Source organism: Carcharhinus amblyrhynchos, unplaced genomic scaffold, assembly GCF_965287045.1.
Source record: "Carcharhinus amblyrhynchos unplaced genomic scaffold, sCarAmb.v2.hapA chromosome_347, whole genome shotgun sequence".
Classification (NCBI taxonomy): domain Eukaryota; kingdom Metazoa; phylum Chordata; class Chondrichthyes; order Carcharhiniformes; family Carcharhinidae; genus Carcharhinus; species Carcharhinus amblyrhynchos.
Genome location: NW_027650087.1, coordinates 17313 through 86403, shown reverse-complemented (window position 1 = coordinate 86403; position 69091 = coordinate 17313). Strand labels below are relative to the sequence as shown.

Sequence of the window (69091 nt, the reverse complement as noted above, 5' to 3'; positions counted from 1 at the left end):
GGGGATTGGGGTGGAAGCTGGAATGACTTTCCCGATGCTCTGCTCCCCCACAGATCGTAGCGGCAATCCTCTCCATCACCGGCATCGTGCTGATTGCCTATGCCGATGGGTTCCGCCGTGATTCCATCGTGGGAGTGGCCTTTGTGGTGGGGTCAGCATCCACCTCCGCTCTGTACAAGGTGAGACCCCCTCCCACTCTCCCCCCAGACATCCCATGCCCAGGGTTGGGGGGGTGTAAACTGGCTTTAGGCGTCAAGACCTGCATGTCTCACACAACCCCAGCACCCCCCCACTGACAGCCAAAGGTACATCCCCCTTTTGAATTGCGAAGAGGGGGAGGGGGAGAGAACGAGGCCACCCTGACATTGTGCACAGCAAGATCCCAAAAAGCGGCAATGGGGAGAAATGGCCAGTTCAGCTGGCTTTAATCAGGTTGGACAAAGGATGAATGGGAGCCCTAATGTACCAGGGCAGAGGAACCCACCCCATCCTGTCTCCACATCCAAATGCCGTTCTTCCCACAGTGGTCATGGGATCTTTCGCACTGGGGGGTGCAGGGGGGGTTGTTCCTCTGTTTACCATTGCGTCCAAATGACTCCCCCCTGAGCCCCACACCTCTCGGACAGTGCAGTACTCTCCAGCTGCTGGTGCGGGGGGTGGCGGAGGGGGTTCAGTGTGTTTGAGGCGAGACCTGAACCTACTTTCTGCCTATTCCCAGTCAGGTATTCGATCTGTGCCGATTTCAAGATGAGAAGCCATATTTTTCTGTGGCGGGGAGGAGGAATTTGTTGACCCAGATGCTCGGTGAATTGGCCCTTCTCCTCCTGAGCAGTGAGCCCTGCTGGGCTGTGTGCCCCTCTGTGAGGCTCAGAGGAGAAGCAGCACACTGGCAATGATGGTTAGCTTTGCTTCCTCACAGTGCCAGGGACCCGGGTTCGATTTCCGGCTTGGGTCACTGTCTGTGTGGAGGCTGCACGTTCTCCCTGTGTCTGCGTGGGTTTCCTCTGACTGCTCCAGTTTCCTCCCACAGTCCAAAGATGTGCCGGTTAGGTGGATTAACATTGGTAAATGTGCAGGGGCTTACAGGGATAGGGCGAGTGCTGGGGAGGAAGCTTTTTTGGAGAGTTGGTGCAGATTTGAAGGGCCGAATGGCTTCCTTCTGCACTGTAGGGATTCTATGAATCTGTGGGTGAGATCAGGAAGCAGTTCCTCACACAAGAGAGACTCCCCCCGCCCACCCCCGGCAAGGCCATGGATGATTGGGGTCAATTTTAGATGGAGGATTGATTTTTGCCAGGTACATTAAGGAAAAGCCAAGATGGGATTGGATTGACCAAGATATCATTGAACAGCGGAGCACCGAGCATTCTCGGAGTGGCTAACAGGGATGGAGTACTTGGAGCTTGGCTGGTGTAACTGAGGCACCGTCTCAGCGAGGGGGAAAGGAAGATGACAGAGGAAAGAAGGAATTTTGTTGGTCTCTGGTTAACGGGTTGCATCTCGGCCCACAGGTCCTGTTTAAGTTGCTGCTGGGTAGTGTGAGGTACAGAGAAGTGGCGCTCTTCCTGTCTGCACTGGGAGCTTTTAACCTCCTCTTCCTCAGCTGGGTCTCCGTCATCCTCTATGTCACCAGAGTGGAACACTGGCCCTCCAGCAGGGACGTGCCCTGGGATCTACTGTGTGGACTGGCCACTCTCCTCCTGGGTAGGTGTGTCACCCTCACTTCCTTCCTCCTGTGGTATCAAATTATCTGGGCGAGCTATCACCAAACACTGCCTACTCCAATTCTAGTCCTGTCTCTCAGGGTCGATCAGACATCCTGAGAATGTTTGATGGGGACAGTATAGAGGGAGCTTTACTCTGTATCTAACCCCGTGCTGTACCTGTCCTGGGAGTGTTTGATGGGGGAACAGTGTAGAGGGAGCTTTACTCTGTATCTAACCCCGTGCTGTACCTGTCCTGGGAGTGTTTGATGGGGGGGACAGTGTAGAGGGAGCTTTACTCTGTATCTAACCCCGTGCTGTACCTGTCCTGGGAGTGTTTGATGGGGGGACAGTGTAGAGGGAGCTTTACTCTGTATCTAACCCCGTGCTGTACCTGTCCTGGGAGTGTTTGATGAGGGGACAGTGTAGAGGGAGCTTTACTCTGTATCTAACCCCGTGCTGTACCTGTCCTGGGAGTGTTTGATGGGGGGACAGTGTAGAGGGAGCTTTACTCTGTATCTAACCCCGTGCTGTACCTGTCCTGGGAGTGTTTGATGGGGGACAGTGTAGAGGGAGCTTTACTCTGTATCTAACCCCGTGCTGTACCTGTCCTGGGAGTGTTTGATGGGGGGACAGTGTAGAGGGAGCTTTACTCTGTATCTAACCCCATGCTGTACCTGTCCTGGGAGTGTTTGATGGGGGGACAGTGTAGAGGGAGCTTTACTCTGTATCTAACCCCGTGCTGTACCTGTCCTGGGAGTGTTTGATGGGGGGACAGTGTAGAGGGAGCTTTACTCTGTATCTAACCCCGTGCTGTACCTGTCCTGGGAGTGTTTGATGGGGGGACAGTGTAGAGGGAGCTTTACTCTGTATCTAACCCCGTGCTGTACCTGTCCTGGGAGTGTTTGATGGGGGACAGTGTAGAGGGAGCTTTACTCTGTATCTAACCCCGTGCTGTACCTGTCCTGGGAGTGTTTGATGGGGGACAGTGTAGAGGGAGCTTTACTCTGTATCTAACCCCGTGCTGTACCTGTCCTGGGAGTGTTTGATGGGGGGACAGTGTAGAGGGAGCTTTACTCTGTATCTAACCCCGTGCTGTACCTGTCCTGGGAGTGTTTGATGGTGGACAGTGTAGAGGGAGCTTTACTCTGTATCTAACCCCATGCTGTACCTGTCCTGGGAGTGTTTGATGGGGGGACAGTGTAGAGGGAGCTTTACTCTGTATCTAACCCCGTGCTGTACCTGTCCTGGGAGTGTTTGATGGGGGACAGTGTAGAGGGAGCTTTACTCTGTATCTAACCCCGTGCTGTACCTGTCCTGGGAGTGTTTGATGGGGGACAGTGTAGAGGGAGCTTTACTCTGTATCTAACCCCGTGCTGTACCTGTCCTGGGAGTGTTTGATGGGGGGGACAGTGTAGAGGGAGCTTTACTCTGTATCTAACCCCGTGCTGTACCTGTCCTGGGAGTGTTTGATGGGGAACAGTGTAGAGGGAGCTTTACTCTGTATCTAACCCCGTGCTGTACCTGTCCTGGGAGTGTTTGATGGGGGAACAGTGTAGAGGGAGCTTTACTCTGTATCTAACCCCATGCTGTACCTGTCCTGGGAGTGTTTGATGGGGGAACAGTGTAGAGTCTATTGTTGTTAGTTAATTTGATGGATGGATGTCTGCATTGATCCGAGATGTTTTTCTTTGTCCTCCAGTGTTTAACATCCTTGTCAATTATGGAGCTGCAGTAACCTTCCCTGCCCTGGTATCTCTGGGAGTCTTTCTGAGTATACCTGTCAATGCTGGTAAGGCTACCTCACCAACATTCTCAAGATCGCAGCAAGCAAGACACGGCATATTAGTATCGGACTGTAGTTAGGCTGCAATAAGCATTTTACTGTGTGGATTAGGGAGAGGGCAGCATTAGCCATATCACGCCTCCTGATTTAAGGCAGAACTCTTGGCAGGCAGACTATTTTTTTGATTTGTGTGACAAGTCAGCTTACATTAACACTGCAATGGAGTTACTGTGAAAATCCCCTAGTTGCCCACACTCTGGCGCCTGTTTGGGTTACACTGAGGGAGAATTTAGCACCTAACCAGCACGTCTTTCAGACTGTGGGAGGAAACTGGAGCACCTGGTAGAAACCCACACAGACACGGGGAGAACGTGCAGACTCCACACAGACAGTGACCCAAGCCAGGAATCAAACCCGGTCCCCTGGCGCTGTGAGGCAGCAGTGCTAACCCACTGTGCCATACATTATCTTCTACGTATCTATGAATTCTACAAGTTTTCATTCACCATTCTCTCTCTCTCTCCATTCCTCATCACAGTCACTGACCTCTATCGCGGTGTAGTGCCGGGTCTCGGTGACGTTAGGCTGGCCGCCCTGCTTGTCCTTTCCCTCGCCTTCCTGCTCCTGCTGCTGCCAGAGGACTGGGACTCGACTGCCGTGGAGCTCCTGACCAAGCTCCGAGGGGAGACGGCCAAAGAGGAGCCGGGGCCCGAGAGCGCCGAGGGCGGGATACCGGCGGGAGGTCGGACCAGGGCGGGTGGAGTGGCCTCCTCGAGCCCCAGCCAGAGACGCTTGGAGATGAAGGATTGCACTGCAGCGTAGGGACTGACAAGGTCTCAATCACGCTGACAACATTGGAAATCGCACTCTTAATAAAGATGTTCTTATCTTAAATCTTTGTGTATGAAATTCTCTGCACCCTTCAAATTTAGGGAGAATTAATATGATTAATTTATGAGAAATTTCCTAGGGTACACTTGTGACCATGTGGCCAAATTCGACCCCAAAACACTTTCCAGTTTGCTGATGATACCACTCCAGTGGGTCTGATCTCAGACAATGACGAGACGGAGTACGGGAAAGAGATAGAGAATCTGGTGAACTGGTGCACCGACAATAATCACAGAATCCTGTTGGCCCTTCGGCCCATCAAGTCTGCACCGACAAGTGAGAAATACCTGACGTGCCCACCTAATCTTACTTACCAGCACTTGGCCCATAGCCCTGAATGTTATGATGTGCCAAGTACTCATCCAGGTGCTTTTTAAAGGATGTGAGGCATCCCACCTCCACCATCCTCCCAGGCAGCGCATTCCAGACCCTCACGACCCTCTGGGTAAAAAAGCTTTACCTCAAATCCCCTCTTAAACCTCCCACCTCTCACTTTTAACTTGTGTCCCCTCGTAACACACCCTCCAACTAAGCGGAACAGCTGCTCCCTGTCCAGGCCCCTCATAATCTTGTACACCTCAATCAGGTCACCCCTCAGTCTTCTCTGCTCCAATGAAAACAACCCAAGCCTATCCAACCTCTCTTCATAATTTAAATGTTCCGTCCCAGGCAGCATCCTGGTGAATCTCCTCTGCACCCCCTCCAGCGCAATCACATCCTTCCGATAATGTGGCGACCGGAACTGCACACAGTGCTCCAGCTGTGGCTTCGCCAAAGTTCTATACAATTCCAACATGACCTCTCTGCTTTTGTAATCTATATCCCGATTGATAAAGGTGAGTGTGCCATATGCCTTTTTCACCACCCTGTTTTCCTGCCTTCCGCCTTCAATCTCTCCCTCAATGCAGGTAAAATGAAGGAGATGGTCATCAACTTCAGGAAGCGTAAAGGAGAACATGCCCCTGTCTACATCAACGGGGATGAAGTGGAAATGATTGAGAGCTTCAAGTTTCTAGGTGTCCAGATCACCAACAACCTGTCCTGGTCCCCCCCATGCCGACACTATAGTTAAAGAAAGCCCATCAAAGCCTCTACTTTCTCAGAAGACTAAGGAAATTTGGCATGTCCGCTACGGCTCTCATCAATTTTTATAGATGCCCCATAGAAAGCATTCTTTCTGGTTGTATCACAGCTTGGTATGGGCTCCCGCTCTGCCCAAGACTGCAAGAGACTATAAAAGAACATAAAGAACATAAGAAATAGGAGCAGGAGTAGGCCATCTAGCCCTTCGAGCCTGCCCTGCCATTCAACAAGATCATGGCTGATCTGAAGTGGCTCAGTTCCACTTTCCCGCTTTCTCCCCATAATCCTTAATCCCCTAGCCTACCAAAAACCTATCTACCCACGTCTTACATATATTTAGCGAGGTAGCCTCCACCACTTCAACGGGCAGAGAATTCCAGAGATTCACCACCCTTTGAGTGAAGAAGTTCCTCTTCAACTCTGTTCTAAACTGCCCCCCCCCCTTATCTTGAGGCTGTGCCCTCTAGTCCTGCTGTCCTTTCTGAGCGGGAAGAGTCTCTCCACCTCTATCCTATCCATCCCTTTCATCATCTTATATGTCTCAATGAGATCTCCCCTCATCCTTCTAAACTCTAACGAGTACAAGCCCAGTCTATTCAGCCTCTCCTCATAGCTCAACCCCCTCAACTCTGGTATCAGCCTAGTGAACCTCCTCTGCACTCCCTCCAAGGCCAAAATATCCTTGCGCAAGTGCGGCGACCAAAACTGCACACAGTACTCCAGCTGCAGCCTCACCAGTGCCCTGTACAGTTGCAGCAAGACCTCCCTACTTTTATATTCAATCCCCCTCGCTATGAAGGCCAGAATCCCATTTGCCTTCCTGACCACCTGCTGCACCTGTAGGCTGGGTTTTTGCGATTCATGCACAAGGACCCCCAGGTCCCTCTGCACCGTAGCATGCTGCAGCATGCTAGTAGTCCTTCCTACCATTATTCCTACCAAAGTGGATAACCTCACACTTGCCAACATTGTATTCCATCTGCCAGGTCCTTGCCCACTCGCTCAGCCTATCTAGATCCCTCTGCAGACTTTCCACACCCTCCGCACAATTTGCTGTTCCACTTAATCTTTGTCATCAGCAAATTTCGACACCTTACACTCGGTTCCCTCCTCCAGATCATCTATATAAATAGTAAATAGCTGAGGCCCCAGCACCGATCCCTGGGGCACTCCACTAGTCACCAATCGCCAATCCGAATAGCACCCATTGACACCCACTCTCTGCCTCCTATTTGACAACCAAATAGGGTCGTGAATGTAGCCCAATCCATCACGCAAACCAGCCTCCCATCCATTGACCCTGTCTACACTTCCCGCTGCCTCGGGGAAAAGCAGCCAGTGTAATCAAGGACCCCACGCACCTCGGACATTCTCTCTTCCACCTTCTCCCATCAGGGAAAAGATACAAAAGTCTGAGGTCATGTACCAACCGACTCAAAAACAGCTTCTTCCCTGTTGCTGTCAGACTTTTGAATGGACCTACCTCGCATTAAGTTGATTTTTCTCCACACCCTAGCTATGACTGTAACACTACATTCTGCACTCTCTCCTTTCCTTCTCTATGAACGGTATGCTTTGTCCGTATAGAATACAAGAAACAATACTTTTCACTGTATCCCAATACATGTGACAATAATAAATCAAATCAAAACATTTAGGGAGAATTAATATAATTAACTTATGAGAAATTTCCTAGGTTGGGCTGTATGGCGTGGAACGAGTGACCTATTTTGATCTGATTTAATTTATTATTGTCACGTGTACTGGGATACAGTGAAAAGTATTGTTTCTTGTGCTATTCAGATAAAACATATCTTTCAGTACATAGGGGAGTGGAATCATAGAATCATCGAAACCCTACAGTGCAGAAGGAGACCATTTGGCCCATCGAGTCTGTACCAACAACAATCCCACCTAGGCCCGATCCCCACTTAGTTATCCTGCTAATCCCTCTAACCTTTCACATCCCAGGACATTAGGGGTTAATTTAGCATGTCCAATGCACCTAACCCGCACATCTTTGGACTGTGGGAGGAAACTGGGGTGGCACAGTAGCACAGTGGGTTAGCACTGCTGTTTCACAGCTCCAGTGACCTGGGTTTGATTCCCAGCTTGGGTCACTGTCTGTGCGCAGTTTGCACTTTCTCCTCATGTCTGTGTGGGTTTCCTCCGGGTGCTCCAGTTTCCTCCCACAGTCCAAAGATGTGTGGGTTAGGTTGATTGGCCATGTTAAAAAATTGCCCCTTAGTGTTCTGAGGTGCGTAGGTTAGAGGGATTAGCGGGTAAATGTGTAGGGATAAGGGGGTAGGGCCTGGGGTAGATTCGATGGGCCAGATGGCCTCTTTCTGCACTGTAGGGTTTCTATGATTCTAAACGGGAGCACCCGGGGGAAACCCACACAGACACAGGGAGAATGTGCAGACTCTGCACAGACAGTGACCCAAGCCAGGAATCAAACCCAGGTCCTTGGTGCTGAGAGGCAGCAGAGCTAACCCACTGTGCCACTGCACTGCCCCTTGAAAGGAGAAGGTGCAGAATGTAGTGTTACAGTCATAGCTATGTAGATATTGTAACTTGTCTTATCATACTAAACTTGTATAGTTAATGCTTCATTCTTGTATATGTTTATAAACTTGTATATGTTTATGCTTCATTCAACAAGCACACAATCTTGTGGCTTTGTTCACTTAGTTAGCATCCTGGAACAAAACTTTATTGATCCCTAACCACCCCCCATTCCCTCCCCAGGAATCTTACCAAGATTTGTAAAAACCTTAAATCAGTTCTCAACAGGAGCAATTTCTGCCTCTTGACTCGATCACAAGACCAGTCAAGATTTTGAACACCCATCTCATCTCCTCTAGATAATCTATTCTCCAATTTATCCACTTTTTTTAATTCATTCCTGCGACATGGGTGTCCCTGGCTGGGCCAGCATTTATTGCCCATCCCTAGTTGCCCCTTGGAGGGCAGTTGAGACTCAACCACATTGCTGTGGCTCTGGAGTCACATGTAGGCCAGGCTGGGATAAGGACGGCAGATTTCCTTCCCTAAAGGGAACCAGATGGGTTTTTCCCACAATGGGTCATCAGTAGATTCTTAATTCCAGATATTTTTTATTGAATTTAAATTCCACCATCTGTCGTGGCGGGATTCGAACTCGGATCCCCCAGAACATCAGCTGAGTTTCTAGACTAATAGCCTAGTGATGATACCACAAGGCCATCACCATCCCACATCTCTCACTCTCTGTCATAACAAGGTTTATTGAGGAGCTGAAGGGAATCAGCATTAGTAGAGAAAAGATTTTTGGGGAAATTGATGGGATTGAAGCTGAATAAATCCCCAGGTCCTGATGATCTTCATCCCAGAATATTTAAGGAAGTCACCCTGGAAATAGTAAATCCATTGATGGTTATTTTCCACAATTCTTTGGACTCTGGACTGGTTCCTGCAGATTGGAGGATGGCTAATGTAAGCCCACTATTCAAAAAGGGATGTGGAAATGCCTGTGTTGGGCTGAGGTTGACATTTGGACTGAGGTGGGCACAGTTCGAAGTTTCACAACACCAGATTAAAGTCCAACAGGTTTATTTGGTATCACAATCTTTCGGAGTGCTGCCCCTTTGTCAGGTGAGTTCCACCCCTCCTCTGATGAAGGAGCAGTGGTCCAAAAGCTTGTGATACTAAATAAACCTGTTGGACTTTAACCTGGTGTTGTGAGACTTCTTACTGTTAAAAAAAGGGAGGTAGAGAGAAAATAGGGAACTATAGACCAGTCAGCCTAACATCGTTACTAGGGGGTCATAGCTTAAGGATAAGGGGTAAACCTTTTAGGACTGGGGTGAGGAGAAATTTCTTCACCCAGGGAGTGGTGGAATTCACTCCCAAAGAAAGTAGTTGAGGCCAAAACGTTGTGTGAATTCAAGAAGAAATTAGATATCACTCTTGGGGCTAAAGGGATATTGTCGGGGGGGTGGTGAGGAGAAGGTGGGTATCATGATATTGAATTGGAAGGGCCAAAGGGCCTCCCCCTGCTTCTTGTTTCTATGTTGCAGAAAGCCAGTGGGTGAAGGATAGCCCTGGAATCCACCTTTAAAGAGTCAGACATTTATTGACAGAATGGAAGATTACAAGCATACACTGTCAAACTCAACCACCAATCCAGCTTCAGATGCCTCAATCCTTTTGTAATTTAATCAATAAAAAAATAAATTAAACAACAAATAAACAATTTAACAGTCCCTGAACGAGGCTGTGCAAGAAGAAAACATTAAAAGGAATGTTAAATCAAATTAACATGTTGTTTCCAGGGCTGATGATGCAACTGTATGTTGGCCTGGAGCAGACTTACAAGGAGGTCCTTGGTTGTAACCCCGTCTCCCTTCCCCGCATCAGGAACATAGAGGTGATGTGCAAACAAAACTCATTTGAAGAGCTCCTAAGAAAATTAAGCAGAGGGTGCAAACGCCCGTAGCATATACATGCGTGCTCCACAGAGCTCTACAAGGCCGCAAAAGACACAGGCATCTTGCAAGGCATTCTCTGCCCGTTGAAGTGGTGGAGGCTATCTCGCTAAATATATTTAAGTCACGGGTAGATAGGTTTTTGACAGACAAGGGAATTAAGGGTTATGGGGAGAGAGCGGGAAAGTGGAACTGATTAGCCATGATCTTATTGAATGGCGGGGCAGGCTCGAAGGGCTAGATGGCCTACTCCTGCTCCTATTTCTTATGTTCTTATGTGAGTCCTTAGAGTATGCAACCTCTTGTGTAGCAGGCAGCGAAGGAGATAAATGGCCTTCATAGAGAGAGGATTTGAGTATAGGGATAGGGATGTTTTGCTGCAATTTTACAGGCGTTGGTGAGGCCACACCTGGAGTACTGAGTGCAGTTTTGGTCTCCTTATCTGAGGAAGGATGTCCTTGCTATAGAAAAAGTGCGGCAAATGTTTACCAGGCTGATTCCTGAGATGGCAGGTCTGTCATATGCGGAGAGACTACGTCAGTTAGGATTATATTCACTGGAGTTTAGAAGAGAGGGGATCTCATAGAAATGTATAAAATTTGCACAGTTTTTGGGGTCAGACAGGGAGACATGTCCCTTTTCCTCTTGCTCTGCCACTTTTTGTTTGATTCATGTCCAACCCTTTTTTTTTAAATTCATTCCTGAGACATAGGCGTCACTGGCTGGGCCCAGCATTTATTGCCCATCCCTAGTTGCCCCTTGAGAAGGTGGTGGTGAGCTGCCTTCTTGAATTGCTGCAGTCCACGTGCTGTGGGTTGACCCACAATGCCATTAGGGAGGGAATTCCAGGATTTTGACCCAGTGACTGTGAAGGAACGGCCGATATATTTCCAAGTCAGGATGGTGAGCGGCTTGGAGGGGAACTTGCAGGTGGTGGTGTTCCCCATGTGTCTGCTGTCCCTTGTCCTTCCAGAAGGAAGTGGTCATGGGTTTGGAAGGTGCTGTCTAAGGATCTTTGGTGAGTCGCTGCAGTGCATCTTGTAGATGGTACACACGGCTGTCACTGAGCGTCGGTGGTGGAGGGAGTGAGTGTTTGTGGATGTGGTACCAATCAAGCGGGGCTGCTTTGTCCTGGATGGTGTCGAGCTTCTTGACTGTTGTTGGGAGCCGCACCTATCCAGGCGAGTGGGCAGTATTCCATCACACCCCTGACCTGAGTCCTTGTAGACGGTGGACAGGCTTTGCAGGGAGTCAGGAGGTGAGTTACTCTCCGCAGGATTCCCAGTGGGCAGGCTTTGGGGGGAGTCAGGAGGTGAGTTACTCTCCGCAGGATTCCCAGTGGACAGGCTTTGGGGGGGAGTCAGGAGGTGAGTTACTCTCTGCAGGATTCCCAGTGGACAGGCTTTGGGGGGGGAGTCAGGAGGTGAGTTACTCTCCACAGGATTCCCAGTGGACAGGCTTTGGGGGGAGTCAGGAGGTGAGTTACTCTCCGCAGGATTCCCAGTGGACAGGCTTTGAGGGGAGTCAGGAGGTGAGTTACTCTCTGCAGGATTCCTACTCTCTGACCTGCTCTTGTAGCCACTGTGTTAATGTGGTGGGTCCAGTTGAGTTTCTGGTCAATGGTAACCCCAAGGATGTTGACAGTGGGGGATTCAGTTACACCATTGAATGTTAAGGGGCAGTGGTTAGATTGTCTCTTATTGGTGACGGTCAGTGTCTGGCAGTTGTTATTTGCCACTTGTCAGCCCAAGCCTGGATATTGTCCAGATCTTGCTGCATTGGGACATGGACTGTTCCCGTGTCTGAGGAGTCATGAATGGAACTGAACATTGTGCAATCATTAGCGAACATCCCCACTTCTAACCTTATGACAGAGAGTAGGTCATTGATGAAGCAGCTGAAGATTGTTGGGCCTAAGACACTACCCTGAGGGACTCCTGCAGAGATGTCCTGGGACTGAGATGACTGACCCTCCACAACCATCTTCCTTGTTGCCCTTGTGATGCCTTGCCCTTATACTGTGGCTTGTTTTCTTAGGATAAATTCAGAAAGAATGTTCCCGATGGTGGGGGGAGTCCAGAACTAGGGGGCATAGTTTGAGGATAAGGAGTAAACCTTTTAGGACAAGGGTGAGGAGAAATGTCTTCATCCAGAGTGTGGTGAATCTGTGGAATTCAGTAATTGAGGCCAAAATGTTGTGTGATTTCTAGAAGGAATTAGATATAGCCTTGGGGCTAAAGGGATATGATGGGGGAAGGGGGGAGATCAGATATTGAATTTGATGATCAGCCATGATCAAAATGAATGGCAGAGGAGGTTTGAAGGGCCGAACAGCTTCCTCCTGCTTCTAATTTCTATGAATGGGATTGCTGTACATGACACCCTCCACTCCAAGTCCCCAATGATTAAGAGGAGGGTCCCTGAGGAGTGAGCTCTCCACTGGAAGGTCCTACCACCTCTGGATGACAGGTCTCAATGCCGAGGCATGAGCAAGCCTGTTTATGAGTGTACTAATCAACTTGGAAACAAAGGGCTAAAAGCAAAGTACTGCGATGTTGGAATCTGAAATAAAAACAGAAAATGCTGGAAAATCTCAGTGGGCCTGACAGCATCGGTGGGGAGAGAAGAGAGCCAACGTTTTGAGTCTGGATGACCTTTCATCAGAGCTAAGAGCAACAAAGAAGGGGGACAAATTGCCAACTTATTCAAAAGGTTAAACAAACTAATAATGGGGATAACTCCTGAAAGGGGTAGGAGTTTCTTCAGAAGCGATCAAATTAAACCTCAATGAATTCTCTCCACCCAGATACAATTAAACACAATTATACAATTAATTTATTTTGCTTCCATTAATCAGAATCTCAATATTCCCCCATTGATTTTCCTACTAATTATCCCAACACTACAATGGCATGCTTTTTGATGAAGCCCGCTTTGCCGCCACCTCTGTCCAGCCCAGCTTTCGCCCCAGGGGGTCACTTGGTGACCTGCCCCCCGTGGAGCCAGTCCAGGGCATCCAAGTCCACGTTGCCACCGCACAGCACCACGCAGACGTTGCGGAGGGAGCCTGGGAGGTCTCGGAAGCGGCTGGAGAGGACCACCGCCACACCCAGGCCAGCAGTGGGCTCGATCACCAGCTTCACTCGCTCCCACGTCAGCCGTGTAGCTCGCTGTGAAAGAAAAGAGCGGCATTTGTACAGAAACCACCACTTCCTCAGGACATCCCTTTGGCAGGCAGCACAGTGGGTTAGCACTGCTGCCTCACAGCGCCCAGGGACCCAGGTTCCATTCCTGACGTCGGGTCACTGTCTGTGTGGAATTTGTACATTCTCCCCGTGTCTGCGTGGGTTTCCTCTGGGCGCTCCGGTTTCCTCCCACAGTCCAAAGATGTGTAGGTTAGGTGAATTGGCCATACTAAATTGCCCCTTAGTGTCCAAAGACGTGCGGGTTAGGTAGATTGGCCATGCTAAATTGCCCCTTAGTGTCCAAAGATGTGCAGGTTAGGTGAATTGGCCATACTAAATTGCCCCTTAGTGTCCAAAGATGTGCAGGTTAGGTGGATTGGCCATACTAAATTGCCCCTTAGTGTCCAAAGATGTGCAGGTTAGGTAGATTGGCCATGCTAAATTGCCCCTTAGTGTCCAAAGATGTGCGTGAGGGTTAAGTGGATTTGCTGTGCTAAATTGACCCTCATGTCAGGGGATTAGCAGGGCTATAGGAATAGGGCCTGAGTGTGGTCGGTGCAGACCCAATGGGCTGAATGGCTTCCTCCTGCACTGTGGGGATTCTATGTGGCACTGCGTGGGGTAACAGAGGGTGGTCCATCTCAACGTCAGTCACGGAATTAGTGGTGGGGGATGTGGAGTGGGGGCGATATACAAACAGTGCAACTAAACTCAGGGCTGAAATTCGATGTACAGTGGGGTGAGGGCAAAGTACCTTAATTTCCTCTTCACTGACAGTGAACACATCATCCACTAGGTCTCTGATGATGGGCCAGGTCTGCTCACCAATGCTGGTCTTCACTGCATCTGCCACTGTCACAGGGGGGCTGGCATTGGGGATCAGGTGGCCAGCTTGCTTGGAACGGTAACAGTCATCCGCATTCTCTGGTTCCGCCGCATAGATCTTGACCTGTGGACGCTGGGCCTAGGGAGGACGGGCAGGCGGGAGCGGGAGGGAGGTTTGAGTGTGTGGTCTAATGTAACACAGCTTGCGTTTATGAATATAACACATTCCCAATTACTGGCTCCAACTCTCCCTGTGTACAACGCAGATGGTCAGCTATGTCAAGCTCCTATTTATTGACTGTAGCTCAGCCTTCAACATCATTATTCCTACGAAATTCATCTCAAAACTCCGTGGCCTGGGCCTCAGTACCTCCCTCTGTGACTGGATCCTGAACTTTCTAACCCACAGACCACAATCAGTAAGGATAGGCAACAACACCTCCTCCATGATCATCCTCAACACCAGTGTCCCACAAGGCTACGTTCTCAACCCCCTACTGTACTCTTTGTACACCTATGAGTGCGCACTAAATTCCCCTCCAATGCAATTTTCATGTTTGCTGACAACACCACCACAGTGGATCGGATTTCAAACAATGACGAGACAGAGTACAGGAATGAGATCGAGAATCTGGTGAACTGGTGCGGCGACAATAATCTCTCCCTCGATGTCAACAAAACGAAGGAGATTCTCATCGACTTCAGGAAGCGTAAAGGAGGACATGCCCCTGTCTACATCAACTGGGATGAAGTGGAATTAATCGAAAGCTTCACATTTTCAGGTGTTCAGATCACCAGCAACCCGTCCTGGTCCCTCCACATCGATGCTATAGTTAAGAAAGCCCCACCAACGCCTCTACTTTCCCAGAAGGCAAAGAAATTTGGCATGTCCACTACAACTCTTGCCAACTTTTACAGATGCACCCTAGAAAGCATCTTTTCTGGTTGTATCACAGCTTGCTATGGCTCCTGCTCTGTCCAAGACTGCAAGGAACTACAAAGGGTTGTGAATGTAGCCAATCCATCACGTAAACCAGCCTGCCATCCATTGACTCTGTCTACACTTCCCGCTGCCTCGGGAAAAGCAGCCAGCATATTTAAGGGCCTCACATATCTCAGATATATTCTCTTCCACATTATTCCGTTGGGAAAAAGATACAAGAGTCTGAGAACATGTATCAGCCGACTCAAGAACAGCTTCTTCCCTGCTGCCATTAGACTTTTGAATGGTCCTATCTATAGGCAGCACAGTGGCACAATGGTTAGCATTGCTGCCTCACAGCGCCAGAGCCCTGGGTTCGATTCCCACACCGTCTGTGTGGAGTCTGCATGTTCTCCCCCACGTCTGCATGGGTTTCCTCCGGGTGCTCCGGTTTTCTCCCATAGTCTGAAAAATGTGCTAGTTAAGGCAGATTGGCCGTGCTAAATTATCCCTAGCTGTGGATAACGAAGGAGGTGAAGGAAAGTGTTAAATTAAAAGCGGAGGAATTTAGAGTAGCTAAGAGCAGTGGGCGAGAAGAGGATTGGGAAAGGTTTAAATGTCAACAAAGATTGACAAAGAAGTTGATAAAGGAGGGTAGGAGAAGCTATGAAGCTGGGCTAGCACTTAATATAAAAAAGGATAGCAAGAGTTTTTATAAATATATAAAAAGGAAGAGGCTGGCTAGGGTGAACGTTGGTCCTTTACAGGATGAGAAAGGGGAGCTAGTGGTAGGGGATGGGGATATGGCTAAGGTCTTGAATAACTTTTTTGTTTCTGTCTTCACGGAGGAGGACGTGAATAATTTGCCGGGTGTTAGCGATGGAAAGGTGGTAGGACTGGAGGGTCTTAATGACATTACTGTTACTAGAGAGGTGGTGCTCGACAGACTGGAGGGGCTGATTGTGGCCAAGTCCCCAGGACCGGATGGAATGCATCCGAGGGTTCTGAAAGAAATGGCGGAGGTTATAGTGGATGCCTTGGTGGTTATTTTCCAGACGTCGCTGGATTCCGGGGAAGTGCCGGAAGATTGGAAAACGGCTAATGTTACGCCGTTGTTTAAGGGTGCCAGGCAAAAGGCGGGGAATTATAGGCCGGTTAGTTTAACGTCTGTGGTAGGTAAAATGTTAGAATCCGTCATTAAGGAGGAAATTGCGAGGCATCTTGAAGGGAATTGCTTGATAGGGCAGACGCAACACGGTTTCATTAAAGGGAAGTCGTGTCTGACAAATTTACTGGAGTTCTATGAGGATATGTCTAGGGCAGTGGATAGAGGAGAGCCGGTGGATGTGGTCTTTCTGGATTTTCAGAAGGCGTTTGACAAGGTACCTCACAAGAGGTTATTGCAGAAGGTCAGGGGACATGGAGTTGGGGGTAGGGTGTTAGCGTGGATAGAGGATTGGTTGTCAAATAGGAGACAGAGAGTGGGGGTCAATGGGTGCTATTCGGATTGGCGGTTGGTGACTAGTGGGGTGCCCCAGGGGTCGGTGCTGGGGCCTCAGCTATTTACCATTTATATAGATGATCTGGAGGAGGGAACCGAGTGCAGGGTGTCGAAATTTGCTGATGACACCAAGACTGGGGGAAAGGCAAATTGTGCGGAGGGTGTGGAGAGTCTGCAGAAGGATCTAGATACGCTGGGCAAATGGGCCAGGAAATGGCAAATGGAATTTAATGTTGGCAAGTGTGAGGTGGTCCACTTTGGTAGGAAGAATGGTAGGAAGGACTATTACTTACGTGGCGAAAAACTGCAGCAGGCGACGGTGCAGAGGGACCTCGGGGTCCTTGTGCATGAGTCGCAAAAACCCAGTTTGCAGGTGATCAGGAAGGCGAATGGGATGCTGGCCTTCATAGCGAGGGGGATTGAATATAAAAGTAGGGAGGTCTTGCTGCGGCTGTATAGGGCATTGATGAGGCCGCAGCTGGAGTACTGTGTGCAGTTTTGGGCACCGCACCTGCACAAGGATATTTTGGCCCTGGAGGGAGTGCAGAGGAGGTTTACTAGGCTGATACCGGAGTTGAGGGGATTGAGCTATGAGGAGAGGCTGAATAAACTAGGCTTGTACTCGTTAGAGTTTAGAAGAATGAGGGGAGATCTCATTGAGACGTATAAGATGATGAATGGGATGGATAGGATAGAGGTGGAGAGACTCTTCCAGCTCAAAAAAGACAGTAGGACTAGGGGGCACAGCCTCAAGATAAAGGGGAGGCGGTTTAGAACGGAGTTGAGGAGGAACTTCTTCACTCAAAGGGTGGTGAATCTCTGGAATTCTCTGCCCGTTGAAGTGGTGGAGGCTGCCTCGCTAAATATTTTTAAGAAGCGGGTTGATGGGTTCTTGATAAGAGAGGGGATTAAGGGTTATGGGGAGAGGGCGGGAAAGTGGAACTGAGCCACGACAGATCAGCCATGATCTTATTGAATGGCGGGGCAGGCTCGAAGGGCTAGATGGCCTACTCCTGCTCCTATTTCTTATGTTCTTATGTACCTGAACAGGGGCTGGAGTGTGGCGGCAGGGGGATTTTCACAATAACTTCACTGAGGTGTTAATGTAAGCCTACTTGTGATACTAATAAATAACTTAAACTTTTATATTGAGCTGATCTTTCTCGGCACCCGAGCTGTGACTGTAACACTACTTTCTGCACCCTCTCCTTTCCTTCCCTACGAATGGTATGCTTTGTCTGTATAGCGCACAAGAAACGATACTTTACACTGTATGCTATAAATGTGACAATAATATATCAAATATCAAGTTGATCTTTCTCTACACCCTAGCTATGACTGTAACACTACATTCTGCGCTCTCTCCTTTCCTTCTCTATGAATGGTATGCTTTGTCTGTATAGTGCGCAGGAAACAATACTTTTCACTGTATCCCGATACATGTGACAATAATAAATCAAATATTAAGTTGATCTTTCTCTACACCTTAGCTATGACTGTAACACTACATTTTGCACCCTCTCCTTTCCTTCTCCCCCATGTACTCTATATAGCACATAAGAAACAATACTTTTCACCGTATCCCAGTACATGTGACAATAATAAATCAAATCAAAAAGGTCCTACCTTGATAGCGACGGCAATTCCTGCCAGCATTCCTCCTCCGCCAACGGGTACCACCACTGCCTCCACATCTGGGACCTGCTTGGCACAGGACCAACAGCTTACTGTCAGGGAGGGCCTGGGGGAAGAGGCATGGTACTGCAGCTGATGGGCTGGTGAAGCAGAATATAGCACTGGCAACACAGGCACTTGAGATACAGTATGTGACTTATTCGAGAGATGGCGGGTGGCAAGTGCTTGGGAGAAACAGATGTCTCTGGGCCAACATTTCTCCACCACTGGCGGTCTTCCTCACCTCAAATGAGTGTGGCAAAGTGTTTGGGATCTCTCTGTGCAGAGCCTGCACATTCTCCCCCGTATCTGTGTGGGTTTCCTCCCACCAGTTTGAAAGAAGTGCTGGTTAGGGCGCATTGGCTGTGCTAAATTGTGCTAGAGTGTGGCGACTAGGGGGATTTACACAGTAACTTCAATGCAGTGTGAATATAAGCCTGCTCATGACACTAATTAATAAACTACAGTAGTTGCATTTCAGTTTTACCCACACACTTCGAGAGAGAGAAAGAGAGCGCGAGCGAGGGAGTGCGGAGAGAGATTTACCCAGAATGGTTCCAGGGATGAGGAAGCTTTAACTCGAAGGTGAGGAATCGGAGGAGTTAGGGGTTGTTCCCCCTTGGAGAGAAGGAGATCAAGGGAGATAGAGGTGGACAAGGTGATGACAGCTTTAGTTAAGATGGATAAAGAAAAGCTATTCTCGTTGGGTTTCTTTTTATTTATTCCTGGGACACGGGTATCGCTGGCTGGGCCAGCATTTATTGCCCATCCCTAGTTGCCCCTTGGAGGGGCAGTTGAGAGTCAACCACATCGCTGTGGCTCTAGAGTCACACGTAGGCCAGACCGGGTAAGGACGGCAGATTTCCTTCTCTAAAGGGAACCAGATGGGTTTTTCCGACAATGGGTCATCAGTAGACTCCTAATTCCAGATTTTTTTATTGAACTCAAATTTCACCATCTGTCGTGGTGGGATTTGAACCCGGGTCCCACAGAACATTAGCTGAGTTTCTGAATTAATAGTCTAGTGATAACACCACCAGGCCATCGCTTCCCCCTAATGACGGTACAAGGACTGGGGAGGGTGGGAGGGCTTGGGGGGACAGATTGATGGTTTTGAGCAAGGGAAGGCTAGGGGGGGCTGTGAGGAAGAATTATTTTACACAGGGAGGGGGTAACAACCTGCAACTCACTGATCACGTGGAGACAATGAATGATTTCAACAGGAAACTGGATAGGCGTTCGGAGGTAAAAAACTCACAGGGAATGGTGGTGGAACAGGTTGGGGGATGGAACTGACTGGATTGGTGTACAAGGAGCCAGCACAGCCTCGATGGGCTGAATGGTCACCTTTTGCATTCTAAGATTCTATGATTCTCTTGCCTAATGACTAACGTGTCAGCCTGTTGGGAGGCTAATTGATAGGGATGGACAAGAGTTTAAAAAAGTTTATACGTTTATTGATTAGCGTCACAAGTCAGGCTTACATTAACACTGCAATGAAGTTACTGTCAAAATCCCCTAGTCGCCACACTCCGGTGCCTGTTCAGGTTACACTGAGGGAAAATTTAGCACCTAACTAGCATTATGAATTGTGGGAAGAAACTGGAGCACCCAGAGGAAACCCACACAGACATGGGGAAAATGCGCAGATTCCTCACAGACAGTGACCCAAGCTGGGAATCAAACCCGGGTCCCTGGCGCAGTGAGGCAGCAGCGCTAACCCACTGTGCCACCCCACTGGGCCTGCGAGATCCCTTCTCACTCTTCTGAACTCCAACGAACACAATCCTAACCCACTTAGTCTCTCCTCATACGACAGACCTGCCATCCCAGGAATCAGCCTGGTAAACCTTCGCTGTGCTCCCTCTATAGCAAGGAACATCCTTCCTCAGATAAGGAGACCAAAACTGTACACAATACTCCAGGTGTGGTCTCACCAACGCCCTGTACAATTACCTGCTGCAAGATCTCCAATCCAATGGTGCCCTGGCCCGCGATCACAAGGGCATCCTGATTGGAATGGATCAGAATTCCTTGGGTTTCCTGAACAATCCTGGACGCAGTTTCCACTCGGGACTAGGAGGACAAGAATGGAAACACAACACAAATTAATTGACTAGAACTGAGAGATGATACCCATCAGGAAAGGATGACAGGAGTTGGCCGCTTGCCTCCAGTAAGGTCCAGACTGGGGGAGTGACCGGACTGAGACCTTGAAATGAATGAGTGTTTCCGGACTTTGCTGTTTTTGTTTCAAATTCCCAACATTCAGGGTACTTTATTCTGGCCAATCGCTAATAAACCGAGCTGGGGAATTCGGGAGAAACTTCTTTACCCAGGGAGTGGGGGAGAGTGTGGGACTCGCTCCCGTGGGGGGGAGTGGGGGAGAATGTGGGACTCGCTCCCGTGGGGGGGAGTGGGGGAGAGTGTGGGACTCGCTCCCGCGGGGGGGAGTGGGGGAGAATGTGGGACTCGCTCCCGTGGGGGGAGTGGGGGAGAACGTGGGACTCGCTCCCGTGGGGGGAGTGGGGGAGAACGTGGGACTCGCTCCCGCGGGGGGAGTGGGGGAGAACGTGGGACTCGCTCCCGCGGCGGGAGTGGGGGAGAATGTGGGACTCGCTCCCGCGGGGGGAGTGGGGGAGAACGTGGGACTTGCTCCCGCGGGGGGAGTGGGGGAGAACGTGGGACTCGCTCCCGCGGGGGGAGTGGGGGAGAACGTGGGACTCGCTCCCGCGGGGGGAGTGGGGGAGAATGTGGGACTCGCTCCCGCGAGGGGAGTGGGGGAGAACGTGGGACTCGCTCCCACGGGGGGAGTGGGGGAGAATGTTATAGGTGGAGTTGGGATAGTGATGGGCAAGATAGGCTGGTGAGTGGGTTGAATGAGTGGCCCTCCTTCATCTCAGTGGGCCGCAAGATTAGAATCAGGCTTGTTCACCGTGACCCTATGGATAAGATTAAATACATTTAATACACGCTGAATATTTCTAAACAAGTTACAGGAAACGCTTAATCATTCATAGAATCCCTACAGTGCAGAAGGAGGCCATTCGGCTCATTGAATCTGCACTGACAATAATCCTACCCAGGCCCCTCCCACCCCATAACCCCACACATTTACTCTGCTAATCCCTCTAACCTACATATCCCGGGACACTAAGGTACAATTTTAGCATGGCCAATCCACCTAACCCCGCACATCTTTTGGACTGTGGGAGGAATCCGGAGAACCCGGAGGAAACCCACACAGACACGGGGGTAGAATCCACACATACAGTGACCCAAGCCGGGAATCGAACCCAGGTCTCTTAATGTGGGGGAGATGATGGCCAGTGGTATTATCGCTAGACTATTAATCCAGAAAATCAGCTAATGATCTGGGGGACCTGGGTTCGAATCCCACCACAGCAGATGGGAATTTGAATTCAATAAAAAACATCTGGGATTAAGATTCCACTGATGACCCATTGTCAGAGAAACCCATCTGGTTCCATCCACCAACTCTGCCTCCGCTTCCCACTGTCTCGGGGAAAAGCAGCCAGCATAATCAAGGACCCCACGCACCCCGGACATTCTCTCTTCCACCTTCTTCCATCGGGAAAAAATACAAAAGTCTGAGGTCACGTACCAACTGACTCAAGAACAGCTTCTTCCCTGCTGCTGTCAGACTTTTGAATGGAGCTGCCTCACATTAAGCTGATCTTTCTCTACACCCTCGCTGTGACTGTAACACTACATTCTGCACCCTCTCCTTCCCTTCTCTATGAATGGTATACTTTGTCTGTTTAGCGTGCAACAAACAATACTTTTCACTGTATCCCAATACTTGTGACAAAAATCAATCAAATAAACTAATGCCCTTCAGGGGAGAAATCTGCTCTCCTTACACGGTCTGGCCTACATGTAACTCCAGAGCCACAGCAATGTGGTTGATTCTCAACTGCCCTCAGACAACCAGAGATGGGCAGTAAATGCTGGCCAGTGATGTCCATGTCCTGCAGCTGAATGACTGTCATCAACTCCAATGGTAAAACAAAAGGAATATTGCCACTTTGGACACAGAAGGGGCTCCCTGCTCTCACAGTCAATGCTGTGAGCAATCAGCATGCACCTCGCTTCACTTGTCCGTGCTTTATGTGTGGATCACTTCAATCACACCGGTCACAAAAAAACTACACCTCTGGAATGTGGCCACTTTACACGTGGGCAACAGTCAATAAAACTTCTCCTGGGCTGCACTCAGAACTCTGATGGACCTCATGTGGGCCCCTAGGCCGCAGGTTTGAATCAGAGCATCCCTGCACTGCAGGAGGCAGCCATTTGGCCCATCGAGTCTGTACTGACCACAATTCCACCACGATCCTATCCGCACAACCGTTTGCATTTACCCTATCTAGTCCCACCTGACACTAAGGGGCAATTTAGCATGGCCAATCCACCTAACCAGCACATCTCTGGACTGTGGGAGGAAACCCACACAGACACAGGGAGAACGTGCAGACTCCACACAGACAGTGAGGGAGGAAACCAGAGCTCCCGGAGGAAACCCACGCAGACACGGGGAGAAGGTGCAGACTCCACACAGGCAGTGAGGGAGGAAACCAGAGATCCCGGAGGAAACCCATGCAGACACAGGGAGAAGATGCAGACTCTGTGCAGGCAGTGACCCAAGCTGGAATCGAACCCGGGTCCCTTGCACCGTGAGGCATCAGTGCTAACCCATTGTGCCACCACACTCTGGCTCTTGTCTGAGTACACTCAGGGCCAATTTAACGTGGCCAATCCACCTAACCAGCATGTCTTTCAGACTGTGGGAGGAAACCAGAGCACCTGGAGGAAACCCACACAGACATGGGGGAAAGTGCAGATTCCGCACAGACAGTGACCCAAGATGCGAATTGATCTCAGGTGCCTTGGGCTGTGAGGCAGCAGTGCTAACCATCTCTCTCTCTCGCTCTCTCCGCACCCCTCTCCCCACCAGCTGGTAATGCCTTACCTGGTCGGTGGGCTCGCACTCCACTACGTGTGCCCCATATTCCAGTATGGCAGCCTTCTTGCACTGTGGGGCTGTTCGGGGTACGACCACATAGCAGGGGATCCCTGAAACAGTTCAAAAGACACACACTTATACAGGGTTCATTCAAAGGGATCTATGAGAGCACCTTCAACTCCAGGCTGAAGTCAAACATCACACAGCATCTGACCGAGGCTGCTGAAGGTTCACAGTTTTCAGAAAGACCTGTTCATTCACTGTATAACACTGGGGTACAGTACTGGTGGGGACGGGTCTGTCACTGTATAACACTGGGGTACAGTACTGGTGGGGACGGGTCTGTCACTGTATAACACTGGGGTACGGTACTGATGGGGACGGGTCTGTCACTGTATAACACTGGGGTACAGTACTGATGGGGACGGGTCTGTCACTGTATAACACTGGGGTACAGTACTGGTGGGGACGGGTCTGTCACTGTATAACACTGGGGTACAGTACTGGTGGGGACGGGTCTGTCACTGTATAACACTGGGGTACAGTACTGGTGGGGACGGGTCTGTCACTGTATAACACTGGGGTACAGTACTGATGGGGACGGGTCTGTCACTGTATAACACTGGGGTACAGTACTGGTGGGGACGGGTCTGTCACTGTATAACACTGGGGTACAGTACTGGTGGGGACGGTTCTGTCACTGTATAACACTGGGGTACAGTACTGGTGGGGATGGGTCTGTCACTGTATAACACTGGGGTACAGTACTGGTGGGGACGGGTCTGTCGCTGTATAACACTGGGGTACAGTACTGGTGGGGATGGGTCTGTCACTGTATAACACTGGGGTACAGTACTGGTGGGGACGGGTCTGTCACTGTATAACACTGGGGTACAGTACTGGTGGGGACAGGTCTGTCGCTGTATAACACTGGGGTACAGTACTGGTGGGGACGGGTCTGTCCCTGTATAACACTGGGGTACAGTACTGGTGGGGACGGGTCTGTCACTGTATAACACTGGGGTACAGTACTGGTGGGGACGGGTCTGTCGCTGTATAACACTGGGGTACAGTACTGGTGGGGACGGGTCTGTCACTGTATAACACTGGGGTACAGTACTGGTGGGGACGGGTCTGTCACTGTATAACACTGGGGTACAGTACTGGTGGGGATGAGTCTGTCACTGTATAACACTGGGGTACAGTACTGGTGGGGACGGGTCTGTCACTGTATAACACTGGGGTACAGTACTGGTGGGGATGAGTCTGTCACTGTATAACACTGGGGTACAGTACTGGTGGGGACGGATCTGTCGCTGTGTAACACTGGGGTACAGTACTGGTGGGGACGGGTCTGTCACTGTATAACACTGGGGTACAGTACTGGTGGGGACGGGTCTGTCACTGTATAACACTGGGGTACAGTACAGGTGGGGACGGATCTGTCGCTGTATAACACTGGGGTACAGTACTGGTGGGGACGGGTCTGTCACTGTATAACACTGGGGTACAGTACTGGTGGGGACAGATCTGTCGCTGTGTAACACTGGGGTACAGTACTGGTGGGGATGGAGTTCTCTACCTTGCATTCGAGCAGCCATGGCCAGGGCCTGGCCGTGATTGCCGCTGCTGTGTGTCACCACTGCTCGAACCTCCTCACCACTTTCCCTCCTCTTGGACAGGTCGGACAGCGCGTTCAGTGCTCCTCGGATCTGAAAGGATTGACAAACTTCATTCGCTCAGTGGGACAAAGAAAACCACTGCAGCCTTCAATTTAAAATTCTCTCCATCGTCTCCTACCCCCCCTCCCTATCTCTGTAACGTCCTCCAGCCCCCTACACCCCTTCCCTATCTCTGTAACCCCCTCCAGCCCCTTACACCCCCTCCCTATCTCTGTAACCTCCTCCAGCCCCCTACACCTTCTCCCTATCTCTGTAACCTCCTCCAGCCCCCTACACCCCCTCCCTATCTCTGTAACCCCCTCCAGCCCCTACACCCCCTCCCTATCTCTGTAACCCCCTCCAGCCCCTACACCCCCTCCCTATCTCTGTAACCTCCTCCAGCCCCCTACACCCCCTCCCTATCTCTGTAACCTCCTCCAGCCCCCTACACCCCCTCCCTATCTCTGTAACCTCCTCCAGCCCCCTACACCCCCCTCCCTATCTCTGTAACCTCCTCCAGCCCCCTACACCCCCCTCCCTATCTCTGTAACCCCCTCCAGCCCCCTACACCCCCCTCCCTATCTCTGTAACCTCCTCCAGCCCCCTACACCCCCTCCCTTTCTCTAACCTCCTCCAGCCCCTACACCCCCTCCCTATCTCTGTAACCTCCTCCAGCCCCCTACACCCCCTCCCTTTCTCTAACCTCCTCCAGCCCCTACACCCCCTCCCTATCTCTGTAACCTCCTCCAGCCCCCTACACCCCCCTCCCTATCTCTGTAACCTCCTCCAGCCCCCTACACCCCCCTCCCTATCTCTGTAACCCCCTCCAGCCCCCTACACCCCCCTCCCTATCTCTGTAACCTCCTCCAGCCCCCTACACCCCCTCCCTTTCTCTAACCTCCTCCAGCCCCTACACCCCCTCCCTATCTCTGTAACCTCCTCCAGCCCCCTACACCCCCCTCCCTATCTCTGTAACCTCCTCCAGCCCCCTACACCCCCTCCCTATCTCTGTAACCCTCTCCAGCCCCCTACACTCCCTCCCTATCTCTGTAACCTCCTCCAGCCCCCTACACCCCCCTCCCTATCTCTGTAACCTCCTCCAGCCCGCTACACCCCCTCCCTATCTCTGTAACCTCCTCCAGCCCCCTACACCCCCTCCCTATCTCTGTAACCTCCTCCAGCCCCCTACACCCCGTCCCTATCTCTGTAACCTCCTCCAGCCCCCTACACCCCCTATCTCTGTAACCTCCTCCAGCCCCCTACACCCCCCTCCCTATCTCTGTAACCTCCTCCAGCTGCCTACACCCCCTCCCTATATCTGTAACCTCCTCCAGCCCCCTACACCCTGTCCCTATCTCTGTAACCTCCTCCAGCCCCTATAACCTTTCCTATCTCCGTAAGTTCTGAAGGCCCCTCCAATAACCTTCAATTATCTTTGCTTTCCTCCACTTCCAGTCTCTCAAACAACCCTGATTCCCATTGCTCCGCCACTGGGATTGTGTCTATTGGGAGTGAACAGGAAGGAGAACAGGGAGGAGTTTGGGTCCATTGGGATTGTGTGCATTGGGAGTGAACGGGAAGGGGTTTGGGTCCATTGGGATTGTGTACAGTGGGACTGAACAGGAAGGGGTTTGGGTCCATTGGGATCGTGTACAGTGGGAGTGAATGGAAAGGGGTTTGGAGTCCATTGGGATTGTGTACAGTGGGAGTGAATGGGAAGGGTTTGGAATCCATTGGGATTGTGTACAGTGGGAGTGAATGGGAAGGGGTTTGGAGTCCATTGGGATTGTGTACAGTGGGAGTGAATGGGAAGGGGTTTGGAGTCCATTGGGATTGTGTACAGTGGAGGTGAACGGGAAGGGGTTTGGTTTCATTGGGATTGTGTACAGTGGGAGGGAATGGGAAGGGGTTTGGGTCCATTGGGATTGTGCACAGTGGGAGTGAATGGGAATGGGTTTGGGTCCATTGGGATTGTGTACATTGGGAATGAATGGGAAAGGGTTTGGTTTCATTGGGATTGCGTACAGTGGGAGCGAACGGGGAGGGGGTTTGGGTCCATTGGGATTGTGTACAGTGGGAGTGAACGGGAAGGGGGTTTGGGTCCATTGGGATTGTGTACAGAGGGAGTGAACGGGAAGGGTTTGGGTCCATTGGGATTGTGTACAGTGGGAGTGAACGGGAAGGGGTTTGGGTCCATTGGGATTGTGTACAGTGGGAGTGAACTGGAATGGGTTTGGGTCCATTGGGATTGTGTACAGTGGGAGTGAACGGGAAGGGGGTTTGGGTCCATTAGCATTGTGGACAGTGGGAGTGAACGGGAATGGGTTTGGGTCCATTGGGATTGTGGACAGTGGGAGTGAACGGGAATGGGTTTGGGTCCATTGGGATTGAATGTGTCCTTGGTGTTTTGAAGCCCACATTCAATTCTATTTCTTAAGCCCCCGTCGTCCTTCCTCCACCTCCGCAAAGTATCCGAGCTTGTCAGATCGGCAGTTCAACGTCTGATGGGTGTCCTACCTTAAAAGATCCTGTTTTTTGTAAAACTTCACACTTGAAGAAGAGCTTCCGTTCAGCCCACTTGTCCAGGGTGGAGTTGGTGAGGATGGGGGTCAAGTGCACCAGGCCACTGATGGCCGCTTGGGCCTTCTGGACGCAAGCCAGAGAGACACAGTGCTGGGATGACATGGCTATGGACCAAGTGGTGCCAAATGGGATTTGGGGGGGGGGTGGGGGGGGGGTCCGGTGTTTCTCAAGCTTGGGTGCCAACTCAATGGGGTTCTTCCACACCGTATGAAATAGGGAGATTAAGCAGGAACTGGAGAAAAGAGAAGGTAGATGGCGGTTGGGAGTATTGAGTACAGTCCCAGCTACCGCAGAAAAGGAAGGACGGAATTGCAATGTTGAAGGGTGGGGTGGAGGTTGATGAGTGTGTTGCCGGGGAAAACTTTAGCTTGAAGAATTGGGAAGTTCTTTGTTGAGTGGGGGGAGGATTTAATAAAAGGAAAGTGCCAACAGAGTATGGATTGGAAACCTTACTTCCCTCAAGGGTGGGATTCAGTAACCAGGAAGGTATAGATTTAAAGTATTGATGCGTGGATTAATTGAGGTTTATTTGTGATTTCCAACTGGAAGGATGGAATTGTAATGTCAGAGGGTACGGTGGAAATTTGTGACTGTGTTGGGAGGAGGGGATATTTTAGTCGGGGGGGGGAATAATGGATAGATTGGGGGTTTATTTGTTAACAGGGGGGATTTAATTGATGGATAAAATCTGGATAAAGGGATTAATTGAAGGGTATTTGTGATTTACAAAGGGTATCAGAGGCACAAACCCTCATCACATTTCAGCAAACACCCCAGTCTGTCATTAATCTGGGGATCAGGAGCTGGAGAGGTGGGGTTTGGCAGGGATAGCCCCTTTCCTGGGATGGGAGGAATGGCCTCCCTGTGTGAGGTTATTGTATCTGACAGGCGAGAGGGGAGTCATACAGTCACAGAAAGAGAGAGTGGAATAAGAATGGGGTGATGCCTTCCTTTGCCGAATATCCGGCTCAGGTTAACATGGCCGCGCGGGGGGGGCGCCAGGGTGCAGGCCGTCCGCTGAGGCGCAGCGTCACCCCGGCAACCGCGCAGCGGAGCGGCGGCCACCAATGGCGGCGCGGCCGGCCGCAGTGGCTCCGCCTCTTCACGCGCCCCACTGGGCCCGCCCTCCCAACGGCCGCACTGGCCCCGCCTCTTCACGCGCCCCACTGGGCCCGCCCTCCCAACGGCCGCACTGGCCCCGCCTCTTCACGCGCCCCACTGGGCCCGCCCTCCCAACGGCCGCACTGGCCCCGCCTCTTCACGCGCCCCACTGGGCCCGCCCTCCCAACGGCCGCACTGGGCCCGCCCTCCCAACGGCACCGTCTGCCCCCGCTTCCTACAGCCGCCGGAGCTCCGCCCCCACCTCTGTAGCCACGCCCCCTTGCGCTGACAGCTTTCCTCAAGGGGCTCTCCGGCTCCGGGGGCGGAGCAGAGTACCACGTGGGGCAGACGCTGGCGTTCCGATTGGTCAGGCGCCCAGTTCTGGCGTTGCGTCATTTCCGAACACCGGCGACAGCATGGCCGTAAACAGCGGTAATGGAGACAGGGGATGAGGGGAAGGGTGTGACACCCCGTACCCCGGGGGGAGAGGGAGAGGGAGAGGGTGAGGGAGAGGGAGAGGGAGAGGGTGCGGGAGAGGGAGTAACACCCTGCACTCAAAATGAAGCATAAGGAGCTAACGCTCCCTCCCGGGGTGACGGGGGGGACGCCCCCTCCCCTCCCCTGGGGGAAGGGTGAGGCCCAGCCCCCCCTCCCTGGGGGAAGGGTGAGGCCCAGCCCCCCCTCCCTGGGGGAAGGGTGAGGCCCCCCCCCCTCCCTGGGGGAAGGGTGAGGCCCAGCCCCCTCCCTGGGGGAAGGGTGAGGCCCAGCCCCCCTCCTCCCTGGGGGAAGGGTGAGGCCCCCCCCTCCCCCAGGGGGAAGGGTGAGGCCCCCCCCCCTCCCTGGGGGAAGGGTGAGGGCCCCCCCCCTCCCTGGGGGAAGGGTGAGGCTCCCCCCCCTCCCTGGGGGAAGGGTGAGGGCCCCCCCCCTCCCTGGGGGAAGGGTGAGGCCCCCCCCCCTCCCTGGGGGAAGGGTGAGGGCCCCCCCCCTCCTCCCTGGGGGAAGGGTGAGGGCCCCCCCCCTCCTCCCTGGGGGAAGGGTGAGGGCCCCCCCCTCCCCCAGGGGGAAGGGTGAGGCCCCCCCCTCCCCCAGGGGGAAGGGTGACGGGGGGGACGCCCCCTCCCCAGGGGGAAGGGTGACGGGTGGCAACATTCCGCCTAGGGGGAAGGGTAAAGAAACAGGTTCTCGCGTGACACAGTGGGTTAACACTGCTGTCTCACAGCGCCAGGGACCCGGGTTCGATTCCCAGCTCGGGTCACTGTCTGTGTGGAGTCTGCACGTTCTCCCTGTGTCTGCGTGGGTTTCCTCCGGGTGCTCTGGTTTCCTCCCACAGTCTGAAAGACGTGCTGATTAGGGTGCACTGACCATGCTGAATGTTCGCACTGTCTGTACTGTAAAGAATTGATTACCTGAAAAGACTCGCATTCCAACCATTATCTTGCAATTGTGTCTCTGTCTATATATGCCATGTTTGTGAATCCAACTCTCCACTCACCTGATGAAGGAGCAGCGCTCCGAAAGCTCGTGATTCCAAATAAACCTGTTGGACTTTAACCTGCTATTGTGAGACTTACTGTGCCCACCCCAATCCAACGCCAGCATCTCCACACCATGTTAAATTGCCCTTAGTATCAAGGGGATTAGCAGGATAAATGCACGGAATTAGGGGGGGTGGGGTAGGGCCTAGGATTGTTGTTAGCGCAGGCACGTTGAGCCAAATGGCCTCTACCTGCACTGTAGGGATTCTATTAATCTGCCCGTCACACTTGCGGAGGAAGATAGCGAAGGCTGTGGACTGTAACGTGTGTGGGTTCTTCCTGTGCAGGGGATGAGGAGTTTACGTGGACCCCACCATCTGAGGCAGAGATCAAGGTGATCGAGGCTCGCCGGGAACGCCAGGACAGGATCACCAAACTGATGGGGGATTACCTGCTAAAAGGTTACAGGATGCTGGCAGACAGTTGTCCAGAATGTGGAGTGAGTATAAACCGTATTACTGAGTATACACAGTGAGCGATCCTTACCCTGCTGAATAAACAGTGACTCTGTACAGTTACACAGTGAGCGATCGATCCTTACCCTGCTGAATAAACAGTGACTCTGTACAGTTACACAGTGAGCGATTGATCCTTACCCTGCTGAATAAACAGTGACTGTGTACAGTTACACAGTGAGCGATCGATCCTTACCCTGTTGAATAAACAGGGACTGTGTACAGTTACACAGTGAGCAATCCTTACCCTGCTGAATAAACAGTGACTCTGTACAGTTACACAGTGAGTGATCCTTACCCTGCTGAATAAACAGTGACTCTGTACAGTTACACAGTGAGTGATCCTTACCCTGCTGAATAAACAGGGACTGTGTACAGTTACACAGTGAGTGATCCTTACCCTGCTGAATAAACAGTGACTCTGTACAGTTACACAGTGAGTGATCCTTACCCTGCTGAATAAACAGGGACTGTGTACAGTTACACAGTGAGTGATCCTTACCCTGCTGAATAAACAATGTGTAACTGTACAGGGTCAATGAGTGATCCTTACCCTGCTGAATAAACAGGGACTGTGTACAGTTACACAGTGAGTGATCTTTACCCTGCTGAATAAACAATGACCCTGTACAGTTACACAGTGAGTGATCCTTACCCTGCTGAATAAACAGGGACTGTGTACAGTTACACAGTGAGTGATCCTTACCCTGCTGAATAAACAATGTGTAACTGTACAGGGTCAATGAGTGATCCTTACCCTGCTGAATAAACAGGGACTGTGTACAGTTACACAGTGAGTGATCTTTACCCTGCTGAATAAACAATGACCCTGTACAGTTACACAGTGAGTGATCCTTACCCTGCTGAATAAACAGGGACTGTGTACAGTTACACAGTGAGTGATCCTTACCCTGCTGAATAAACAGGGACTGTGTACAGTTACACAGTGAGTGATCCTTACCCTGCTGAATAAACAGTGACTCTGTACAGTTACACAGTGAGTGATCCTTACCCTGCTGAATAAACAGTGACTCTGTACAGTTACACAGTGAGTGATCCTTACCCTGCTGAATAAACAGGGACTGTGTACAGTTACACAGTGAGTGATCCTTACCCTGCTGAATAAACAGTGACTGTGTACAGTTACACAGTGAGTGATCCTTACCCTGCTGAATAAACAGGGACTGTGTACAGTTACACAGTGAGTGATCCTTACCCTGCTGAATAAACAGTGACTGTGTACAGTTACACAGTGAGTGATCCTTACCCTGCTGAATAAACAGGGACTGTGTACAGTTACACAGTGAGTGATCCTTACCCTGCTGAATAAACAGTGACTGTGTACAGTTACACAGTGAGTGATCCTTACCCTGCTGAATAAACAGGGACTGTGTACAGTTACACAGTGAGTGATCCTTACCCTGCTGAAAGGAATGTATGATGATGATCTTGTATCCTCTGTCACAATCAGGACTAAACCCGCTGTAGAAAGCGAGGGTGTTTGAAAGACTTTTACAACAGCTGCTGTTTGTTGGAGGTTTACAATGGCTCTTATCACTGGACACAGCTGATTGGAAATGGGAACAGATGTGTGGTATGGTGGGGGAGGGGATGACACACACTCTCTTCACCCCCCACTCTGGCTGACCCTGTGGCAGCTGGGGCTTTGTTTAACCCTGGGGCTTCTGGAGCTGAGGGCTTGTCGATGTGGCTCCCAGGGAGCTGCACCATCTGCCCTGACACCTGTTTATCCTGCCTACCAGTTTGCAAGTCTCCCATCTCCCTCCCCAGCCAGCCCACGCACGCACCACCTCCACCCCTCAGTCCCCTTTGCCCCATTTGTGAGTGAAATATCCCGGAGGGAGTGACTCCTTTGTGTGTGTGTGTGAAAGAGAGTGCGCGGGGGGGGGGTGGGCGCGAGAATGGGGAGAGTGCGCGCGGTGGGGTGGGTAGTGAGAGAGAGTGCGCGTGTTGTGTATGTGAGAGAGAGAATGTGAACGAGAAAGACAAAGCTGGAGTAATTTTTCCAACACCCTCGATCAGCAACCATTGAGTCTTGTCCTGCTGCCCCCTTTGTAATGTGCTGAATTGTTACTACACAGAAAAGCCTTGCTGGCTGTTTGAGATTTCCCCCTAGCCAGCAGCAGGTAGTGCTGAATAGCAGCCAGAATTCTGATGGAAGGGGCTGTGGGGGATGTTCTGGTACTTGTTGAGGTGCGGGGGGAGGGGTATCAGACCTGTGTCCAGCACTGGGTGTCTCGCTGACACTATCACCGATTGTCATTCTCCCCGTCAGACTGTCCTCCTCCAAGACAAGAAGCAGAAAAACTATTGTGTCGCTTGCCAGGAGCTGGATTCCGATGTGGACAAGGACAACCCAGGTACGCAGGACTCTGTCCGCCCACTGAGGTGTTTGTTGCATTCGATTGAAAATCGCTCCCTTGGCCATCACTGTAGCTGTCCCACTCTGACACTACTGCCTTAAGAAAGGTTCCACTCCCTCTCCACCCCTGAGCGCCTAACGTAAAGATTCAGTTTTAGGTTTAAGTTTATTGATTAGTGTTAGGCTTACATTAACACTGTAATAAAGTTACTGTGAAAATCCCCGAGTCACCCACACTCCGGCACCAGTTCAGGTACACTGAGGGAGCATACGGCCAGTCCCCGTTACCAGTACGTCTTTCAGGCTAACCCTCCAGGTGTCGGTACAGAGGGAGTGCTGCACTGTCAGAGCTGCCGTCATTCTCATGTTATTAAAAGCCCCCTCCCCCTGAGGGGCAGCACTGCTGCCTCACAATGACAGGGACCCGGGTTCGATTCCCGGCTTTGGGTCACTGTCTGTGTGGAGTTTGTACGTTCTCCCTGTGTCTGCGTGGGTTTCCTCTGGGTGCTCCTGTTTCCTCCCACAGTCCGAAAGACGTGCTGGTTAGGGTGCACTGGGCCGTACTAAATTCTCCCTCAGTGTAACCCGGACAGGCGCTGGAATGTGGCGACTGGAGGATTTTCACAGTAACTTCATTGTGGTGTTAATGTAAACCTACTTGTGACACTAATAAATAAATGTTACATTCAGTGAAAGACAAAGATCGACAGTCATTTTTGGGGAGAGTTGGGTAAGGGAGCCCAGGGAGGGAGATCGACCCCATATCAATAAGTCTTTAAAGTTTAAAAATTTACTTATTCGCGTCACAAGTAGGCTTACACTAACAGTGAGATGATGTTACTGTGAAAATCCTCTGGAGATGAGAGGAGGGGGATATGGAGATAGTGGAGGGGGTGGGGGAGGTGGATACAGAAGTGAATATGGAGGTGGATACAGAGGTGGTGCAGGATGTGAAGGTGGATATGGAGGCGGTGCAGGATGTGGAAATGGTGTGGGATATAGAGGTGGATATGGCGGTGATGCAGAATGCGGAGGTGGCGCGGGAAATGGATGCGGAGGTGGCGCGGGAAATGGATGCGGAGGTGGCGCGGGAAATGGATGCGGAGGTGGCGCGGGAAATGGATGCGGAGGTGGCGCGGGAAATGGATGCGGAGGTGGCGCGGGAAATGGATGCGGATACAGATGTGGAGATGATGGGTGGTGCGAGATATAGAGGCGGATACGGAGATGATGGGTGGATATGGAGGTGGATACAGAGGTGGTACGGGATGTAGAGGTGGATATGGAGATGATGGGTGGATATGGAGGTGGATATAGAGGTGGTGCGGGTTATAGAGGTGGATATGGAGATAGATCCATCTCCACACCATCTTCCTGCACTATTTGAATGGTAGAGCAGGCTCGATGGGCTGAATGTTACAGTAGAAGGATGTGGAGAGCTGCTTGTCTTTGCTGTTACAGAGAGGGGGCTGCATTTGTGTATGTTTGAACGTCACTCCTAGTATCCCTGATTTTTAACCTTCTCTTTGCTCCCACAGCTTTGAACCCACAGGCAGCCCTGTCCCAAGTGAGGGAGCGCCAGCGACTTTTCAACAGCCCCGAGGACCCACCGCTACCCTGCTGCTCCACCCTGGAACTTTCCACCGATACCCCCTGCCCCATGCCCCCTGCTGCGCATGCTCCCGCCGCGCCTGCCCCTGCCCTGCCCCGGGCCGAGGGCGACGCGGGCCCCCCGCGTGCCCCTGTCCACCGGGAGGCCGAGCGGGCGGTGCTACGCAAGCTGGCCTGGGCCAGCAGTGAGCTGGAGCGGGCGTCCAGCGTGGAGTACAGCTCACAGCTCTGCGTCCTGATCAGGGACTGTGCCGACACCCTCCACAGCCTAAAGCGTCTGGCGTAGCCGCACACTCCGGGGGGGTGGTGAGGAGGGGTGCAGCTCTGCAGATTCCATCGGTTCCGGCACCCGTCTCCAAGCTCGTACCACCAACCTCTGACCTGCTCCACGATATTTAATACCGCCCTGTCTGAGAGCAAATGGAGTCTACGTTACTGACGGGAGGGGGGAATTCAGCGATCAGCCGCGTTCACACAGCTTCAGGACACGCGAGCAGGGTTGTTAATATATTCCTACCGGATCCACCACTCAGAACAACAGCCTCACTGTGTCTCCCGCCTCTCCCACATGTTGGAAGCTTAGAAAACACAACCGTTGAAATTAAAGAATAAATTCTTGCCCCCTCTCCCCCTTTCCTCCTGGTTTGGTTTTGTTACATTGTCAGTTTAAGCTTCACGTTTCTGGGGCCAAAGCGGTCTCCTGAGAGGTTGGCGACCCAGGACCTGGCTGCTGCCATCCTGTCCATACCGTTGGAAAGATGTTTTCAGAGTTTGTCAAGTTATTTGGGGGAGGGAAGGGGGGAGATGTGGAGTTAGAAGTTCAGTTAGACACTGGCCTTTGACCTCTACATCCTGAGTTCAGCACCCACTCGTTCAGAAGGCATGAAAATCTCTCCTGTCCTTTGTGTATCTAACCCCATGCTGTCCCTGTCCTGGGAGTGTTTGATGGGGGGACAGTGTGGAGGGAGCTTTACTCTGTATCTAACCCCGTGCTGTCCCTGTCCTGGGAGTGTTTGATGGGGGGACAGTGTAGAGGGAGCTTTACTCTGTATCTAACCCCGTGCTGTACCTGTCCTGGGAGTGTTTGATGGGGACAGTGTAGAGGGAGCTTTACTCTGTATCTAACCCCGTGCTGTACCTGTCCTGGGAGTGTTTGATGGGGACAGTGTGGAGGGAGCTTTACTCTGTATCTAACCCCGTGCTGTACCTGTCCTGGGAGTGTTTGATGGGGGGACAGTGTAGAGGGAGCTTTACTCTGTATCGAACCCCGTGCTGTACCTGTCCTGGGAGTGTTTGATGGGGACAGTGTAGAGGGAGCTTTACTCTGTATCGAACCCCGTGCTGTACCTGTCCTGGGAGTGTTTGATGGGGACAGTGTAGAGGGAGCTTTACTCTGTATCTAACCCTGTGCTGTACCTGTCCTGGGAGTGTTTGATGGCCATGGGGGATGAATATAGATATTCTGATTCTTGTTGAGGTTTCCAGTTCAAATCCATTGGACACAGCTGTATAAATCCTTCCCCCTGCTTGCTGAACTGACTGCCCATTGAAGGGATCTGCTGTATCTACCAGAGAGAGTCCACTCCTTCCTCCACTTCTCCCAGACTTCCAGAATGTTGTTGCTTTTGTGTTTTTGTTTGTGTGATTAAAGTATTTGAGTTTGCTGTTCTGATGTGGCTGGTTTCTTGGTGAATTTGAGGATACCAGAAAGGGATATGTACCTTGAGGGGGCTGAGATGTGCCCTCCCTACCAGGAGGGGCACACAGGCAAAGAAGATGGACCCTGGAAAGGTTTGAAGATATTCTAGATGTATTATCATTCCCCCATGTTCAATCAACAGGTAGAAATGAAGGGCTAACTGGGAGGAGGAGTGCTGTTCTGTCAGGCGTGCCATCGTCTGAATTGAGGCATTAAACCCCTTCCCCCAATGGCACAGTGGTGAGCATTGCTGCCCCACACTGCCAGAGACGCAGGTTCAATTCCAGCCCTGGAGTTTGCACATTCTCCCTGTGTCTGCATGCATTTCCTCCCACAGTCCAAAGATGTGTAGGTTAGGGTGGATTGGCCATGCTAAATTGTCCCTTAGTGTCCAAAGATGTGTAGGTTAGGGTGGATTGGCCATACTAAATTGTCCCTTAGTGTCCAAAGATGTGTAGGTTAGGGGGATTGGCCATGCTAAATTGTCCCTTAGTGTCCAAAGATGTGTAGGTTAGGGGGATTGGCCATGCTAAATTGTCCCTTAGTGTCCAAAGATGTGCAGGTTAGGTGGATTGGCCATGCTAAATGCACAGGGTTATTGGGAAGAGTCAGTGTGGACTCAGCAGATTGAATGGCCTCCTTCTGCACTGTAGTTCTCAAAGACACCCTAAGGCTTGGATGATGTATGTAGAGGGGTAAGTGGGAAGTCTTTCCAGGTAATGTCCTGGTCAAAAGTAACCCTTCAACTCAACAACTCCCCTTCCAAAACAGAAAGCATTCCTCACCACCAACCCCAACTGCTGCCTGTGGGAGCCTGCTGTGCCTAAATTGGTGCTGCCTGCATGATGTGGAGATGCCAGCACTGGTCTGGGGTAAACACAGTGAGAAGTCTCACAACACCAGGTTGAAGTCCAACAGGTTTATTTGGTAGCAAAATCCGCTAGCTTTTGGAGCACTGTCCCTTCCTCAGGGAACTGTCTGCATTGCCAGGAGTCGGGAAAAAGCTTACCAATTTTCACAGTAACTGCATTGCCAATCCACCTAACCTGCACATCTTTGGACTGTGGGAGGAAACCCACGCAGACACAGGGAGAATGTGCAAACTCCAGGGCTGGAATTGAACCCTAGCGGTGTGGGGCAGCAGTGCTCACCACTGTGCAATGAAGTTACTGTGAAAATCAGGGGGGGAAAAGACTTGGATTTTCACAGTAACTTCATTGCGGTGTTAATGTAAACCTACTATTTTTCTACTTTAGAAAAATCTCGGAAAAAAAAATTCGGGAGAAGGATCCCTTTTAAAAAAAAGTTGGCAGGGAGAATAAACCCTTTAAAAACAAAATTAGTTGGGAGCAGAATCCCTTTAAGAGAAAAGTTAGCTGGGAGAATAATGGAGGAAAGTTTGGAAGAAGGGACCCTTTAAAGAAAAGTTAGGGAGACGGATCCCTTTAAAAATTCCCCTTCTCCTTGTAAGTCAGTGTTGTGTGTGTCTGGGGGAGGTGTTTACAAAGGAAAGGTCTTTAAGCGAGGAAGTAGCGTTGTGTATTAACGCCCTGCCTTTCTCTCTGGTCCAGTCAACTAGGGCGTGGCCAGTATAAAGACAAAGGGGAACTTTACAAAGTAAAAAGGGGGAAAGCCCTTCCAAACGGGGCAGAGCAGAGGGAGGAGAGAGCCCCAGCAGAGGCAAGAAGTCACTCTTCAACAGAGAGAGAGAAAGAAAATATTAGCAACTGCAGAAAGTGCAGGAGGCGCCTGTGTTACAGAATCGCCCTCACATCGATTGCAACACATCGTTTGGAGGCGGAGAGCTTGCATAGAAAGTCAGGCAAAGACAAGAGAGGGTTAGGCTGCCATCGCGCCCCCCCCCCCAGCTCTAATACTCACCCCTTTGCAAGAGAGCAGCTTGGTGGGGACAGAGAGAGATGAATGGGATGCAGAGTGAGGTCTCCAGCAGCCTGGTATCCGGCATCGAGGGTCTGCCCCCCCTGCCAAAGGGGCTCAGCGGCATCCTCAACTCCAGCGGGGGCTCCTGGCGCGACGTGGAGAGGGTCTACGCCAAGAGGACCATGATCCAGGACGAGCTGAGCCGCCCCTGCCTCCCCGCCACCGAGAAGCTCTTGCGGAACAAGCCGGCCAACCTCGACGCAGCCCTGGCGGTGCTCCGGAAGGAGATGGTAAGCTCGGTGCCCCCCCCCCCGTACCCGTTCACCCCCTCCCCCTGTACCTGCTCATTCCACCACCCCCCCGTACCCACCACCCTTCCACCCATCATCACACCAGCCTGTATGAAATGGCCACACACACACACACCCATGCACCGACAGCCATTGGTATCCCTCGCTCTCCTTCAAGCCACGCGAGTTTGAACCCTGCCTGCGCCTAGTCCAGATTAACACCCCCATTACCGATACCGAGGGAGCCCTGCACTGCTGGAGTGCCATTCCTTTTGTTTTGTGATTCACATTTGATCCTCCAAAATGGATCACCTGTCTTGAGCGCAGATAGAACTCAAAGAACAAAGAAAATTCCAGCACAAGAACAGGCCCTTCGGCCCCTCCAAGCCTGCACTGACCATGCTGCCCCGACTGAACTAAACCCCCTTCCCTTCCGGGGACCATATCCCTCTATTCCCATCCTATTCATGGATTTGTCCAGATGCCCCTTAAAACTCACTATCGTATCCGCTTCCACTCCCTCCCCCAGCAGCGAGTTCCAGGCACCCACCACCCTCTGTGTAAAAACACTTGCCCCATACATCTCTTTTAAACCTTGCCCCTTAAACCTGTGGCCCCCCCCCTAGTAATTAACTCTTCCACCCTGGGAAAAAGCTTCTGACTATCCACTCTGTCCATGCCCCTCATAATCTTGTAGACTTCTATCAGGTCTCCCCTCAATCTCTGTCGCTCCAGTGAGAACAAACCAAGTTTCTCCAACCTGTCCTCATAGCTAATGCCTTCCATACCAGGCAACATCCTGGTAAATCTTTTCTGTACCCTCTCCAAAGCCTCCACATCCTTCTGGTAGTGTCGCGACCAGAATTGAACACTATATTCAGTTCAACTCATTAATGCAAGTCCTCCACCACTTCCCTCCCTCTCTACCACATCCAAAACATCGAAACCACAAGATATTGGGTGACACAGTGGGTTAACACTGCTGCCTCACAGAGCCAGGGACCCAGGTTCGATTCCCGGGGGCACGGTGACACAGTGGGTTAACACTGCTGCCTCACAGCGCCAGGGACCCGGGTTCGATTCCCGGGGACACGGTGACACAGTGGGTTAACACTGCTGTCTCACAGACCCAGGGACCCGGGTTCGATTCCCGGGGTCACGGTGACACAGTGGGTTAACACTGCTGTCTCACAGAGCCAGGGACCCGGGTTCGATTCCCAGGGGCACGGTGACACAGTGGGTTAACGCTGCTGTCTCACAGCGCCAGGGACCCGGGTTCGATTCCCGGGGGCACGGTGACACAGTGGGTTAACACTGCTGCCTCACAGAGCCAGGGACCTGGGTTCGATTCCCGGGGACACGGTGACACAGTGGGTTAACACTGCTGTCTCACAGAGCCAGGGACCCGGGTTCGATTCCCAGGGGCACGGTGATACAGTGGGTTAACACTGCTGTCTCACAGAGCCAGGGACCCAGGTTCGATTCCCGGGGGCACGGTGACACAGTGGGTTAACACTGCTGCCTCACAGCGCCAGGGACCCGGGTTCGATTCCCGGGGGCACGGTGACACAGTGGGTTAACACTGCTGCCTCACAGCGCCAGGGACCCGGGTTCAATTCCTGGGGGCACGGTGACACAGTGGGTTAACACTGCTGCCTCACAGCGCCAGGGACCCGGGTTCGATTCCCGGCTTGGGTCACTGTCTGTGTGGAGTCTGCACGTTCTCCCCGTGTCTGTGTGGGTTTCCTCCGGGTGCTCCGGTTTCCTCCCACAGTCTGAAAGACGTGCTGGTTAAGGTGCTACAGAGGGAGCTTTACCCTGTATCTAACCCCATGCTGTACCTGTCCTGGGAGTGTTTGATGGGGGACAGTGTAGAGGGAGCTTTACTCTGTATCTAACCCCGTGCTGTACCTGTCCTGGGAGTGTTTGATGGGGGGACAGTGTAGAGGGAGCTTTACTCTGTATCTAACCCCGTGCTGTACCTGTCCTGGGAGTGTTTGATGGGGGGACAGTGTAGAGGGAGCTTTACTCTGTATCTAATCCCGTGCTGTACCTGTCCTGGGAGTGTTTGATGGGGGGACAGTGTAGAGGGAGCTTTACTCTGTATCTACCCCCGTGCTGTCCCTGTCCTGGGAGTGTTTGATGGGGGACAGTGTAGAGGGAGCTTTACTCTGTATCTAACCCCGTGCTGTACCTGTCCTGGGAGTGTTTGATGGGGGGACAGTGTAGAGGGAGCTTTACTCTGTATCTAACCCCGTGCTGTACCTGTCCTGGGAGTGTTTGATGGGGGAAACAAGATGTGGAAAATAGCCCATTTTAATAGAGATATCCCTTACTGAGCTGAATAAAGACATTGGGTGGGATAAAACTGAGGCAAAAAACAGCCAAGTCAAACTCATTTTATTCAAACTGCATATTTGTAATGTTATTTTAAAAAGGAGGTATTTGTAAATAAGTGCATACAGGTGCTGTATGATTAAATAGTACAGTGAATAACTTAAAATGTCTGTTAAACTAAAAGAAAATGAGAGTCAGATAAATTTCCCTCATTATTAACATTCCTGTCTAATAACACTTTGTTTAACACAGTGATGTTATAGAGAGCAATCATCTTATATGAATTGTCATCAAGATATACTGTAAACTGGGGTACGGCTCCCCACACACACTGACTCTCACTGGGGTACGGCTCCCACACACACTGACTCTCACTGGGGTACGGGTCCCACACACACTGACTCTCACTGGGGTACGGCTCCCACACACACTGACTCTCACTGGGGTACGGCTCCCACACACACACTGACTCTCACTGGGGTACGGGTCCCACACACACTGACTGTCACTGGGGTACGGCTCCCACACATACTGACTCTCACTGGGGTACGGGTCCCACACACACTGACTCTCACTGGGGTACGGGGTCCACACACACTGACTCTCACTGGGGTACGGGTCCCACACACACTGACTCTCACTGGGGTACGGGTCCCACACACACTGACTCTCACTGGGGTACGGGTCCCACACACACTGACTCTCACTGGGGTACGGGTCCCACACACACTGACTCTCACTGGGGTACGGGTCCCACACACACTGACTCTCACTGGGGTACGGGTCCCACACACACTGACTCTCACTGGGGTACGACTCCCACACACACTGACTCTCACTGGGGTACGGGTCCCACACACACTGACTCTCACTGGGGTACGGGTCCCACACACACTGACTCTCACTGGGGTACGGGTCCCACACACACTGACTCTCACTGGGGTACGACTCCCACACACACTGACTCTCACTGGGGTACGGGTCCCACACACACTGACTCTCACTGGGGTACGGGTCCCACACACACTGACTCTCACTGGGGTACGGCTCCCACACACACTGACTCTCACTGGTGTACGGGTCCCACACACACTGACTCTCACTGGGGTACGGCTCCCACACACACTGACTCTCACTGGGGTACGGCTCCCACACACACTGACTCTCACTGGGGTACGGGTCCCACACACACTGACTCTCACTGGGGTACGGCTCCCACACACACTGACTCTCACTGGGGTACGGGTCCCACACACACTGACTCTCACTGGGGTACGGCTCCCACACACACTGACTCTCACTGGGGTACGGCTCCCACACAGACTGGAGTTGTGTGTAACTGGCAGTGTGTGTGCTGAAAGACTCTTGTCTCTCTGTGTCTCCTGCAGCTGCTGTTTGATGGATGGAGGGTTGAGTTTAGATCTCTGTTAACTCAGTCCCAGAGGCCATCCTCGGAGAATTAGAATATCTCTTTACCAGCCTCCAGCTAATCAGAACAATCCCATTACTGCCCCTCTCCACTGTATTCCTCCCTCCAGAATTAAACCTGGCTGTGTGTTTTTACTGAGCCTCCTTCCCCTAACTGCCTCCCCCCACCCAAACCTTCCCCTCAGAAAGGAACAGCTCTGAGGGGCTGAATGGCCTCCTCCTCTTTCCGCCTTCCCCGACACGGTGTGTCCCTGCCCTTTGATCAAGCACCTCACCCTGTGCGACCGGGTGTAGGGTGCAGGGGTGTAGTATCTGACTGCAGATCGCAGGGAGGGTGGGAGTTCAGGGACTTGGGGGGTGGGGGGGGTGCAGGGGGGTGTACATTGGGAGTTCGGGGACTGGGGGAGGGGGTGGGTGTACATTGGGAGTTCGGGGATTGGGGGGAGGGGGTGGGTGTACATTGGGAGTTCGGGGACTGGGGGGGGTGGGTGTACATTGGGAGTTCGGGGACTGGGGGGTGGGTGTACATTGGGAGTTCGGGGACTGGGGGGGTGGGTGTACATTGGGAGTTCGGGGACTGGGGGGGGTGGGTGTACATTGGGAGTTCGGGGACTGGGGGAGGGGGTGGGTGTACATTGGGAGTTCGGGGACTGGGGGGGTGGGTGTACATTGGGAGTTCGGGGACTGGGGGGGGTGGGTGTACATTGGGAGTTCGGGGACTGGGGGAGGGGGTGGGTGTACATTGGGAGTTCGGGGACTGGGGGAGGGGGTGGGTGTACATTGGGAGTTCGGGGACTGGGGGAGGGGGTGGGTGTACATTGGGAGTTCGGGGACTGGGGGGGGGGGGTGTACATTGGGAGTTCGGGGATTGGGGGGTGCGGCGGGGTGTACATTGGGAGTTCAGGGACTGGGGGAGGTGGGTGTACATTGGGAGTTCGGGGACTGGGGGGGTGGATGTACATTGGGAGTTCGGGGACTGGGGGGGTGGATGTACATTGGGAGTTCGGGGATTGGGGGGGGGTGGGTGTACATTGGGAGTTCGGGGACTGGGGGGGGTGGGTGTACATTGGGAGTTCGGGGACTGGGGGGGTGGATGTACATTGGGAGTTCGGGGACTGGGGGGGTGGATGTACATTGGGAGTTTGGGGATTGGGGGGAGGGGGTGGGTGTACATTGGGAGTTCGGGGACTGGGGGGGGTGGGTGTACATTGGGAGTTCGGGGACTGGGGGGGGGGTGTACATTGGGAGTTCGGGGACTGGGGGGGTGGGTGTACATTGGGAGTTCGGGGATTGGGGGAGGGGGTGGATGTACATTGGGAGTTTGGGGATTGGGGGGAGGGGGTGGGTGTACATTGGGAGTTCGGGGACTGGGGGGGGTGGGTGTACATTGGGAGTTCGGGGATTGGGGGGGGGTGGGTGTACATTGGGAGTTCGGGGACTGGGGGGGGTGGGTGTACATTGGGAGTTCGGGGATTGGGGGGGGTGGGTGTACATTGGGAGTTCGGGGATTGGGGGGGGGTGGGTGTACATTGGGAGTTCGGGGACTGGGGGGGTGGGTGTACATTGGGAGTTCGGGGATTGGGGGAGGGGGTGGATGTACATTGGGAGTTTGGGGATTGGGGGGAGGGGGTGGGTGTACATTGGGAGTTCGGGGACTGGAGGGGGTGGGTGTACATTGGGAGTTCGGGGACTGGGGGGGGTGGGTGTACATTGGGAGTTCGGGGACTGGGGGGGTGGGTGTACATTGGGAGTTCGGGGACTCGGGGGGGGGTGGGTGTACATTGGGAGTTCGGGGACTGGGGGGGGTGGGTGTACATTGGGAGTTCGGGGATTGGGGGGGTGGGTGTACATTGGGAGTTCGGGGATTGGGGGGGGTGGGTGTACATTGGGAATTCGGGGATTGGGGGGGGTGGGTGTACATTGGGAGTTCGGGGATTGGGGGGGGGTGGGTGTACATTGGGAGTTCGGGGACTGGGGGGGTGGGTGTACGTTGCCTTGATCTGTCCTCTGCTTAATCCACATGTTTAAAGGGGGCGCTTTGACTCAGAAGGGATCCAGACTGATTCTCCCTGCCTCGCCCAGGGATCACTGGACAGTGATCAGGAGCAGGAACCCTGGCTGATTTCCCCCCTCTCTCTCTAACCCAGTGATCAGGAGCAGGAACCCTGGCTGATTTCCCCCCTCTCTCTCTAACCCAGGGATCACTGGACAGTGATCAGGAGCAGGAATCCTGGCTGATTTCCCCTCTCTCTCTCTAACCCAGGGATCACTGGACAGTGATCAGGAGCAGGAACCCTGGCTGATTTCCCCTCTCTCTCTAACCCAGGGATCACTGGACAGTGATCAGGAGCAGGAACCCTGGCTGATTTCCCCTCTCTCTCTCTCTAACCCAGGGATCACTGGACAGTGATCAGGAGCAGGAACCCTGGCTGATTTCCCCTCTCTCTCTAACCCAGGGATCACTGGACAGGGATCAGGAGCAGGAACCCTGGCTGATTTCCCCTCTCTCTCTCTCTAACCCAGGGATCACTGGACAGTGATCAGGAGCAGGAACCCTGGCTGATTTCCCCCCTCTCTCTCTCTCTAACCCAGGGATCACTGGACAGTGATCAGGAGCAGGAACCCTGGCTGATTTCCCCTCTCTCTCTCTCTCTAACCCAGGGATCACTGGACAGGGATCAGGAGCAGGAACCCTGGCTGATTTCCCCTCTCTGTCTCTAACCCAGGGATCACTGGACAGTGATCAGGAGCAGGAACCCTGGCTGATTTCCCCCACCCTCTTCTCTCCCGCTAACCCTGGGCTGTCTGGACAACGAGTGACTTGACTGAACTGCCCCTGTCCCAGAAGACTCGGAACACTCACTGTAAGCTTCAGATTCACCTGTTCCCTCAGTTCAGGTTGGTAACGCAATTGGGAATCGCGCAAGGGTGATGGGCAGCTCAGGATTGCCACAATTAACCGACAGACACCCCCCCCCCCCCCCCCCCGCATCTCTTCCTCAGGTAGCACGGTGGCACAGTGGGTTAGTACTGTGCCTCACTGCGCCAGGGACCCGGGTTCGATTGGGTCACTGTCTGTGTGGAGTCTGCGCATTCTCCCCGTGTCTGCGTGGGTTTCCTCCGGGTGCTCCGGTTTCCTCCCACCGTGCAAAAGACGAGCTGGTTAGGGTGCTAAATTCTCCCTCAGTGTAACCCGAACAGGAGTGTGGGCGACTAGGGGAATTTTCACAGTAACTTCATTGCGGTGTTAATGTAAGCCTTACCTGTGGCACTAACAAATTAAACTTTGCTTTACTCCAGGTGGGCTTGCGCCAACTGGACATGTCATTACTGTGCCAGCTGTGGTCACTGTACGAGTCCATGCAGGAGTACAAGGGTCTGTACCAGGACATGACCTTGTCTATGCACTCCTTGGCTGCGGACACTGCTTACTATGATGATGAGGAAGAATACGAGGCAGACCAGGCCGGCGTGGAACGCCCGAGGGACGACGCCTCGAGCAACAGCCTCAAAGTCCCCCAGACACAGAACTCCCGCGACCAGTGGCTTCAAGATTCCTTCCACATTTCAATATAGAACCCAACGCTCTTCTCCCCCATTTCCCAGTCTCCCAGCTCACTTTTACTTTGTGGGGGGGGGAGGGGAATATTTATTCCCAGGATTTGAGTGTTGCGGACGGAGTCAAGGATCCATTTCCCCGTTCCCGAGTGCGTGTTTGGGAGCTGCTGATAGTGGAGTGTCTGCCTCATCCGTTTCGGAGGGCAGTTGCTGTGGCTCTGGAGGCCAAACTGTGTAAGAATGGCGGATTCCTTCCCTAAAGGACACGAGATGGGTTTTTCCAACAATGTTCGATGATAGTTTGTTACAGTAACTGAGACTAGCTTTATAATTCCACATTTCTTTTATCATACAATCCCTACAGTATAGAAAGAGGCCATTCAGCCCATCGAGCCTGCACCGACAACAATCTTTACCCTGCTAATCCCATAAGGAACAATTTAGCATGGCCAATCCACCTAACCTGCACCTTTGGACACTAAGGGGCAATTTAGCATGGCCAATCCACCCTAACCTGCACATCCTTGGACACTAAGGGGCAATTTAGCATGGCCAATCCACCCTAACCTGCACATCCTTGGACACTAATGGACAATTTAGCACGGCCAATCCACCCTAACCTACACATCTTTGGACACTAAGGGGCAATTTAGCATGGCCAATCCACCCTAACCTACACATCTTTGGACACTAAGGGGCAATTTAGCATGGCCAATCCACCCTAACCTGCACATCTTTGGACACTAATGGACAATTTAGCACGGCCAATCCACCCTAACCTACACATCTTTGGACACTAAGGGGCAATTTAGCATGGCCAATCCACCCTAACCTGCACATCTTTGGACACTAAGGGGCAATTTAGCATGGCCAATCCACCCTAACCTGCACATCTTTGGACACTAAGGGGCAATTTAGCATGGCCAATCCACCCTAACCTGCACATCATTGGATACTAAGGGGAATTTATCTTGGCCAATCCACCTAACCTGCAACATCTTTAGACACTAAGGGGCAATTTACCATGGCCAATCCACCAAATCAACATGTCTTTTGGACTGTGGGAGGAAGCCCACAGACATGGGGAGAACGTGCAGACTCCACACAATTGAAGTTAAGTTCCACCAGGTGCCGTGATGGGATTTGAACCCATGTCCCCCCCGCCATCCCCCTTGAGATTAGCCTGGCCTGTTGTCCAGCCCTTAAGGCCAGTGAATATCAGGCCTCGCTATCACAGCCAGACCATGCAGAATCGTGGAGGAAAGATGGGGGCGTGGGGGGAAGGCGGGAATGAGATGGAGGGATGGATAAATGGGAAGGTGTCAGGGGGAAAGGAGGGAGGTGAAAGGTTCCAGAGAAGGATCTGGAAGCTTTTGGACCATCTTGCCTCCATGTGATGCATGTATAGAATCTGATGTGAATTTATGTAGCGTCTGCACTATCAGCTTAGACTGAACTAAATAGCAGACTTTGCTTCATTTTCCACTCGGGAAAATTGATCTAAAGATTGTTCTTATATTCTGAGGCTCCCCGTAACACATTTAATTAATATTCGCGGTGATGCCAAAATGGAGGCCACCTTGCCTGCACTGAGAACACTAACTTGTTCGGTGAGAGTCAGTGTGTGTGGGACTTGTACCCCAGTGAGAGTCAGTGTGTGTGGGACCCGTACCCCAGTGAGAGTCAGTGTGTGTGGGAGCCGTACCCCAGTGAGAGTCAGTGTGTGTGGGACCCGTACCCCAGTGAGAGTCAGTGTGTGTGGGACCCGTACCCCAGTGAGAGTCAGTGTGTGTGGGACCTGTACCCCAGTGAGAGTCAGTGTGTGTGGGACCCGTACCCCAGTGAGAGTCAGTGTGTGTGGGACCCGTACCCCAGTGAGAGTCAGTGTGTGTGGGTCCCGTACCCCAGTGAGAGTCAGTGTGTGTGGGTCCCGTACCCCAGTGAGAGTCAGTGTGTGTGGGACCCGTACCCCAGTGAGAGTCAGTGTGTGTATGGGACCAGTATCCCAGTGAGAGTCTGTGTGTGTGGGACCCGTATCCCAGTGAGAGTCAGTGTGTGTGGGACCCGTACCCCAGTGAGAGTCAGTGTGTGTGGGACCCGTACCCCAGTGAGAGTCAGTGTGTGTGGGTCCCGTACCCCAGTGAGAGTCAGTGTGTGTGGGTCCCGTACCCCAGTGAGAGTCAGTGTGTGTGGGTCCCGTACCCCAGTGAGAGTCAGTGTGTGTGGGACCCGTACCCCAGTGAGAGTCAGTGTGTGTATGGGACCCGTATCCCAGTGAGAGTCTGTGTGTGTGGGACCCGTACCCCAGTGAGAGTCAGTGTGCGTGGGACCCGTACCCCAGTGAGAGTCAGTGTGCGTGGGAGCCGTACCCCAGTGAGAGTCAGTGTGTGTGGGTCCCGTACCCCAGTGAGAGTCAGTGTGTGTGGGACCTGTACCCCAGTGAGAGTCAGTGCGCGTGGGAGCTGTACCCCAGTGAGAGTCAGTGTGTGTGGGACCCGTACCCCAGTGAGAGTCAGTGTGTGTGGGACCCCGTACCCCAGTGAGAGTCAGTGTGCGTGGGATCCCGTACCCCAGTGAGAGTCAGTGTGTGTGAGAGCCGTACCCCAGTGAGAGTCAGTGTGTGAGGGACCCGTACCCCAGTGAGAGTCAGTGTGTGTGGGACCCGTACCCCAGTGAGAGTCAGTGTGTGTGGGACCCGTACCCCAGTTTACAGTATATCTTGATGACAATTCATATAAGATGATTGCTCTCTATAACATCACTGTGTTAAACAGAGAGTTATTAGACAGGAATGTTAATAATGAGGGAAATTTATCTGACTTTCATTTTCTTTTAGTTTAACAGACGTTTTAAGTTATTCACTGTACTATTTAATCATACAGCACCTGTATGCACTTATTTACAAATACCTCCTTTTTAAAATAACATTACAAATATGCAGTTTGAATAAAATGAGTTTGACTTGGCTGTTTTTTGCCTCAGTTTTATCCCACCCAATGTCTTTATTCAGCTCAGTAAGGGATATCTCTATTAAAATGGGCTATTTTCCACATCTTGTTTCCCCCATCAAACACTCCCAGGACAGGTACAGCACGGGGTTAGATACAAGAGATCTCATTGGAACGTTTTGTCAGGGTGGCTGCATTAACTGAAGGGGCTGAATGGCCTCCTGCTGTATTTTGTGATTCTGTGAAGCCATTCCTCCCCTTCAGCCTGTGAAAAGGGGAGAGAGTTCCGGATGTGGGTGGGGGAAGCGTACCCCCCCACGTCACCCCCTGAATTTCCTGGGTCTAACTTTAAGACAAGGTGGAGCAGGAGTAGGCCATTCGGCCCATTGAGACTGCTCCCCCATGCAATGAGATCGTATCTGCCGTAATCCTCATCACTTTCCTGCCTTACCAACACCGCTACCTTCTCAGGAGGCTAAGGAAATTTGGCATGTCCGATACGCACCTGTCTACATCAACAGGGACAAAGTAGAAAAGGTCGACAGCTTCGGGTTTTTAGGTGTCCAGATCACCAACAACCTGTCCTGGTCCCCCCCTTGCCGACACTATAGTTAAGAAAGCCCCACCAATGCCTCTATTTTCTCAGAAGACTAAGGAAATTTGGCATGTCCGCTACGACTCTCACCAACCTTTACAGATGCCCCATAGAAAGCATTCTTTCTGGTTGTATCACCGCTTGGTATGGGCTCCTGCTCTGCCCAAAACCACAAGGAACTACAAAAGGTTGTGAATGTAGCCCAATCCATCACACAAACCAGCCTCCCATCCATTGACTCTGTCTACACTTCCCACTGCCTCGGGAAAAGCAGCCGGCATAATTAAGGACCCCACACACCCCGGACATTCCCTCTTCCACCTTCTTCCATCAGGAAAAAGATACAAAAGTCTGAGGTCCCGTACCGACCGACTCAAGAACAGCTTCTTCCCTGCTGCTGTCAGACTTTTGAATGGACCTACCTGACATTAAGTTGATCTTTCTCTACACACTCGCTGTGACTGTAACACTACATTCTGCACCCTCTCCTTTCCTTCTCTAAGAACGGTATGCTTTGTCTGTATAGCGCGCAAAAAACAATACTTTTCACTGCATCTCAATACCTGTAGCAATAATAAATCAAATTAAAACATTATCTCATTGTTCTGCACAGGAATTTAACGAGTGCAAACTGCCCGCTGTGTTTCCTGCCTGAAAATAATCTAACTTCATCAAGCAGTCCATTGGATGTAAAGCACATTGAGATGTCCAGTGACTGTGAAAGGTGCTATATAAATACTATCCTTATTCTTTTCCCACCTCCCACAACTTGCTGGAAAGCCCTTCACATTTCTATCGTTTCTCAGCTGATTCTTTCAAAATTGACATCAAATGATGGTAACTCTGCCCATCTCTCCAGATGGCCATAAAACAATAGATAAGGGTCACGGGTGAAGGCGGGCGGGGGGGGGGGCCTGGTTGTGTTAAAATGGCAGCGCCGGCTCGTTGGGCCGAAGGGCCTGTTTCCAGGGCTGTTTTGTTCTTTGCTGCCCGATGTGCTGAGTATTTCCAGATGCTTCTATTTATACATCGGGTTTCCTCCAGTTTCCTCCCACAGTCCAAAGATGGGTAGGTTAGGGTGGATTGGCCATGCTAAATTGCCCCTTAGTGTCCAAAGACGTGTAGGTTAGGTGGATTGGCCATGCTAAATTGCCCCTTAGTGTCCAGAGATGTGCAGGTTAGGTGGATTGGCCATGCTAAATTGCCCCTTAGCGTCCAAAGATGTGCGGGTTAGGTGGATTGGCCATGCTAAATTGCCCCTTACTGTCCAAAGATGTGTGGGTTAGGTGGATTGGCGGTGCTAAAATTGCTTCTTAAGCATGAGGGAGATAAGCAGGGTAAATACTGGGGTTATGGTAATAGGACCTGGCTGGGATGATTGTTGCTGTAAGCTCAATGGGTCGAATAGTCTCGTACTGCACTGTAGGAAGTCTATGATTCTACGTTAACCTGGGCTCAAGGTCCAATCAGGATCTGAACCGGTTAGGGAACCATTCTATAGACACCAAAAACATGTCACATATTTGACAGTTAAAAATGCGACAGCTGGACGTTGGGATATTTAATACATTTTAAAAATATATTTATATACACATTCACATACACACCCCCCCCACACACTCAGTGGGATTGATAAAAACCAACTGAATCAGCAGCAGTAACACAGAACAAATTGTTCCATCTATAAACTGGCATCATCTGCACTGAAACTCCACAGAGTTGAAGGTCGGTGAGTAAACTCCAATTCGGGTCAGTCAGAGCACCAGCTGCACGCAGGAAACTGATCGATTGCTGGAGGCTGGCGGCGCTGGCTTCTGAGCGGAGGCCCACGTCAAGCGGTGACATCTCACAAACCAACGCAGCACCTTCAACAATCACCTTTCCACCCGCGGGTGGCGAAATAAGGGCGCGTGGGTCTGAGGCTGTCTCTTTAAATCCCCCTCCCCTGGTCCGTAGAGAAAATCCTTGCACAGGAGAGAAACGGGCAGTAGTACTTTGTTGATGGAGCCACCAGCATTCGATTTAGTCGGATCTCTGTTTTTGTAGGAATTTGGCCTCATCAGTTCTGCCTTCCGCGAAGAGTCACTGATGACCAGAATGTCCCTTCCATCGATGGGACTTTGAACCCACTTTTTGCCACACTCCCATACGCAGCTGGGCAACGAGGTGCCGTCAGTTTTGCTGTTTTAACTACAGCACGCACCTCACCGTGGGGAGAATTAGACGCGACCGTGGCCCTCGGAGTTAAGGGTTAATCGAGCAGTCCAGGTTTAAGGTCGCGGCAAGGAGAGGGCACGCAGTTCACTGGGGAGCACTGGCAAAGCTGACGGGACTAGCAAACACAGCCGCCAACCCAGAAGAGTAAAACGCACCGTCACAAAATCCTTGGCCACACGATTCTGTGGGCGTCTGAGAGGCCGGGGGGGGGGAGCAGGTGCACGAGAAGCGGGCAGCAGGCACACGAGAGGGGGTAGCAGAGAAGGGAGGGGCACTGTGGCATCCCATCGAGGGATGTCGGACCCCATGAAAGCGGGAAGAAAGAGCGAGGTAATACGGCACCAACAGAAAGGGCTGTGTGGAAGGAGGTGGGGAGAGAGGGCAGTTGAAAACAATCCATATTTTTTTTTGGGATCAGACCTCATTCTGTACATCGTCTTTAACATTTCCATGTGATGAAATAAAAAACAGAAACTCCAGGCGTAACGCTGGAAAGATGAGTAAGGCACCGAGAGTGGGAACTGGGTTTTTACACCACAGGGGCGCAGGAACTGGCACCTCGCTTCGGAGGGCCATAATGATGTGGTGCAGGGCACGGCAGGCACACCTTAAACTGCCCCTCTGCTTGACGGGTGGCATTGACAGGGGGCATGTGCCTCACAGCAAACTGGGCACTCATTCCTAGGGGAGGGGTTCTTAACTGGCCAGGATTAAAACTTCCTCTCTGGGCAGGGGTATTTAACATGCTGTATCGGTCGCTCATGCCCGGGGCTGGGGAATTTAACAGGCCGAAACGGGCACTCATTCCCTGAACAGGGGAATTTAACAGGCCCGAGTGGACACTCATTCCCGGAACAGGGTTATTTAACAGTCTAGATCGGGCACTCGCTTCCACACGGGGGTTACTTATCAGGCCAGAACGGGCATTCATTCCCAAAGCAGGGGAATTTAACAGGCCCGAGTGGGGAATTGGTCCCGGAGCAGGGGTATTTAACAGGCTCGAGCGGAGATTCGCTCTGAGGGCAGGGGTATTTAACAGTCTGGAATGGGCACTTGCTCTGATGGCGGGGGTGTTTAACAGTCTGGAACGGGCACTCTTTCCTGGAGCAGCAGTATTTGACAGGCCCGAACGGGCATGCATTTTCAGAACAAGGCTTTTCAAAGGACTAGGCTGGGTACTCTTTCCCGGAGTGGGAGTACTTAATGGAATAGACTCTGTACTTTTTGCTGGAGCGGAGGTAATTAACAGATTAGACTCCGTCCTCTCTCCCGGAGCGGGAGTAACTGACGGATTAGCCTCTGTCCCCTCTCCCAGAGTGGGGGTAACTGACGGATTAGACTCCGTACTCTCTCCCGGAGTGGGGGTAACTGATGGATTAGCCTCCGTCCCCTCTCCTGGAGTGTGGGTAACTGATGGATTAGCCTCCATCCCCTCTCCTGGAGTGGGGGTAACTGATGGATTAGCCTCCATCCCCTCTCCTGGAGCGGGGGTAACTGATGGATTAGCCTCCATCCCCTCTCCTGGAGTGTGGGTAACTGATGGATTAGCCTCCATCCCCTCTCCTGGAGTGGGGGTAACTGATGGATTAGCCTCTGTACTGTCTCCCGGAGTGGGGGTAACTGATGGATTAGCCTCTGTCCCCTCTCCCGGAGTGGGGGTAACTGATGGATTAGACTCCGTACTCTCTCCCGGAGTGGGGGTAACTGATGGATTAGCCTCCATCCCCTCTCCTGGAGCGGGGGTAACTGATGGATTAGCCTCCATCCCCTCTCCTGGAGTGGGGGTAACTGATGAATTAGCCTCCATCCCCTCTCCTGGAGTGTGGGTAACTGATGGATTAGCCTCCATCCCCTCTCCTGGAGTGTGGGTAACTGATGGATTAGCCTCCATCCCCTCTCCTGGAGTGTGGGTAACTGATGGATTAGCCTCCATCCCCTCTCCTGGAGTGTGGGTAACTGATGGATTAGCCACCGTCCTCTCTCCTGGAGTGGGGGTAACTGATGGATTAGCCACCGTCCTCTCTCCTGGAGTGGGGGTAACTGATGGATTAGCCTCTGTCCTCTCTCCTGGAGTGGGGGTAACAGATGGATTAGCTTCTGTACTGTCTCCCGGAGCGGGGGTAACTGACGGATTAGATTCTGTACTCTCTCCCGGAGTGGGGGTAATTGATGGATTAGCCTCTGTACTCTCTCCCGGAGCGGGGGTAACTGATGGATTAGCCTCTGTACTCTCTCCCGGAGTGGGGGTAACTGATGGATTAGCCTCCATGCTCTCTCCTGGAGTGGGGGTAACTGACGGATTAGCCTCCATACTCTCTCCTGGAGTAGCCTCCGTCCTCTCTCCCGGAGTGGGGGTAACTGATGGATTAGACTCCGTACTCTCTCCTGGAGTGGGGGTAACTGACGGATTAGCCTCCATACTCTCTCCTGGAGTAGCCTCCGTCCTCTCTCCTGGAGTGGGGCTAACTGATGGATTAGACTCCGTACTCTCTTCCGGAGTGGGGGTAACTGATGGATTAGACTCCGTACTCTCTTCCGGAGTGGGGGTAACTGATGGATTAGCCTCTGTACTCTCTTCCGGAGTGGGGGTAACTGATGGATTAGCCTCTGTACTCTCTTCCGGAGTGGGGGTAACTGATGGATTAGCCTCTGTACTCTCTCCTGGAGCGGGGATAACTGATGGATTAGCCTCTGTACTCTCTCCCGGAGCAGGGATAACTGATGGATTAGCCTCTGTACTCTCTCCTGGAGCGGGGATAACTGATGGATTAGCCTCTGTACTCTCTCCCGGAGCAGGGGTAACTGATGGATTAGCCTCTGTACTGTCTCCCGGAGTGGGGGTAACTGATGGATTAGCCTCCGTACTCTCTCCCGGAGCGGGGGTAACTGATGGATTATACTCAGTGGTCTTTCCCAAAGCTGGTGTAATTAGTAGTTTAGACTCAATGCTAGTTTCTGTAGCAGGCGTATCCAGCGGATCAGACTGTGTATTCATTCCTGTGTTGGGAGTTTTTGACTGTGTGGAACAGGGAATCCTTCTAAGGCTGGGAGTTCTTAGCTTTCCAGAGCAATGCTTCTTCCCCAGGCTGGAAGTTTTTAACTGTCTGGAATGGGAACTTGCTCCCAAAGCACGAGTATTTAACAGTCCCAATCGGGGACTCGCTCTGCGGGTGGGGGAGTTTAACAGACCAGAACGGGGATTCGCTCCGAAGGTGGGGGTATTTAACAAGCCAGAATGGGCACTCTCTCCCAGGGCAAGGGTTTTTAACAGGTCCAAGCGGGGACTCTCTCCCAGGGTGGGGGGATTTGACAGGCCAAAGTGGGGACTCACTCCCGGAGCGGTGGGATTTAACAGGCGCAAGCGGGGACTCACTCCTGGGCCGAGGGGAGTTAACAGTCTGGAATGGGGGCTTGGTCCCGGAGTGGGGGGATTTAACAAGACAAAATGGGGACTTGGTCCCAGGGCGGAACGGGGACTTGGTCCCAAGGAGGCAGGGGGAGTTGACAGTCCAAAACGGGGACTCGGTCCCGAGGAGGCAGGTGGAGTTGACAGTCCAAAACGGGGACTCAGTCTCGGGGCAGAGGTATTTAACAAATCGAGACGGGGACTCAGTCCCAGGGTGGATCTGTGATTCGTTCCCGGGGCAGGGGGATTTAACAAGCCAAAATGGGGACTTGGTCCCAAGGCGGAACGGGGACTTGGTCCTGGGACAGGGGGATTTAAGGGGCTGAATCTGGGACTCGTTCCCGGGACAGGGGGATTTAAGGAGCCGGATCTGGGACTCGGTCCCGGGACAGGGGGATTTAAGGGGCCGGATCTGGAACTCGGTCCCGGGACAGGGGGATTTAAGGGGCTGAATCTGGGACTCGTTCCCGGGACAGGGGGATTTAAGGGGCCGGATCTGGAACTCGGTCCTGGGACAGGGGGATTTAAGAAGCCGGATCTGGAACTCATTCCCGGGACAGGGGGATTTAAGGGGCCGGATCTGGGACTCGGTCCCGGGACAGGGGGATTTAAGAAGCCGGATCTGGAACTCATTCCCGGGACAGGGGGATTTAAGGGGCCGGATCTGGAACTCGGTCCTGGGACAGGGGGATTTAAGGGGCCGGATCTGGGACTCGGTCCCGGGACAGGGGGATTTAAGGGGCCGGATCTGGGATTTAAGGGGCCGGATCTGGGACTCGGTCCTGGGACAGGGGGATTTAAGGGGCTGGATCTGGAACTCGGTCCTGGGACAGGGGGATTTAAGGGGCCGGATCTGGGACTCGGTCCCGGGACAGGGGGATTTAAGGGGCCGGATCTGGGATTTAAGGGGCCGGATCTGGGACTCGGTCCTGGGACAGGGGGATTTAAGGGGCTGGATCTGGGACTCGGTCCCGGGACAGGGGGATTTAAGGGGCCGGATCTGGGACTCGGTCCCGGGACAGGGGGATTTAAGGGGCCGGATCTGGGACTCGGTCCCGGGACAGGGGGATTTAAGGGGCCGGATCTGGGACTCGGTCCCGGGACAGGGGGATTTAAGGGGCCGGATCTGGGACTCGGTCCCGGGACAGGGGGATTTAAGAAGCCGGATCTGGAACTCATTCCCGGGACAGGGGGATTTAAGGGGCCGGATCTGGAACTCGGTCCTGGGACAGGGGGATTTAAGAAGCCGGATCTGGGACTCGGTCCCGGGACAGGGGGATTTAAGAAGCCGGATCTGGGACTTGTTCCTGGGACAGGAGGATTTAAGGGGCCGGATCTGGAACTCGGTCCTGGGACAGGGGGATTTAAGGGGCTGGATCTGGGATTTAAGGAGCCGGATCTGGAACTCGGTCCCGGGACAGGGGGATTTAAGGGGCCAGATCTGGAACTCGGTCCCGGGACAGGGGGATTTAAGAAGCCGGATCTGGGACTCGGTCCCGGGACAGGGGGATTTAAGAAGCCGGATCTGGGACTTGTTCCTGGGACAGGGGGATTTAAGGGGCCGGATCTGGGACTCATTCCCGGGGCAGGGGGATTTAAGAGAGCGGACTGGGGGCCCCCTTCCAGGGCATGGGTATTTAGCGGCAATGACCGGGCCCTTTTGGGGGGGGCGGGCGTACTCTGCGGCATTGCCCTCTTTGCGGGCTTCCTGCCATCCAGTGCGGATGCTGGAAGCACGGGAGGATGGCTGCTATCATACAGAGAACTCCCTCCAGCGAGGGTGGCTGAGGACTGATAGGCGGGCCCACTGCCCCTGGACACGCAGTGGGTAGGGTCAGGCCAGGAGCCAAGCGGATCTTTGGGCTGAAGCCGATGGCCTGGCCCAGCGTATCCGTAGTCCGGGTGGGGATAACGTAACGTTTGCTGGCCATACCTATCCAGGACACCTTTTGGTAACCAGGGGCACTCTCTCGCCTGGTGATTCGGCCTTCCACACAGCTGGCAAATATCCACCATGCTGCCAACCGGCTGTAGCTCGGTGCTCGCCCGGGACGGTCGAGCCCTAATCATTGTCCCCATGAGGAGGGCCGGATCCATCTTGTTAACGGCTCTCACTGCTGCTGCGGCATGGTTCCTGAGTGCCGATGCACAATCTGGGGGTGGGGGAATTGGGGCGGGGGGGGTGGTAGAGGGAGGGAGAGAGGGAGGGAGGGGGGAAGAGAGGGAGAAGTTTAATCAAACATCGGATCAGTGAGTGTGTGGTAAAGCGGTAAAGTTTCAATCCTTAAGGCTTTAGAAATCACTAGCTCTGTCAGAGGTGGTGCACGGTATCAAACTCTGGACCCCACACCACTGGGAGAACCAGGCCTTGGAGAAGGTGCAGCTGCTCCCACGACGGAGCAAAGGACTTCTATAAGGAGGCAGGGCAGAGTTCATTTATCAGAGCCATTCCTGAACTCCTAGGGTTAACCCACAGAGGAGAGAAACAGAAATCGTAGAATCCTTACAGTGTGGAAGGAGGCCATTCAGTCCATCATGTCTACACTGACAACAATCCCACCCAGATCCTATTCCTGTAACCCCACATATTTAGCCTACCAATCCCTCTAAGCTACACATCTTTGGACGCTAAGGGACAATTTCGCACGGCCAATCCACCTATCCCACACATCTTTGGACTGTGGGAGGAAACTGGAGCACCCGGAGGAAACCCACGCAGACACGGGAAGAACGTGCAGACTCCACACAGACAGTGACCAAAGTTGGGAGCCGAACTCAGGTGCCTGGAGCTGCGAGGCAGCAGTGCTAACCCAAGACGTACGGACCCTGGAATGTAGCAGAAGGGATAATCAGATTACAGGTTTTGAGATAAGGAGCAGGACAGACAGCGAGATAATGTTTGCCCACAGATCCCTAAAGGAAGAAAGACATTTTCTTAGGGTGGTGAAAAAGGCATATGGGACATTCGTCTTTAACATCTGAGGCACAGATTACAAAAGCAGGTTCATTGAAACACTGACTGGCAGTGCCAGGCTCTGGCAGTTTAGTGCCAGGCTTCTCCAGGGCAGTGTCAGGGTCACCGGCTGGCAGTGCAAGATTCCTCCAGAGCAGTGTCAGGGTCACCGGCTGGCAGTGCCAGGCTCCTCCAGGGCAGTGCCAGGGTCACCGGCTGGCAGTGCCAGGCTCCTCCAGGGCAGTGCCAGGGTCACCGGCTGGCAGTGCCAGGCTCCTCCAGGGCAGTGCCAGGGTCACCGGCTAGCAGTGCCAGGCTCCTCCAGGGCAGTGCCAGGGTCACCGGCTGGCAGTGCCAGGCTCCTCCAGGGCAGTGCCAGGGTCACCGGCTGGCAGTGCCAGGCTCCTCCAGGGCAGTGTCAGGGTCACCGGCTGGCAGTGCCAGGCTCCTCCAGGGCAGTGCCAGGGTCACCGGCTGGCAGTGCCAGGCTCCTCCAGGGCAGTGCCAGGGTCACCGGCTGGCAGTGCCAGGCTCCTCCAGGGCAGTAATGGCAGCCCCTCTATCCTCTCTGCCCGCCGCCCCCCGCGCGATCTCTCTCTCACCTTTGACACGCTCACCCTGCCACCCGGACAGCTCTATGTCCTGTGTGTTGTGTGTTGTGTGTGTCCCCAGCTCCTGCTGCCCAACTGAAGCAGCAAACCTCTCCGCCCGCGCACTCTCAAAATGGCCGCCAGCCGCCCGCTCCCGCCCCGTCCCCTCCCCTCTCCCGCCTGGAGTGACAGCTGCCTGCACCAATCGGATGGCGCGTCCGCCCCTACCTGGCCAATCAATGGTGGGAGGGCGGCGCCCCAATCCTGAGCGACGGCCCAGTGCAGCAATCGGATGGCGCAGCCCCTCCCCTCTCTTGTCCAATCAATAGGGCGGTGGGGCGGGACACGCGTTTGTGTGACTGGGCCAATCGAATTCCACCTTCGCCTCTTCCCGGCTAATCAATGGAGCGGGGGGGCGGGACATCCGCTGATGAGCGCCAGGCCAGTGCTGGAATCGGATTCCAGGCCCTGACCAACCAATAGAGGGGGCGGGGCAAGACAGCAAGATGCACCAATCCCATCGCGCATCCCTTCCCCGTCCCGGCTGGTCAGTAGAGCAGCTTAGGCTAGCGGGGGGGCGGGGGAACAGGGCCACGCTCATGAGTGACAGCAGACTCGTCCACTCGAATGGCGGTTACGTCACTTCCCCGGCCAATCAACAGTGGGGGCGGGTCTACGACATCCTAGAAGACCAATGGGATTGCGGCTGCCCCCCCCGCCCTCCCCGCCAGCGGGAGGGGGCGGGGCGGACGGGACAAAGCTGTTGGCATCCACTTCCGGTGGGAGCTCGCGGAAGTGAAGGGGCGGGCTATGAAGGCGACGTCCCATTGGCTGTACGTGGGCGGCGTGCGCCCCGATTGGTCGATGGGGCTGTCAATCAGGGAGAGCGGGAGGGGGGAGGCGGCGCGGACGAACGGCGGGGACCGGCGCCATTTTGTGGGAGCCCCGTGAGGCGATGAGGGCGAGAAAATAATCGATCATCACCGGGAGTTTTTTTAAAAATAAAGTTTTTTATATATATAAGCGCCACAAATCAAGATGAAGATTTTCGTGGGTAATATTCCCAGCGAGACCACGGTGGAGGAGCTGCGGGCGCTTTTCGAGTGCTACGGCACGGTGCGGGAGTGCGACATCATTCGGCACTACGGCTTCGTGCACATGGAGAGCGCCGAGGAGGCCGGCCAGGCCATCGCCGCCCTCCACCAGTACGAGCTGCACGGCCAGCGGCTCAACGTGGCCGAGTCGCGGCCCCGGACCGCCGCCACCACAGGCGCTACCACCGGCGGCGCCACGGCCGCCGTCACCAAGGTCTACGTGGGCAACCTGGCGAGTGGCTGCAGCAACCAGGAGCTGCGGGCCCGCTTCGAGGAGTTCGGCCGGGTGCTGGAATGCGACATTGTCAAAGGTACGGCCTCCACTTGAAGCAGCAGGGGACCCACTCAACTGCCTCCACTTGAAGCAGCAGGGGACCCACTCAACTGCCTCCACTTGAAGCAGCAGGGGACCCACTCAACTGCCTCCACTTGAGGCAGCAGAGGACACCCCCCAAACCTCCTCTGCTTGAAGCAGCAGGGGATGCCCTCCCCCTGGCCAAACCACCTCTGCTTGAGGCAGTAGGGGACCCCCGCTTCAGTTCAGTGGGGCCAGCCGGAATTCTCCAGCGTCTGAGTTCAGTGGGATCGTGTTCGTCAAAAGGGATTGGGAGGATCTGTTTGCTCTTCTGGGGTATTTTTACACTCAACCTGATAAGAGATTTACTGAGACAGCACCTCCCTGAGTGTGGCTGAGTGAGAGGTTGTGGAGAGGCCAGTCAGAAAGTAAATCTTGTGGGTGGGGGTAAGGTGGAAATGGAGTTGCCAAGCGGAGGGAAATGGGGAGAAAGGAAAAGGATAACAAGTGAAATCAAGTGGTGGTGGAATACCACAGGGCAGAGTGGCACAGTGAGTTAGCACGCCAGGGACCCGGGTTCAATTCCCGGCTCGGGTCACTGTCTGTTTGGAGTCTCCCTGTGTCTGCGTGGGTTTCCTCCCACAGCTCGAAAGATGTGCAGGTTAGGTGGATTGGCCATGCTAAATTGTCCCTTAGTGTCCAAAGATGTGCAGGGTTAGGTGGATTGTTTGTGCTAAATTGCCATTTAGTGTCGGGGCATAAGGAGTGTAAATATGCAGGGTTAGAGGGATAGGGCCTGGGTGGGAATGTTGTCGGTGCAGACTGGATGGGCCGAATGGCCACCTCCTGCACTGTTGGTTCTATGATTATTAATTTAGGGAGTGTTTTCTGTCCTCTCGCTCCTCCAAACCCGACCACATTCCATCATCTCCAACTATGTCATGCAGTTTAAACAGCACTAAATTCCTACATTTCTCGCTCCAACCTTCACTATCAAACTGCCTACTCCCTGATGCAAATCAACAGCAACCACTTCTCCAGTTCTGTTGCTGCTGACTTGACCAATCTCCACACGGTGACTCAATGGAACCCATTCAACTAGGGAGCACATCACGACCAATTGGATCTTGTCCTCACGGTCACACTTTCCAGTAAGTGGCCAGGGCGTCACTGAGCAGCAGTGGCCTGTGTGTGAGCGTGCATGCACCCTCCCAGCAGTTAGGAGTGGTGGTGGTCACTAAAGCAGCACATGCTGTCAGCAGTTGTGGCAGAGCGTGCCACCCTGAGCTGATGGGTGCTGAAGATCGTTATAGCAACCCCCCATCCAACCTCAGTGAGCCAGTACGACTGCAATCAAGGCCTGCCCGATAGGTACGGCCCTGCGATCTTTGAAACTGTGCGGAGCCTGCACATTCTCCCCGTGTCTGTGTGGGTTTCCTTCAGTTTTCTCCTCTCAGTCCGAAAGATGTGCTGGTTAGGGTGTATTGGCCATGCTAAATTGACCTTTGGTGTCAGGGGAATTAGCGGGGGGGGGGGGGGGGGGATGTGTGGGGTTACAGGGATATATAAGTTCTGGCTGGGATTGTGGTCGGTGCAGGCTCGATGGGCTGAATGGCCTCCTGCACTGTAGGGATTCTGTGATTCACTTTGCTCCTGCCAATTTCTGTTCATTTGGATTTGGAATCACTCACCTCAAGCTGTCATTGCAGATGCCAGATGATGGAGGTTGAGTTCTTTGTAAGAACCATTGGCCAGTCCAAAAACGGGCTACAGAAGGAAATGCCGTGATATAATGACATTACATGGAGATTCCAGCGGGAATGCAGGAGTAACTGCAATTTCTACGAGGGATCGTATGCGATAATTTATGAATGTATTCAAGAGGCGGCTAGATATAACACTTGGGGCGAATGGGATCAGAGGTTATGGGGAGAAAGCAGGTTTAGGCTGTTGAGTTGGATGGTCAGCCATGATTGTGATGAATGGCAGAGCAGGCTTGAAGGGCCGAATGGCCTCCTATTTTCTGTTTCTGTAAAGCTGGTGAATTGGAAGGACAATTTGAACTTTCCCGACAAGAAGATGTCAGATTTTTCAAATCCAGTTGTGTGGGGATTTTTTTTAAATAAATGTACTGTGGGTGCTGGGAATACTCAGCAGTTCTGGCAGCATCTGTGGAGAGAGAAAGAGCGAAGCAGCCAGCATAATTAAGGACCCCACACACCCCGGACATTCCCTCTTCCACCACCTTCCGTCAGGAAAACGGTACAAAAGTCTGAGGTCATGTACCAACCGACTCAAGAACAGCTTCTTCCCTGCTTCTGTCAGACTTTTAAGTGGATCTACCTCACATTAAGTTGATCTTTCTCTACACCCTCACTGACTGTAACACTGCATTCTGCACCCTCTCCTTCTCCCTGTGTATTGTATGAACACCTCAGAGTCATAGAGTTATGGTATGCTTTGTCTGTGTAGCGCAAGAAGCAATACTTTTCAGTGTATCCCAGAACATGTGACAATAAGTCAAATCAAAACCAAAGAGTGAACGTTAAGCTCTCACGCGCACTGGTTCTCTGTTTCCGTTTAACATTCAACTCTTTCTCTCCACAGATCCGGCTGAGCATTTCCGGTAGGTTTTGCTTATGACCGTGAGTTTGTGTTTATGTAGAACGTTACTGGCCAGGCGTGGGCCGTTTGAACCCAATGCTAAACCAGCTCCCTCTCCCCCTGTCCTATCAATCACAATTTATCTAGCTTCCCCTGAAAAGGTCAGTGGATAGACACCGCGTGAGCAATTTGTAGGCGTTGCCGCTCTCCTGACAGTTGGCCAGGGTTATGATTATTTTTGCTTTGAGCGTGACTTTTGGAACCTGTCCTCTTCCCGCCCTGCAGATTACGCCTTTGTGCACATGGAGAAGGAAGAGGACGCCCTCCAAGCCATCGCCAACCTGGATGAGAAGGAGTTCAACGGGAATAAGCTCCGGGTGCAAATGTCCCGGTCAACCTACGGGAAGTCTGGTGGGCAGCGCGATGTGTGCCAGCGCTGTGGGAGGCAGGGGCACCAGGCACGAGATTGCCACTCAGCGCGTTATAACCAGTACGCCCAGTACCAGTTCCAGTCCCAATATTACCCCTCTTACTATTCGTATTACGATTACGACTATGGCCATGGCTCCTATTACGACTATTATGAAGATTACCAGAGCGCGGGTGCCGCCGCCAGTTACACGCCACTCGATTACGTGAGGGAGAGGAGTCCGAACCGCCTCGGCGCGTCCACCACTGCAGCTGCCAACAGCTGCACCCTGTATGAACGCACCCGTCTGTCGCCCCTCACTGTGCCAAAATATCAGAATGAGACATTCATAGATGATAGCATCAGTAGGTATGTATCGGCCGCAGGCAAGAGCACGGCGAGTAAGGGGCCCTGTGAGGCAGAGGGCGGGCGGGTAGAGGAGGCTGCCACCACCACAGCTTGGCCTGCCGCGAGTGCGACTTGCCTCCCCACCCCTGCGTGGACGTCAGAGCCTCATGTTAACGAGTCTTCCCTAGGCAGTGCCCAGGTTTCGGAGTGGTAGCACCAGCCCTGCTCCACGGTGAGAAAGGCGGATCCTGACGCTGGTGTGGGGAGGTGTACGCGGTGTCAGTGAGGGACAAGTCCGACTGCCCCCCTCGCCGCAGGCGCTTTTTGTTTCTGGTTGTAAGTGGAACGGGCCCTTTAGCTTGTTGGTGGGGGCACGGTCACCGGGGAGTAGTTCTGCCGTAGCTTGGAGAACCTTTTGTGGTCGAGATTGTGTCTGGAGAGAGAATGTTGTGAGCTGTGAATTGCGCTTTGCTACCCTTCAGGAGAATTCATTCCTTCTGGATCAGCTGCTTAGACCGCCTTTTTTACCTTCCCGAGCAAATGAAAGTTACTGGGTGATCGCAGCAATCTAATCTACCAATTTTATCAAAATTCAGGATTTGAGGAAACCACAGCCCACCCCAGCTTGTCCCCACAGTGGTGCAGAGCTCCCAGATGCTGACTGTGTGTGTCTTAATAGACTTTTTTAGTATGGCACCACAAGGGACACGCTGGGAGTTTACTGTCCTCCTGGCAGCAGTTTAAGAAGGCTGGTGTTCAAAGTCAGAGAGGCTCCTCCTTGAGTAAATAGGATAGGACTGATTGAGTGACCGGTTCAGAGAGCCAGCACGGCGATGCTGTGGCCATTACACCGCACTCCCCAAGTAAGTTTTGCTGTGCTCCAGGATTGGTCATTGCTCGGAGGTGACCAGATCAGCTTGGTGGGAACCGTAAACTTGTCCACAATCCCTGCAGATTTTGCCTAGCTTAATGCTCTTATAGCTGGCACCTCTCCGACCCAAGAACGTCCTCCACTAATTAAAAAGGCCTCTTTGCGTCAACAACAGATTTCACCAGTCACGGGTGGATTGCAGAGGGATCATTTGCAGTCACCAGACACACTCTCTAAGCTGTTAGGCAGAAGCCCTGTCATGATGCAGCGGGACAGGGTTTTGAAATAGTGCCCGTTTTAAACTATGAAACACTTGGAGCCTGCCTCACCAGAGGGCGGGTTGCGTCTAGACCTGAGAGAATGCGATCACGTATCCAAACCCAGTTCCACTGACCAGTTCTCAAACTGTGCGACTATCTCCAACAATCTTTCACGGATATTTGTTTCCTGGATAGATTGCTCTAAATGTTGTCTTGTACGAAATTATTTTTTTATATAATAAAAGAAATCTGCCATTTATCCTTGCCGTAGCAGCATTAGTGATGGGGAAGGGAGTTGGGACTCGGCTGTGGCCATCGGGGGTTCCTCTTTGTAAAGTTGACGTGAGATCTCTGGGGGAAGGTGCTTACGCCGCTGGGAATTACAAACGATACTTGTTCCCAGGTTGGCAATGGGCAAATAGGGGTGACTCCCTAAGTCGCTGGGGTTCAAACGGGGAGGGGCAGGGGGTCACATTGTCCTGTCACTGAGGATGTCTGCCTGGTTTGGGGCACGTCCTGGGGATGGGAGTTCCACAATCATGGCTCCTGTTTTCAAGTAACGTCCTTCAAATCAGCTGCCTCTTGATGCCCAGCTCCTGGGTTTTTATGTTCTGTCAGGCGTTTCTGTCTCAGCTACACACGCCCACCCCAAGATGCTGCAGTCCCTCATTCAGCGTGAAACATTCCCAATCATCTGTGAAGCTGCTTGCTTAAGATTCTTCTGTCTTTCCCTTCCCCCACAACCTCCTACTCGCAGGCATGTCTTGAGTTGCGTCCCCGTACCTGCACAACAGTGTCACCACCCGTGTACGCAGGCTGGTAACAGGTGTCCATCCACTTCCTCCTGAACCGAACACCGCTCTGTAGACTAGGAGTAGGCAGGGGACCCATACCCCAACCTGTGCCCCTGATGGTGTATCCTTTGCCGGGTGGCACAGCTTGGGTTGGGGGCCTTTTTGTCCCCACTGCCTGATAAATCTTCCTGTCCCCAAAGGCTGCTCCCTGAATCCAGCAGCTGGTGTCCGCACCCTCCCTCCATCTGCTATATGACCACATAACTCTTTGCCTTCTGCGAGATTGTGCGACGCTGGAATAGTATTGTGTACCAACAATGCCGTTTCCGTGTGGCTGGGGTGGGGGTGGCAGTCACTACAGAGTAACAAATTAATCCCAAGTCAGACACTCGCTGGGGGGGAGAAACGTGGCAATCTCAAACTTTTGAGCATTTGACAGCTTTTTTTGAGGTGTGGTGGCTTGTAGCAGCCGCGAAACGTGCAGCAGTCTCCCAGATCCATCCTGGCTTGAATCTGTGGGAAGGGATGGGGACAGAAGGCTGGTTGTGGGGGGCGGGAGGGGGGTGGAATGCCCTGCTTTACCGTTCCTCTATTTTTGAGGAGGCACATTTTAAAATGAGAACATATAAAGGCCCTATCCCGTCGGGCCCCCTCACTCCAACCATTCCCACCTTCTCGTTTCCCCCCTCCCCACTGCAGTCCCGCCACATCCTCTTACTACCCCCGGCTCCTGCCTCGGTGAATTGCATGAAGCAACTTTTTAACCGTTGCGGCTGGCCCTGTATTGACATGATGTGCTTTTTCTCTTAGGTATGATCAGTTTGACTACGATAACACCACCGACACCCGCTATACCCAATGAACCGACGATTTCCTCCTCTTCCTCCTCCTCCGCCGCCGCTCTCCGACCGGACGTTTTGCTCTCTGCAGGCGAACACACGGCCCCGCCATCGCAGCACGAAAGCGCCTCGCCGTTTAAAACATCACTTACATTCTCTCTCTAAAAAAAAAATTAGATATAATCACTGCAACCCAGCCTAGATTCTGCAAACACTCTTAACGCTCTCCGTCTCGCTGATTGTGATCGGATGCTACTTACCAGGATATTTTACCCCCCCACCACCCCCCCCTCCCCCCCCCATTCTCCCCTGCAATCTTTTTTAAAAAAACAGAAAAGCAAATTTCCTCTCCCTGCACATTTTCTGCTAACGTCCTCATCAGACGCCGCTTGCTTTCCCATGTGGTGGTTTTTGCCGATGCTTTTGCCCCTCCCCAGCCCCTTTCAATGGGGCGGGGAGCCTGTTCTGTTTTGCCATGCCCCCGTCTGAGGGAGTGAAGATCGTTGCGCTTGCTCTTGTCGCCCGTGGGAATAGGTAAGTGTGTGAGCACCTTCTGATGTGGAGCTCGGCGGGGGGGGGGGGGGGGGGTCAGTGGTGGTGGTGTGCGCGGCCGCCGGTCTGTCACTCCTTGGTGTAAAACAGCAGCTAGAGGGATCATGCTGCAAAGCTGAACTGGCTCCCCTCCCCCTTGCTCCCCACTCTTAAAATCATCCTAGCCCCTAAAACTGTACCGCCACCTCCAATAACCCAATACATCATCATTAAAAGCTGCGTTTTCGCCACCCCCAGTGCACTACAGACAGCTGCTTCTTTCGCGCACCTCGCTGATGCCGCTATGACTCCCAGCTGCCAAGGGGGACACAAGAAAGGATAATTCCATCCCCACCCCCCAACTCTGTGGCTGGGCTTGCCCTCATTTCAGTCCTTCCATCATCTTCCCGCAGCCTGGGGTCAGCTCGTGGGCAGACTGCGTAATCCGTACACTACCGGCCAGGGTTAAGAGATAACAGTCCCGACTTTCCTGAGAAACCGCCTCATTTCTTTCCTTCCGTCGCCAGACTTTTTTATTTACTGCTTTTTTTTAAAAAAAAGTGACTCGCCGCCATTAGTGCCCTCGTGGGCATGAAGAAGCAGCCTGAGGGAGGGGAGGGGAGGGGGGGGTCAGGGGAGAATCACCCAGCTCCTGGATATATTTCTCTCCATCTGGCTTGTTGGACTCACTGTGAAAGGACAGAGGGGGTACCCTTTTCAGGTTGGAGTGAGTGAGTGTGTGTTTGTGTATCTGTGATGTGCGGGTGCTGGAGTTGGACTGGGATGGGCACAGTAAGAAGCCTGACCACACCAGGTTCAAGTGCAACAGGTTTATTTGGTGTCACTAGCTTTCGGAGTGCTGCCCCTTCATCAGCTGACGAAGGAGCAGTACTCCAAAAGCTCGTGATATACCAAATAAACCTGTTGGACTTTAACCTGGTGTTGAGACTTCTTACTGTGTGTGTGTGTGTGTTTTTGGTACTTTTTCACCCTGGCAAGCCGGGTGCACTTGTATTTGTGGGTGACTCCTACTTCTGTAGAAGGTGGGGCGGGGAGGCCGTGCCTTGCAAACAGCTGACTCCATGGTCAGGCCAGACGGTGGACTTGTGCGGTGTATTGGGCAGCAGGGCGGACGGTTGCCTGTATCTTCTCTCGGGGAGCTGCCCTGTCGATGGGTGGGAACATGCTTAGCGAGAGATGGCACCTTCAGCGAGGCTGGGCAGCGCGAGAGTGAAAAGTGGAGTTACCTTCGGGCTGGGGCAACAATGGGGGTAGATGGAAGAGGAGTGGGATTGCGGAGGCGGCTGGGAGTGGGTGCAGTTTACACGTCTGCTGTTAAAACAAAAAAGATGAGGCATTTAATTTTCTTTTGGTATGACAGAATGATTTAGTTTGTGTAATAATTGCCTACACTGGAGAACCAGTGTCTTGAAATTTAAAGAGTTGGCAGTGAGTGGGGAGGGTTGTTTGTATCGTAAATGTGTAGCAAGATTCAATAAACCTAATCTGAAATACTTTCTTTGTGTGTGTGTGCGCGCCGGTTGACTAGACATTGACACTTGCCTTGCTGTGGCATCCGCTCTCGTTTGCCTCCATTTCCTGTAGATGGTCTGATCTGTTAGGGTCATCATTGCACTTTTGTGTCTCCACGTCAAGAAATGCAGATGGAAAGTGTGGAGAAAATCGAGTTAGTGCTTCCAGGTCTGATGTAAGGCAGTGTCACAGTGGGTTAACACTGCTGTCTCACAGCGCCAGGGACCCGGGTTCGATTCCCGGGGGCACGGTGACACAGTGGGTTAACACTGCTGCCTCACAGCGCCAGGGACCCGGGTTCGATTCCCGGGGACACGGTGACACAGTGGGTTAACACTGCTGTCTCACAGCGCCAGGGACCCGGGTTCGATTCCCGGGGGCACGGTGACACAGTGGGTTAACACTGCTGTCTCACAGCGCCAGGGACCCGGGTTCGATTCTGGATTTGAGTCACTGTCTGTGTGGGGTCTGCACGTTCTCCCCACATCTGCGTATGTTTCCTTCCATAGTCCAAAGACGTGCTGGTTAGGTGCCAAATTCTCCCTCAGTGCAAACTGAACAGGCGCTAGAGTGTGGCGACTGTGGGATTTTCACAGTAACTTCATTGTGGTGTTAATTTAAGCCTACTTGTGACTAATGAGTAAGTGTTTTACTTTACTCAGAGAAGATATGACGTTACAGTTTTTCTTTCTCCCTCTTTGCGGATGCTGCCTAACCTGCTGAGTTTCTCCAGCTTTTATTTTGGATTTCCAGCAGCTGCAGTATTTCGCGCTCATCCGAGTTATGAACTCGGGAAGAGCAGGAGCACTCTCCGGTGCCTCCCAGGATCAGTGTTCCTTCCCCCAGCTACCTTCACCGAAACGTGGATCCGCCTCGTTACCACATGCACAATATGAATGGAAAGTGCTGGGTAAACTCAGCAGGTCTGTGGAGTGAGAGGCAGAGTTAACCCTTCAAGACTGGCAGCGGAGCATTGACATCAAACATATTAAAATGAATCCATATCACTGTGGCGTACAGTTATGAACTGGACTCCACTCTGAAAGAGACAGCTGGATGGGTGCAGGATTAGAGGGATCTGAGAAAGGGCAGTTTTTTTTAAGCCAGGGCATTGGGGCTCTGGGGACTTGGAGGGCCGAAGGGACTGTTCCTGTGCTGTAATTAGCTTCTGCCACAATTATGATAGGAAGGATAAGATGTGGGATATATTTACAGCTGGTGTGTGGGGTGGGGGGGGGGGGGGAGGTGGTGGAGAGAAA

At 52.7% G+C, this 69091-nt stretch overlaps 6 protein-coding genes across 8 annotated transcripts in view; 4 read left to right on the top strand and 2 right to left on the bottom strand.

Moving 5' to 3' along the window:
• Nucleotides 1–4311, top strand: part of LOC145339218 (solute carrier family 35 member F3-like) — a 12934-nt gene extending 8623 nt beyond the window's left edge. Inside the window, exons 4-7 of the mRNA XM_080183614.1 lie at nt 54–179; nt 1512–1704; nt 3406–3495; nt 4028–4311. Coding sequence (XP_080039740.1) covers nt 54–179; nt 1512–1704; nt 3406–3495; nt 4028–4311 — 693 coding nt within the window. The remainder of the gene's footprint in view (nt 1–53; nt 180–1511; nt 1705–3405; nt 3496–4027) is intronic.
• A 5894-nt stretch (nt 4312–10205) lies between these two features.
• LOC145339217 (serine racemase-like) lies at nt 10206–27617 on the bottom strand. 2 transcript variants are annotated; one of them, XM_080183613.1, is made up of 7 exons: nt 27202–27617; nt 24606–24735; nt 23030–23133; nt 19993–20112; nt 17989–18066; nt 13869–14078; nt 10206–13099 (listed from the first exon to the last, which is right to left on the bottom strand). In XM_080183613.1, exons 1-7 carry the CDS (start codon nt 27367–27369, stop codon nt 12905–12907), a joined length of 1005 nt encoding a protein of 334 aa, XP_080039739.1. In that variant the 5' UTR covers nt 27370–27617; the 3' UTR covers nt 10206–12904. The 2 variants fall into 2 exon arrangements, with proteins under 2 accessions (XP_080039739.1, XP_080039737.1); XM_080183611.1 differs by having other exon boundaries at nt 17989–18063; nt 27202–27416.
• A 1108-nt stretch (nt 27618–28725) lies between these two features.
• On the top strand, nt 28726–36021 carry znrd2 (zinc ribbon domain containing 2). The gene is made up of 4 exons (XM_080183606.1): nt 28726–28800; nt 30191–30342; nt 32655–32739; nt 34280–36021. Exons 1-4 carry the CDS (start codon nt 28785–28787, stop codon nt 34636–34638), a joined length of 612 nt encoding a protein of 203 aa, XP_080039732.1. The 5' UTR covers nt 28726–28784; the 3' UTR covers nt 34639–36021.
• Nucleotides 36022–37439: 1418 nt separating this feature from the next.
• On the top strand, nt 37440–45621 carry fam89b (family with sequence similarity 89 member B). Its single transcript, XM_080183605.1, has 2 exons — nt 37440–38222; nt 45288–45621. The coding sequence occupies exons 1-2, from the start codon at nt 37971–37973 to the stop codon at nt 45561–45563; spliced, it is 528 nt and encodes a 175-aa protein (XP_080039731.1). The 5' UTR covers nt 37440–37970; the 3' UTR covers nt 45564–45621.
• A 4741-nt stretch (nt 45622–50362) lies between these two features.
• Nucleotides 50363–58382, bottom strand: LOC145339215 (uncharacterized). Its single transcript, XM_080183609.1, has 2 exons — nt 58267–58382; nt 50363–56864 (listed from the first exon to the last, which is right to left on the bottom strand). Exon 2 carries the CDS (start codon nt 56806–56808, stop codon nt 51835–51837), a length of 4974 nt encoding a protein of 1657 aa, XP_080039735.1. The 5' UTR covers nt 56809–56864; nt 58267–58382; the 3' UTR covers nt 50363–51834.
• A 778-nt stretch (nt 58383–59160) lies between these two features.
• LOC145339214 (RNA-binding protein 4B-like) lies at nt 59161–66350 on the top strand. Of its 2 annotated transcripts, XM_080183608.1 has the most exons (3): nt 59161–59659; nt 62533–63025; nt 65740–66350. In XM_080183608.1, exons 1-3 carry the CDS (start codon nt 59293–59295, stop codon nt 65789–65791), a joined length of 912 nt encoding a protein of 303 aa, XP_080039734.1. In that variant the 5' UTR covers nt 59161–59292; the 3' UTR covers nt 65792–66350. The 2 variants fall into 2 exon arrangements, with proteins under 2 accessions (XP_080039734.1, XP_080039733.1); XM_080183607.1 differs by lacking the exon at nt 65740–66350 and having other exon boundaries at nt 62533–64394.
• The last annotated feature ends 2741 nt before the right edge of the window (nt 66351–69091 follow it).

Excerpts from the sequence above, each read along its gene's own strand:
- LOC145339217 (XM_080183613.1), bottom strand. The coding sequence starts at position 27,369 with ATGTCATCCCAGCACTGTGTCTCTCTGGCTTGCGTCCAGAAGGCCCAA. Across the intron at positions 24,736-27,201 it reads AAAAAACAGGATCTTTTAAG|ATCCGAGGAGCACTGAACGC; the intron begins GTAGGACACCCA and ends CAATCCTTTCAG. Across the intron at positions 18,067-19,992 it reads GATTGGAGATCTTGCAGCAG|CAGGTCCCAGATGTGGAGGC; the intron begins GTAATTGTACAG and ends TCCTGTGCCAAG.
- znrd2 (XM_080183606.1), top strand. Across the intron at positions 30,343-32,654 it reads ACAGTTGTCCAGAATGTGGA|ACTGTCCTCCTCCAAGACAA; the intron begins GTGAGTATAAAC and ends TCTCCCCGTCAG. Across the intron at positions 32,740-34,279 it reads TGTGGACAAGGACAACCCAG|CTTTGAACCCACAGGCAGCC; the intron begins GTACGCAGGACT and ends TTGCTCCCACAG.
- fam89b (XM_080183605.1), top strand. The coding sequence starts at position 37,971 with ATGAATGGGATGCAGAGTGAGGTCTCCAGCAGCCTGGTATCCGGCATC. Across the intron at positions 38,223-45,287 it reads CGGTGCTCCGGAAGGAGATG|GTGGGCTTGCGCCAACTGGA; the intron begins GTAAGCTCGGTG and ends GCTTTACTCCAG.
- LOC145339215 (XM_080183609.1), bottom strand. The coding sequence starts at position 56,808 with ATGGATCCGGCCCTCCTCATGGGGACAATGATTAGGGCTCGACCGTCC.
- LOC145339214 (XM_080183607.1), top strand. The coding sequence starts at position 59,293 with ATGAAGATTTTCGTGGGTAATATTCCCAGCGAGACCACGGTGGAGGAG. Across the intron at positions 59,660-62,532 it reads GGAATGCGACATTGTCAAAG|ATTACGCCTTTGTGCACATG; the intron begins GTACGGCCTCCA and ends CCCGCCCTGCAG.